At 42.2% G+C, this 72,089-nt stretch overlaps 2 protein-coding genes across 19 annotated transcripts in view; both read right to left on the bottom strand.

The window, feature by feature from the left end:
• Positions 1-3,614, bottom strand: part of LOC115152241 (CCR4-NOT transcription complex subunit 1) — an 18,052-nt gene extending 14,438 nt beyond the window's left edge. For all 16 annotated transcript variants that reach the window (XM_029696889.1, XM_029696901.1, XM_029696895.1 and 13 more), the window contains exons 1-7: positions 3,446-3,614; positions 1,455-1,745; positions 1,037-1,144; positions 658-750; positions 408-476; positions 245-299; positions 1-98 (exon numbers count right to left, since the gene is read on the bottom strand). The exon at positions 1-98 is cut by the window's left edge and continues 106 nt beyond it. In XM_029696889.1, coding sequence (XP_029552749.1) covers positions 1-98; positions 245-299; positions 408-476; positions 658-750; positions 1,037-1,144; positions 1,455-1,556 — 525 coding nt within the window. In that variant the 5' untranslated portion in view covers positions 1,557-1,745; positions 3,446-3,614. The remainder of the gene's footprint in view (positions 99-244; positions 300-407; positions 477-657; positions 751-1,036; positions 1,145-1,454; positions 1,746-3,445) is intronic.
• A 13,426-nt stretch (positions 3,615-17,040) lies between these two features.
• kdm7ab (lysine (K)-specific demethylase 7Ab) lies at positions 17,041-63,648 on the bottom strand. Of its 3 annotated transcripts, none has more exons than XM_029696887.1 (20): positions 63,497-63,648; positions 32,358-32,443; positions 31,904-32,021; positions 31,657-31,817; positions 26,749-26,890; positions 25,860-26,046; positions 25,332-25,494; positions 23,873-23,960; positions 23,565-23,671; positions 23,359-23,450; positions 23,025-23,111; positions 22,565-22,795; positions 22,313-22,437; positions 21,662-21,825; positions 21,428-21,522; positions 21,183-21,325; positions 20,843-20,991; positions 20,667-20,734; positions 20,198-20,480; positions 17,041-20,076 (listed from the first exon to the last, which is right to left on the bottom strand). In XM_029696887.1, exons 1-20 carry the CDS (start codon positions 63,592-63,594, stop codon positions 19,988-19,990), a joined length of 2,676 nt encoding a protein of 891 aa, XP_029552747.1. In that variant the 5' UTR covers positions 63,595-63,648; the 3' UTR covers positions 17,041-19,987. The 3 variants fall into 3 exon arrangements, with proteins under 3 accessions (XP_029552747.1, XP_029552746.1, XP_029552748.1); XM_029696886.1 differs by having other exon boundaries at positions 21,617-21,825; positions 63,497-63,646; XM_029696888.1 differs by having other exon boundaries at positions 21,617-21,825; positions 31,657-31,812; positions 63,497-63,517.
• Positions 63,649-72,089: the final 8,441 nt, after the last annotated feature.

Below are 72,089 nucleotides of genomic sequence, written 5' to 3'. Positions count from 1 at the left end.
GGCAATATCTTGGAAGCCACCTTCCTGGTTAACGCCAAGGTCCGCGTCCACGTACGAGCGGAGGAGATCAGGGAGCTTTTGTTTGACGAACTGCGCGGCTAAAAAAAGATGGGGAAATATTTAAAAGAAATACTTGCTTAGATACAGCAATTACAGAATAACTTGATCCCCCCAACACACAGATAAAACATTGCACGTTTTCAAGTCAGCTGGTATAGTCAAAAGATTAAATATAAAAATTTACCAAAACCACGAAGGTCTGCGTTGCACGAATTGAGCAAAGCAAGGCCAAATATCACCTTGGGGGAAAAAAGACAAGATTTTTTTCTCCCCTACTGCAATAATTATTTTTATCTGATAACATACATTTCCATACAGACTTAATTCTCTAGAACATAACTACTTACTTCTTGAACCTTGCTTAGCTTGAGAACTTTACTCAACTGAGTAAACAAGTGGGACGACGGCTTCAAACTCTGAAAATGATAACGGTTGAGAAAATATTCAACAGTTATTCTGATGCAGACAGTAATTTTGGGACATGAAGCAAGGCATAACTTGGACCCACTCCATCACTGCAGAAAATGTACACAATCTTTCTGTTTGCAGAAATCTTTTACAAAGGTGAGTGAGAAAATAAGCACATATGCCTCCTACCTTCTGGTAGTGCAAAGGATTGTCGATGGCGTAGCAAAGTGTTGAAATAAAATTAGGCTTTGAAATCAGTGAAACACACTCCTGGATCAGAAACTGTATCATGGGCAAGTGGACAAACAAAGGTAAAAGGGAGAGGGGACATAAAATAGGTTAAGGACAAAATAGGCACGCAAAGTCACTTTCTAAAACAATAAGGGAAGACAAACTGACAATATCAATGACGATTAGGAAAACTACACAGTGGTGCATTCAGAGTTCACATATTCCTAGCGCTGTGATATCTAAGCATTTTCCGGTTCATAAGAGACCATTAATCCTCAGAGCTAAATCAGTTGAAGTCTAGCCACTGGTGTAATAAGTATAACTAATCAAAAATTACCTGATGAAAATCTTTGCCACTGCTTTTACCATCACCACTGAAATCCACATGGGAGAAGAGACAGCGTAATAAATGCCTGTCCGCCTCAGGGCCGTGACGATTCACAATCTGTTAGGACAGAAAACGCATTCACCAAAAGAACAACAGGTTGGCCGGCACAACCAAAATACTATTGACAAGATAACTCAGACCTAATGCAATTCTGAACCACAGAATCATATTTGTTTTACAATCATTTCTGAAATGTGATATCTAATAAAAATGTGCCTATCTACATCATAAAATCTACTTAGCTATAGCCCTGCAAAGCTCTAAATTTGTGAAAAATGTGTACTGTTTTGTAGTGTCCCAACTCCAAAACTGGAAATACAACAATGGAAAATTACAATTTGTGAGCATAATACTACATGCTACTCACATGCTGTATTTCCTGCTGGCTGGCTCTGTAGTTTTTCTTTGTTAAATTGTCCACCAGGTAGCTGATTTGAGACAAAGCCAGCGAGAGCGAGTCAAGATTCATTGCTGGTTGGGGCGGAAGCAGGCGGCCGTGCCCGGCGCAAAATCACCATTATTCCCCTTTAGTCACTTCAGTGATAAGATACTTCTGCCCCCCCCCAGGTGTGAAAAATGTCTGTTTTAAAACAAGCTTCTTCTGTCAATGGATCTTGATACAAGGTAAAGTCCCTCAGTGCAAAATCAAGTTCAGCATCTGAAAATATCCAAGAGAGAAAAGTAGTTAATACAGCTGCAATCTGCAATACAGTTCTACATATAGAAAAATGTGTGGTAAAGTATTCCAAAATATTGGAGCAAATACTACACCAAAAGCGCTTAACGACGTACAACTGCCATGGGTAATAACCCCCATTGGGCCTACTACTCACCTGGAGTAATCCTGATTCATACGGCTGCGTAACACTAAACAAAACCGAAACACAGCTAGCTACCTTGAAACTGACATGTAAGAAAGTCACCATGACAGTTTGCACAAACAAATGATAAATGTTTGCCAAAACTCTTTCCCAACGTCGCTCTAGTATCAGTGTCACGAGAGTCGGGCCTTGACTTCTGCACACCCACTACTCCCAGTTCAATCAGCATCGTGTGAGCTGATATTTATGCGGATGATTAACTATCTTTATGTTCTACACTGGCAACGCATGGTTAATCAATGAATAAACAAGCTAAAGTCGTTGGGAATTTGTTTACGTTATTTGGCTAGCTAATGCTAGTTATAGTAATTACAAACGTTAGATATGTTTTCAGTGTCCTAGCAATAATGCAAATAGTTAGCTACTATAGCTTAGCGAGACAATACTAACGGCAACTAGCTAGCTAAGTTAAAAGTAGTTTGCGTGGGTGTCATCTAAAAACATTTCTTCCGTAACCGTCCACGTAGCCAACTTATGGGTTAACGTTAGCTAACCTTATTTTTTTGCCAGTTAACAGATAACGTTACCGCTAGCTATCTTGGGCAACATAACTTGGCTCACGTTAACTAATAATACCAACGGTCACGTTAGCCATGATTGCTAACTGTATAATTGACCTGACCACACACTAGCAAGTATCATTTGTTAACGTTAACCATCTGACAGCAACAAGCTAACTTACCCATTGAGACAAAGAGCTAGCCAACTAACGGTAGCTAAGCACATTTTGGAGCTAACTTAACTGGATGTGACCAACGTCAGCCAGGCTACAGACAGTAACGTTAACTCTCACAAGGCCGTAATGTTAGGCTGTTTTTCTGTAGCTGGCTGGTTAATATTTGTTACCGTTGCAAATCCAACAATTCTATACAGTAAAAACTAACGTTAGCTCATTGATCAATTTAGTAGCGAGCGATTATGCTATTGTCCATGGAAATAGTCAATAAAATCTCTAGTTACAGTAGTAAGTTACTAGTATTACTGAGTAGTTAGTTACGTTAACTCAACGCCTAGCTAACACATTACCTAAATGTAGCTACCGTTAGCTAACTGGCTAGCTAGATGACCTAGCCATGTATGGCCAGGTAGTACTATAGCTAGTTAACGTTAGCGCTATCAAAGATAATGTAACGTTACTAGTAGTTAGCTAGATCAGACGTTGGCATGAACATGTCGTTGTCAATGTGCACCATCCACGGGATAGAAATAATTACCGTTAACGTTAGCTAACTTAAATACGAATGGACATTTTCACTAGCAAACCAACTCTGCTTTTTGACATGGACCATCAAACAGAGCTAACGTTAGCTGCAAAGACAACTTCAGCCAACGCTAGCCAGTTTTTATTTTCTTAGCGAACGTTACAGTAGTTAGCCATGACGCCTAACGGCTAGTTGCACAATTGCTATCGTACTAATGTCTTGATTTGAATAAATATCACCGATTGTTACAAAAAATAAAAAAATATTCAACTTACCATGGTCCCTAAAATGTATTTGTGATGTTCATTCCTTTGGGTTTCTGCGCCCAAACTTGATTAATTAAAAGGGTTGCTCTCCTTCCAGTTCGGTTAAATTTTTCAAAATAAAATGGCGACTGTCATCTCCGCGCGCACACAGTGCAGTCTGCACTTTAGTGCTCGAGCCCGGGCTCGCGACGCCATTGTAGTTGTTCTTCTTCTTCTTCGGTGGAGTTTAACAGTGGTTGACATCCAATATGTTGCATTACCGCCCCCAACTGAACTATAGTAAAACCCATTACACTTTGTCATACAAAATGGAAAAAGGGGAAACGAGAAAAAATGTATATATTTTTTAAATCACCCTACACTCATTATTAAAACCCACCAACATATTCCACTACTTTAAACCTATCTCATCCTACCCCAGGCCACTGACCTGAGAGGACGGACACTACCACTCAACACACCCTGTAACTCTTCTGAAGTAAAATCTTGTACCCCCAGGTACTTCTCTGCAGCTGCCACCACAAGATCTATTTTCTGTGACTTATGCCTCGATCACACCAACAGCGTTATTGCGTTTTGGTACACCAGAAGTACATTCATTTCCAATGGAACGCTGCATTTGCCTTGCAGCATTGCGTTGCAGAGGCAGTTGCAGTGAGTTCTGTGTGGTGCATACCTTGTATTTATCAAATGTATGCATCAAACTGTATGCGTAGACAGCTTGACAGAAATGGTAGCAGAAGGTACATGTTGAAATTTTGTTGCACACAAAGAGGATGTTGCGTACCATTTTGTACAATGTGATCAGTGTGATCAAGGCGTTACATCCATCTCTGTGGCACAGTTGGTAACCATTTCTATGAACGCTAAGAAGCTAACCTTACTGAAACATATCACTCATTGGCCTATCCCTCTGTTCTAGCACAGACCTAATATTCACAGGGTTCCTCTCAGAATCCCTCACCCTTGATCCTCCCTCTACTTTCTTCACTGCCTCAGCATGCGGCATCTTCTACACTACTCTGACCTTGGTCACCTCAACCTGCCTCTCTGACCCTTACCACGTCAACCTGCCTCTCTGACCTTGGCCACCTTAACCTGCCTCTCTCTCAGTTGACACACACTTTTCCTACCGAAACTAAACATTATTCTGTCCCATGTCCTCCTGCACACTTCCCAAATCTTGGATTCTCCCTCCTACATACTGCTGTGACATGCCCATAAACGTGACACCTATAACACTGCAGTGGATTCAGCACAAAAGCTCTAACAGCATAACTCATGTATCCTAACATTACTTTATCAGGTAAATCCTCTGAATCAAGCTCAAAGAACAGACTGTGTCACCTCTGTTTCACCACGCTCCCAACTGGACCTGCGTTGCACCAAACAGTGGGCGTCACGAACACCAGGAATCTGCTAATTAAATTGCTCCACCTCCACACTTAACGCCACCCCAGTAATCACTTCTTTCAATGGTGCCATGTACCTAAGCGCAAAGTAAGATACTTTCCCCAAGTTGCGTCACATGGTGTGCCCTCTGATCTGAAGAAACACAAACAAACATCACAAGTCCACTTCGGGTTACTTTCGCCGACTCAACAGCACCCACCATCTTTTCCACCTAACCTGAAACCACCCATAGATCAGACAAAAGGCCTGGTTCCACCCTCTTCAAAAACCTCACTCCCACTGGGCCAAACTTATCTTTATCATAACCATGTCCATCAATGCAAGGCTCAGGATCCAACACCAGTCTTACTCAACATACACTCTCCCTTGTTATTGCTAGCTTCAACAGATTCAAACCTATCCTCTGCCTCCCTCAGTCTTTTCAGCCTTCTCTTTCTTTCCCTCTAATCCTCCTCCCTTAACCAATTATCAGATACCTTTTAAAAATATTCAAATATTTTTAGCCTCCTCGAGAGACATGCTAAGCCCTGTACTCCTTCCACTTCCCTTCCACACCATAGATGTGCATGGCATGCTTCCTCAGCAGAGAGGAAGAGGAAGAGAAAGGCCCAACGGTGGAAAATCTGTCTCCCTCCAGCAAGTGGCGTTTTTTTCCGGTCACCAAGTGAGGATTTTTTTATGGAGGTCAATGAGTGTAATGGCTTATTTGCTACGTGTGACTTCATTGATCGAATATAGGTTTCTTAATGCTTAAGTTGTTAGGAGTGTACTGATATAAGTAGGACAGGTGACACAATGGCAACTTTATATTGGAGTTGTCTCAAGATAGCTATGCATATTCATGACATGGGGCTAGTAGCATAGCGTCTCTCGCCACTGAATACAGGCGGTTGACGTCAACAACCCTCATCGAATATTCAACAAAATATTACAACAACGAGATGTATACACCAATCCAAATAAAGGATAGGCGGGAGCTAGACAGACCGCGGCGCCTCCTTGTGGACAACGACTCCCATTGTTAGGGAGAGAGACATGTATCTTGTCAGTATGTCCATAATCTTTGGCACCAGAGAAGAGGCGAAGCGAGAAGGATAACTGGACCCAAAATCTGTTTACTTCAGCAGGTGGCAGTTTCACTTTCCAATCTGCGGCTTTGGCGTCACACTGCAAATAGTGAATTTAGACGAGGGGAAAAACGCACTACCCTCCCCTGTGCGCAATAAAAAACCACACAACCTTACCCAAAGCAAAAAAACTACTTTGACAACTCCGATATAAAGTGTTTTTTCTCAAAATTGCCGGGATGTCACGTGTCCTACTTATATCAGTACACTCATAACAACCTAAACATTAAGAAACTTCTATTGGATCAGTGACGCCACAAGTAGAAAATAAGCCATTCAATTTTTTGTTAACCAAATTCGACACTCATTGACCTCCATACAAAACTCCTCGCTTGGTGAGCGGGAGAAAAAGTGACAGGATGTTCTAGTGCTCACCGCTCTAAGAGGCTTTTATTTACAATGTAAGAGGTGCAGGACGAATTGGCCAATAAACTTTGTACAGGAAAAAAAAACAGGACTTTGACAAAGAAATGAACAAATCAAAGATATTCTCAGTGTAAACTATTCCAGCAACAACTCTTTGCCTATAACAAAACTCAGGTATGCCTCTACTCTAGCCAACCTGTTACCTGCCCAGCCTGCTCTTTTCCCAGGCAAAGGCCAACTGAGCACCTAAGTACTCGTTCCATGAACTTCCTTCCACTAGGAATGTTCCATCATGATTGCCCCAAAATAAATTTCTACCATAAAAGCATCATTTCCCATGGACATACAGTGCATTAAGAAAGTATTCAGACCCCTTGACTTTTTCCACATTTTGTTACTTTACAGCCTTATTTTAAAATGTATTAAATCGTTTTTTCCCCTCATAAATAAAAAACGAAATATTACATTTACATAAGTATTCAGACCCTTTACTCAGTACTTTATTGGAACACCTTTTGCAGCAATTACAGCCTTGACTCTTCTTGGGTATGATGCTACAAGCTTGGCACAACTACAGTACCAGTCAAAAGTTTGGAAACACCTACTCATTCCAAGATTTTTCTTATTTTTTTTGCTATTTTCTACATTGTAGAATAAAAGTGAAGACATCAACACTATGAAATTACACATATGGAATCATGTAGTAATCAGAAAAGTGTTAAACATATCAAAACATATTTTATATTTGAGATTCTTCAAAGTAGCCACCCTTTGCCTTGATGACAGCTTTGCACACTCTTGGCATTCTCTCAACCAGCTTCACCTGGAATGCTTTTCCAGCAGTCTTGAAGGCTGAGCCCTCGTTGGCTGCTTTTCCTTCACTCTGCGGTCCAACTCATTGTGGAGGCCAGGTCATCTGATGCAGCACTCCATCACTCTCCTTCTTGGTCAAATAGCCCTTACACAGCCTGGAGGTATGTTGGGTTATTGTCCTGTTGAAAAACAAATGATAGTTCCACTAAGCCCAAACCAGATGGGATGGACCTATCACTGCAGAATGCTGTGGTAGCCATGCTGGTTAAGTGTGCCTTGAATTCTAAATAAATCACAGACAGTGTCTTTGCAGCAAATTGACCATGAAGGCCTAATTCACGCAGTCTCCTCTGAACAGTTGATTTTGAGATGTGTATGTTACTTGAACTCTGTGAAGCATTTGTTTAGGCTGCAATTTCTGAGGATGGTGACTCTAATGAACTTATCCTCTGCTGCAGAGGTAACTCTGGGTCTTTCTTTCCTGTGGTGGTTCTCATGAGAGCCAGTTTCATCATAGCGCTTGATGGTTTTTGCGACTGCACTTGAAGAAACTTTCAAAGTTCTTATAATTTTCCAGATTGACTGACCTTCATGTCTTAAAGTAATGATGGACTGTCATTTCTTTTTGCTTACTTGAGCTGTTCTTGCCATAATATGGACTTGGTCTTTTACCAAATAGGGCTATCTTCTTTATACCACCCCTACTGCGCTAAGTACGCACTGCAGTACTTAGCGCAGCTGGTGGCCACACCAGATATTGACTGTTACTTTTGATTTTGACCCCCCCCCCCCTTTGTTCAGGGACACATTACTCCATTTCTGTTAGTCACATGTCAGTGGAACTTGTTCAGTTTATGTCTCAGTTGTTGAATCTTGCTATGTTAATACAAGTATTTACACATGTTAAGTTTGCTGAAAATAAACACAGTTGACAGTGAGATGACTTTTCTTTTTTTGCTAAGTTTAGTGATCATACCACAGAAAGACATTCAAAGCTACATGCATTTTTCATATGAACTGACAAGAACAAATAGGAATAGCTGATAGGCAGCAGAGAGTCCAGGTGCATCATTTCACATGAAAGAACAGTGAAGACATGAGACACACAAAAAACTCCCTTATTGATCTTGTTAAGGACCATACAATTACCCTACCTAAACGAGCCTAAAATACCACAATGAAAGGAATAATTGCTTTATTGTTTTCAAGTGAGTACAACCCTTACGAAAACTACAGTATCCTTGTAACGATGTGCACTGAATGTCGGGAAGCAAGTTCAGGGAGTCAGTGTTTTAATAAATAAACACAACATAATACAAAATAAGAAACATGGACAACGCACAGACATGACACAGAAACAATAACGCCTTGGGAAGGAACCAAAGGGAGTGACATATATAGGGAAGCTAATCAGGGAAGTGATGGAGTCCAGGTGAGTGATGACACACAGGTGCCCGTAACGATGGTGACAGGTGTCATCGTGAGCTGTAACGGCTGTCGTAATGAGGGGACCAAGATGCAGCGTGGCACGTGTTCATGCTCTTTTCTTTGGATCAAACAAACACTCGAACAAAAATAACAAAGGGAAAGCGCACAGTTCTGTCAGGTACAGAAAACTAAACAGAAACCAACTACCCACAAACACAGGTGGAAAAAGGCTGCCTAAGTATGATTCCAAATCAGAGACAACGATAGACAGCTGCCTCTGATTAGGAACCTTACTCGGCCCAAAACAAAGAAATACAAAACATAGGTCAGGGTGTGGGGTGGGCATTCTAACAAAATAGAGAAATAAACCGTGACTCTCAGGTCAGGGCGTGACATGAGCAGCCTGGTGACCTTGACGTCTGAGAGGGAGCACATGTGACAATCCTGCAAATACTGCGTCCAAAATAACAGTTTTTTTCTGTAGTTATTTTGTTGTATTTTGTAGTATACACCACAGTTACTCTGAAATTACTGCGTCCAAAATACCAGTCGACTGCAGTTACTGAACTTTTACTGCAGTTTCAAAACTGCAATATTTTTTTGTAAGGGAACATTCTCGGCTACACTGAAAATGTAATTTAAATAACGATGCAAAAGTCTTGTGATTGGAATATTTAATACGATTTGGATCAGTTGTGGGTCTACTCTCGACCAGTGCCGATTTTAGCATGTAAATCTTGGTGGGGCAAACTCAAATAAAATGTTTTTGATGCATGGCAGCAAAGCCACAACACAACACTAAACAATACATTAATTACACTACAACGGTGACAAACTTTGCCCACATACTGTTAGGACCTACATAAAGCTGTCCCAACAGCAGAACTTTCTTTTCAGCACCATGGAGTGAATTCAGCACCAATGAGCGAACTAGGACGGACGTAGTCAATATAACTACTTGTTCAGCACTTTTGAAATGTACAGCAACAAAACTCAGAACATGGGCCATTCTTACAGTATTCTCCCTGTACACCAAGTCAGAACCGTAGGATAAATAAAGGGGACGTATATAAGTGTAACCGATGTGAAATGGCTAGTTAGTTAGCGGTGGTGCGTGCTAATAGCGTTTCAATCAGTGACGTCACTCGCTCTGAGACTTGAAGTAGGGTTTCCCCTTGCGTCGCAAGGGCCGTGGCTCTTGTGGCGCGATGGGTAACGATGCTTCGGTGGGTGTCAGTTGTTGATGTGTGCAAGGGTCCCTGGTTCGAGCCCGGGTTGAGGCGAAGAGAGGGACGGAACCTACACTGTTACATTGATGCTGTTGACCCGGATCATTGGTTGCTGCGGCAAAGGGGGGGTGAGTGTAACCGATGTGAAATGGCTAGCTAGTTAGTTAGCGGTGGTGCGTGCTAATAGCGTTTCAATCAGTGACGTCACTCGCTCTGAGACTTGAAGTAGGGTTTCCCCTTGCGTCGCAAGGGCCGTGGCTTTTGTGGCGCAATGGGTAACGATGCTTCGGTGGGTGTCAGTTGTTGATGTGTGCAAGGGTCCCTGGTTCGAGCCCGGGTTGGGGCGAAGAGAGGGACGGAACCTACACTGTTACATAAGCAGACAATGAAAGCTCTTACAATATTCAATGATTACATTTCTCTAAAACAGGCTATAGGCTACATGTGCACCATCAAGTCAGAACAGTATGCTTAGTTATGAGGGGGAAAGTTACCAAATCATTATGGTGAGGCACATGGGCTATTAACAGCTTACTACACAACATACACTTAGTATTACTTTCTTAGCTACAGTATACATATCTCCCTGGCATATTACATCATTTATATATAATTTATATTTACATTACTCACCTTGTTTTGCTATACTCACTTGAACTGGAAGGTGGCGCGGCTGTCCTTCTTGTGGACACATTTTGTCATCGAAGTCAGGCATTCTCTGGATTTATGGTGCTTTCAAGACAACTGGGAACTCTGGGAAAAAAAACAAGGCCGTATCATGACGTCAGTGATCTTCTATAAAGAGGCCCGAGTTCCCGACTTGGAATTACGAGTTGGATGACTGTTCAAATAATATTTTCACAGGTCGGACCTTGTTTTTTTCAGAGTTCCCAGTTGTCTTGAACTCACTAAAATCTGAGATTTTCCAGTTCCGAGTTTTCAGTTGTTTTGAACGCAGCATTGGTCATGCTGGATTGACAGCATGGCCAATGTATTCAACATTTTCTGGCCCATGGTGTTGCATATGAATGTTTATCATTTTAAGCTTGGAAAATAGCCCTTAAAATCCAGACTTGGACCACACACCCAATCCACTGAATAGTAGGCTTTGCAACGCTTCACTGATTCCTTCCAAACCACTCATTGTTGAATTTGTGATTTACAACTTGTTGTGTAATGTTTATGTCCAATGGCCGATGAGCACAGATACCGATTTTATCTATAATTTCTCTTCATATGACAAGGATTGAAAAGGATTTGCCAGTAGATTGTTGATTTGATTCCTGATGATTACTGCTTGTCTAGCTTCCCAACTAAGATTTTGAAAGTATAATGTAGACATGATCACTCCAATTAAAGCTATGGTAGATATAACGTGATGTGACATCATTTTATCTGTGGCCAATGACCTTGAGCCTTCTTGGAGGGACTTGAATTTACGAGCTCTCCCCGTATTTTTTGCGATGACGTAGTGTCCCCATGAGTGACAGAACACTGAGCCAATGATGGCGCAACTAGAGAACATTACCAACCCCTGCGCTCCATATTTCCCACTGACTACCCCTCCACCACAGAAAGCACTGAGCTCGGTAGAAACACCTGCATTTTGGAGCTGCCTTACTCAAGAAAGCAAAAAAGAGACCGTGTTTGTATGCAGATTTATTAACTTAAATATATATATTTTTTACATTGTTTGCAAACTGATATGTGACTCGTATTAATGCCCAAAACTTTTTTTTATTTTTAGTTAAACAGGTGGGGTTCAACAGGTGCCCTGAATGACAGGTTGCCCCTGTGAAACACAAAGATAATCTCACTGCCAATAAACTGCTGATAGGTACTTATCACAGTGGGAGTTTGTTTCTTCTCTTGCTGCATAGAACAAAAGCTGTACCTGCTGCGTGCTGACAAGTGATGTGTATAAACCCTGGATGATTGACAGGGGGCGTTCTATTGAAGCCACCGCACAACCATCTTGGCACTCCTTCTCTGTCCTAAAAAAATATTTAATTGAAATTCTGTATTCATTCCTATGTAGGACTGCTCCTACAGAGGAGTGCCAATATGGCCAATTGGTGGCTTCAAAGTTTCTCGGCAGGTAGTCTAGTGGTTAGAGTGTTGGGCCAGTAACTGAAAGGTTGCTGGATCAAATACCCGAACTGACAAGGTAAATATCTGTGGTTCTGCCCCTGAACAAGGCAGAATTTGTTCTTAACTGACTTGCCTAGTTAAATAAAGGTTAAATACAAATTATATACATCTTTGCTGCAGACCGGTAGCGACGAACCTACGGATTCTACTTGTAGAATGACAATGCTCATCATTGGCCAACAACTTCACTTTGAGACAATCAGAGAACACGTGGGTGAGCCAAAAAAAAAGAAGAAGAAAAAAAAAGGGAATTTTCTCCATATATCTACGGATGAGCCAGTCACAGAGTTTCTAAACCCAGAGACGTAACATCGCGAGACTTTAGGGAACGCTTGCCAAGCAGACCAGGCCGATGTTTGGTGTTTGAGAAATCAATGAGAGGGGTGAAATTATTCCTTCGCTGGTAATTGTCTCGAAATCGAAAGGCACAACCTAGATACGAAACAATGTGTTAAGTATTTGAACATGTTATTATTCCAACCTCGTGATAGTGACAAACGGACACATTTTCATTTTCGTGAAAAACAACCATATCGAAGGAGTGCCTTTAATTTGACGGTCTGCACATGCGTAGTTTGGTGCGAGACGACCGTTAGACGCAATGGCGTATTTCTCCGCATGAGTTTAGCTAGCCAAGTCGTCATGACATCACATACATCCGTGATCGGGTATTTCTATTGGAGGGGCAGTTTCTGTCTATATTCATACTGCACTGTCTTTGAGCCAGTCACACGTGGGCTATGGGATGGCAGCAAGCTAAGAGCACAGAGGCAATGCACACAACACCAAGTACTTCCTCCAAGCTAGCTAACTACGGTAACCTAGAATTGACATTAGAATTACATCACAATGGATTAGCTAGTTTCCATGAAACAGATTTCTGTGTTAGCTGCCGAGTTGAGATTATGAAGAGTGAATGAAATGTGTCTTCATCTTGTAGGTAGTTATCTAACGTTAGCTGTGGCCATCTGGCTAGTATCAAGAAGGGTTTTCTTCAAAATAGCAACATTTACTCAGATAGCTTTGAATCTAGGCCATAAGCATTGTCAAACAAAGCTACTTTTTTTTAGTACATTTTAACAAGGATGAGTGTCTGAGCTTTTACAGAATGCCCAACAGTTTAATGACATTCGGAGATTGTCAAACCAAACCTTAAATACTGGGTAGGCCTACAAGGTAGGGAGAGATGTATTTTCTGTCTGTCGAGATTGACACAGTCTATTTCTTGTGGTGTTGAAAACGCAAACCATGATATTGAAGTGCCCGAAGTCAGTATGCTTTGTTTATTGGTTGTTTGGTGCATTGGCACAAAAATCTAATTAAAATCAAATAAATTGTTATTGGTTGCTTACACATATTTTGCAGATGTTGTCGCGGGTGTAGTGAAATAGGGTGGCGCACAATTGGCCCAGCGTCATCCAGGTTAGGTAAGGGTTTGGCCGTGGTAGGCCGTCATTGTAAATACAAATGTGTTCTTGCCTAGTTAAATAAAAACATTAACATGTCCTGGAGGGCAGGCAGTTTGCCCCCGGTGATGCATTGTGCAGACCACACCACCCTCTGGAGAGCCCTGCGGTTGCGGACAGTGAAGTTGCCGTACCAGGCTGTGATACTGCCCGACAGGATGCTCTTGATTGTGCATCTGTAAAAGCTGGTCAGAGTTTTAGGTGACAAGCCAAATTTCTTCAGCCTCCTGAGGTTGAAGATGCGCTGTTGCGCCTTCTTCACCACACTGTCTGTGTGGGTGGACCATTTCAGTTTGTCTGTGATGTGTACGCCGAGGAACTTAAAACTTTCCACCTTCTCCACTGCTGTCCCTTCGATGTGGATAGGTGGTGCTCCCTCTGCTGTTTCCTGAAGTCCACGATCATCTCCTTTATTTAGTTGACGTTGAGTGAGAGGTTATTTTCCTGACACCACACTCCGAGTGCACTCACCTCCTCCCTGTAGGCTCTTGTCATTGTTGGTAATCAAGCCCACTACTGTTGTCGTCTGCAAACTTGATGATTGAGTTGGAGGGGTGCATGGCCACACAGTCGTGGGTGAACAGGGAGTACAGGAGGGGGCTGAGCACGCACCCTTGTGGAGCCCCAGTGTTGAGGGTCTGTGAAGTGGAGATGTTGTTTCCTACCTTCACCATCTGGGGGCGGCCCGTCAGAAAGTCCAGGACCTAATTGCACATGGCGGGGTTGAGGCCCAAGACCTCCAGCTTGATGATGAGCTTGGAGAGTACTATGGTGTTGAATACTGAGCTGTAGTCGATGAACAGCATTCTTACATAGGTATTTCCCTTGATATTTCCCTTGTCCAGATGGGATAAGGCAGTGTGCAGTGTCATGGCAATTGCATCGTCTGTGGACCTGTTGGGGCAGTATTCAAACTGAAGTGGGTCTAGGGTGGCTGGTAAGGTGGAGGTGATATGATCCTTGGCTAGTTTCTCAAAGCACCTCATGATGACAGAAGTGAGTGCTACGGGGTGGTAGTCATTTAGTTCAGTTCTTTTCCTTCTTGGGTACAGGAACAATGGTGGCCATCTTGAAGCATGTGGGGACAGCAGACTGGGATAGGGAGCGATTGAATATGTCCGTAAACACACCAGCCAGCTGGTCTGTGCATGCTCTGAGGACGCGGCTAGGGATGCCGTCTGGGCCAGCAGCCTTGCAGAGGTTAACACGTTTAAATGTTTTACTCAAGTCGGCCACGGAGTTGGAGAAGGGCTCAGTCCTTGTTAGCGGGCCGCGACGGTGGCACTGTATTATCCTCAAAGCGGCAAAGAAGGTGTGTAGTTTGTCTGGAAGCGTGACGTCGGTGTCCGTGACGTAGCTGGTTTTCTTTTTGTAGTCCGTGATTTCCTGTAGACCCTGCCACATATGTCTCGTGTCTGAGCCGTTGAATTGCGACTCCACTTTGTCCCTGTACCGGCATTTCGCTTGTTTGATTGCCTTTCGGATGGAATAACTATGCTGTTTATATTCAGCCATATTCCCAGACCTCTTTCCATGGTTAAATGTGGTGGTTCGCTCTTTCAGTTTTGCACGAATGCCACCATCCATCCACTGTTTCTGGTTAGGCTAGGTTTTAATAGTCACAGTGGGTACATCATCTCCAATGCACTTCTTTATAAACTCACTCACCGAATCAGCGTATAGATCCATGTTGTTCTCTGAGGCTGACCGGAACATATCCCACTCTACGTGATCAAAACAATCTTCCGATTGGTCAGACCAGCGTTGAATACTTCTAGTCACTGGTACATCCTGTTTGAGTTTCTGCCTATAAGACGGTAAGAGCAAAATGGCAGGATTTGCCGAAGGGAGGGCTTTGTATGCATGGCGGAAGTTAGAGTAGAAGTGGTCGAGTTTATTACTCCCGCACGTAGTGCAATCAATATGCTGATAGCATATTTGAGAACAAGGCTAACTAAATTCTTTGTTAAAATCTCCAGCTACAATAAATGCAGCCTCAGGATATATGGTTTCCAGAGTCCAGTGAAGTTCCTTGAGGGCCGTCTTGGTGTCTGCTTGAGGGGGAATGTACACAGCTGTGACCATAACTGACAAGAATTCTCTTGGGAGGTAATATGGCTGGCATTTGATTGTAAGGAATTCTAGGTCAGGTGAGCAGAAGGGCTTGAGTTCCTGTATGTTATGATTACACCATGAGTCGTTAATCATGAAGCATACACCACTGCCCTTGCTCCTCCCAGAGAGGTGTTTATCTCTGTCGGCGCGATGCATGGAGAAGCCCAGTGGCTGAACAGATTCCGACATCATATCCCGAGAGAACCATGTTTCTGCGAAACAGAGAATGTTACAATCTCTGATGTCTCTCTGGAAGGCAACCCTTGCTCGAATTTCGTCCCCCTTGTTGTCAAGAGAGTTTAAGTTTCTGCCTATAGGAAGGGAAGAGCAGATCTGATCTGATTTGCTGAAGGGAGGGCAGGGAAGGGCCTTGTAGCTGTCCTGGGGAGCAGCAATGTTCAAGAATACTTGATGAGCAAGTCGCGCAGGTGATGTGTTGATAAAACTTCTGTAGCATTTTCCTCAGATTCCTCAAGTCTCCAGCTACAATAAATTCGGCCTCAGGATATGCGGTTTCCAGTTTGCACAAATCCAGTGTAGTTCCTTGAGAACCTTTGAGGTGTCGCTTGAGGGGGAATATACACGGCCGTGACGATGACCGAAGAGAATAGTGAAGTATTCCAGATTGTTACCACAATCACACCATGAGTAGTTAATCATGAAACATACATCTGACTTTCTTTTTCCCAGAGAGCTCTTTCTTCATGTCAGTGCGGTGTATGGAGAACCCCGCTGGCTGTATGGACGGGGGTAGTATATCCGGAGAGAGCCATGATTTCGTGAAACATTATGTTACAGTCTCTGAACATTAGCGAGTAATATACTTGGAAAGGGTGCATGGTTTGCACGCCTCCTTAGTCGGACTAGAAGCACACTCTGTATTCCTCTTCATTGGCGGCGTCTTGGAGCAGCCCCTGGGATGAGTGGAAATGCCTCGGGGGGTACGAACAAAGGATCTAATTCAGGAAAGTCTAATTTCTGGTCAAAATGCTGGTGAGAGACTGCCAATCTAATATCCAAAAGATATTTTCGACTGTAGGTATTTTCCACCAACAGAAACCTGATGGTGGAAAATTCATCACATACTGTATATTTTATATGATTATGAATATGGCATCAAAATGTTGAAAATCTGATTTCCCTCCAGCTGATCATTGTCTGCAGCTGGCTCTGATCATAGTGTAGGCCTAATGAAACATGCAGGGAGAGTTGGTTGACAAACCCTCAACCTTATGGCCCATAGCCCTGTGTGGCATCGACTGTGGGAGGGTGCATTTGGGGGGGGGGGGGGGGGGGGCGCAACTCCATATTTATGCCAATGATTTTGGAATGAGATACTTAACGAGCAGGTGTCCTTTACAGTAGCCGTGGATGACTTTAGACATTCAAGTGATCCAAGAGTAGCAATCACATCAATGGTATTTGTCAATGCAAAATATCTTACCCAGTCTTACTGATGCATGTTGAAGTTGGACTGAGAATAAATAATGAAAACATTGCTTAAAAATATTTTATTATTTACAGGCCACATTGGGATACAGAAATAAACGTTCAAAGATTCATTGCAAATGGGTTACAGTGTCAAAAGACTTAAGCTTATTTCGTTTTGAATGATCACAACCTATAGCCATTGAAACAAGCAATCTGCAGAATAGAAAGACATACCATGACCAACAATACTTCACACAAATGTAAAACTGATCTAAAATGCAGTCAAATAAATACTGTACAATTAATAGTAGCCTACTGGATAATAGGACCCTGCCAGCAGGCCAGTAATGCCATGCACGATCAAACATGTTGGATGCTGAAAAGTGAAACAGTTGAGTAACTGGAAAGCAACTCATGAGCTTTGCTTCTAAGAAGCTTTGTCTTTTTGTTATTGTCGTTTACAAGGGCTGGGAGTAGGAGAAGTCAAGTTTCTCTGAATGAATCTCATCAGCATATATAGGCAACCGCAAATGGCTAAATAGCTAGACAGGAGCACAGCACAATTAACATGAGGGTGTAGAATAAGTCAGTCAAAGATGGGAACTCTGTTCTGGGTGGGTGGCACTTAAAGCTATTTGACATGCTTAAACCTGGAAGTTAGTGCAATATGTCTTGCCAGGTAGCATACGAGAATAGTGAAGATTTAGTGATGGCTCAATTTCCATCTGTTGGCATGCTCTGTGCCAAACGCAAGAAATGGTTTTATATTCAAAAGAGATTGCTTCCTTTGGGTCATCCTAAATATTTGAAGTTCTTAGTCTAGAAACGGTCACCATCAAACAGCCCTGAGCAGTCGTAACATTGTCCACCATTCACTGTTTGAAGTGACGACGATTAACATGAAAAAACACGATTTTGGAATGAAAGTTGGAGACCGGCTACATAATTCCATTTCTAGAAAGAAGGACTCAAGGGTACAACTAAAAGGGTTCTTAGGGACACTTGTAATACCAACTACACATTAAAAAAAGAAGAAGAAAGTGAATAGATCAATGATCAGAAAATGTGTCCACGATGATGGGTCATTTCATGTTGCTTATTAAAACAAACGTTTCTTAAGTCAAGAGCATGGGTCCCTGAGAAAGACACAAACTGGAGCAATCTCTCACTACAAATGTAAGAGGTCTTTCAAGCCATTCATGGTGCTCACATTTTTGGCATTATCACCAAAAAAAGACCAATTCAAAATCCAACCTGAGGTCTTTCAAGCCAATATGAGGGTATATATAGTGACAGGGAAGATCAGCATACCCTTTAACAATAACTGGAACAGTAGCATTAATTACATACACTTCATACAATTGCAAAATTGTCACTTAAAGAAAATAAATCCACTTTAAAAAAAGTTTTTGTCAACTGCTGATAGTCCCAAAATGCTTTGCATGTCAGCAGTCAAGTTTTCAAGATTGGATTTTCAAGACGCAAAGTGTCACTTGCCGCATCAAGTGACACTTTGCTTCTTGAAAATCCTATCTTGAAAACTTGACTGCTGACATGCAAAACATTTTTGGGACTGTATCAACAGTGGACTAATGAAGAAAAAAAAGCCAAAATACAGTTGAGTGGATTTTTCCTTTGAAACATTTATAAAAAAATAAATATTCTTTCAATTTCATACAAACAGCCAAATATTCTTGACCAATCTTTTTTAATCAAAGTATCATTCTTAGCCCAACTAGAAGATAGGAAATGTGTATAATCTTTGTAGATTTTTGCTGAAATCCACCCATACAAATGTAAGAGGCAAAGTATACAACCTCTTAGGGAAGAAAATCCCACATCCGTTACACTATCCATCGTAACAGGATTGTCATAGCCATTATTAACCCCCCCCCCCCCCCAATACATAATTCAACACCAGCAAAATAAACAGAACAATAAACACCAAAAGAGAAAGTGAAATAAATTATGGATAACTTATTTTCTGTAAATAAATTCTGTACATTTTTAACTTTATATAAAAGCTTTTTGCAATTTCAGAAACCTTTAATAACAGCACTCTCAAGCTCCTGCCCTAATTTGACCAATAGATGGCACCAAAGGAACACATTTGATATGATCAACTATAGAGCAATAAGGCTCGTAACTCTTTTAGTAAACAGAACCAGTACTCTTAATGTGGTGGGAGAGGTACTTTTGGAATGGCTTAATGCATTAGGATTCATAGATAGCTTTTTACATACTGGGAGGCTGATAAGGCAAGGTGACTAGAGTGCTGCATCAAAATATCTCCCCCCTCTCAAATGCAATCACTGGTGTGATCGTGACAGGAGGGTAGACAAAAGGATAGAATGAATATACACTTTAGCACCATTTCAAATTTGTTCCAACACCATAGCACCATTCTTGCTCTTCAGTCAGACTAACACAAGACAATGTCCCAAAGAGGTGATGAAAACCAGGTAGCAGAAAGCAGCATCTTCACTTGCCATTCTCGGCTTAAGCACAACATGTTTTGCTTGTTGTGGCATAACAAGTAGTGTTGGTTGGAAGGGCTAGTGCAAGCCTTGGGTAAAGCACCAGCCAAAACAGATACAAAAGCGTGTGGCTCAGATGCAAAGTTATTGTATCAAAAGATGCAATTTAAGTTCCCACTGCCATGCATCTTTGGACAATCCTGTGTTGTTGCGGTGCTTCAACTCTGAAACAAAGCCAAATTTACTGTGTTTCTCTTTTGATGACTAGAACATATACAATCCAATGTCACTGCTGAGAATCCATGCAGTTGTTTTTACAGCGCACCATCACCTCACCATGGGAAACGGTGCGCTTGCTCGTGTCTTTGTCATCTAGCATGTGGAGTCAGTGATTCAGGGCAGTCCATCCAAGCGGTGATTTTTGATAGAATGTGAGAGTCGAAGCTGAAAGAGACGCATCCTCAGTATATGGGCAGGGGTCGAGTTGTCCCTTAAAAGTTTTTACTGGAGACATAAGTGCTATAGCCATTGAGTTCTATAGCAAAAAGTGGTTGTTCCTGCTCAGCTTGAGAATCTTCCCCAATCTCTGCTTGGTGGTGGCCATACCTTTCTTAGGACGTTTTCCTGAGAAGAAGAAACATTCCACAGAGATCAATAACAAAAGGAGGAGAGAATTAGAGGAACGTTACACACTCATTTCAGCGACTATAGATTAACTGGGTCAAATAAAAATATGGAGTCAAACCTTTAGTCGCTTGATTACTGATGGGTGGGGTGTTTGGGGCGGACCTCTTGGAGGGGTGCAGGGGGGGTGACAGAGTGGTCTCACAGTACTGATAGTCAGTCCCTGGGCTGGGGTCCAGGCAGAGGGGGGTGGAGGCAGCCCGAGAGGGGCTCTGGTCCCCCCAGGCCTCGCTGCTGTTACTCCCACTGCTCTGACTGTCCATGAAGTTCTTGTTCTCCTGGATCCTCTGGCTGAGTTCAGCTCGACACTCCTTACGCACATGCTGCTGGGCTCCCCGCTCATCCTAAAGGAAGTGGAGACATTATTACTTTAAATTAGATCCCAACTTGTTACCTAGAGAGGAAGACTAGTCATTCCAATACAGAGTGAGTGATTCTGATGTCCTCTCTAAATAGAGACGTCAGTCTTAAGAGGTCTCGGCTTCAGCATGTGCAGGCATGACCCATTCATCCTTGGCTATTATCATTACCTGAAGGCTCAGTGTGGAGTTGCTGTCTGAATCCTGGCTCTCCTCCCCTGACGCAGGCTCTCTTTCACCTACAGGACAACCATAGGGAAAGTTTACTTCATCTGAAATGGATTGAATTAGGTCCTTAGTCAAATTGAGATCTTGGTGTTTATAAGAATTTCAGGACTGTAACGTACCCCGGTCAGGGGAGCGATGAGCTGGGCTGGACCACCAGGGCTCCTGGGCAGTGCTACTCTCCTCTGGTCGCTGAGGGTACAGCAGCCCTGCCATGGACAGCATGCCCTCAACAGCCTCCTCTTCTGTGGTTGGCGAGGTAGGATGTTCTCTACAAAGGCCAGCAAGTAAAGGAACAACTGAATTAAATATCTTAACTCAACTGGATAATGAATGATTGATGCATGACTCCTCAGCCACTGTGGCTAATGTAATACTAATTTCCCCCCATTGGATTTCTATTGCATACAGAATACTTAGAACAAGAACGCCATTTGGTCCATTTATCCATGCTTCCCGTACCCTTTGAGTGGTTTGTGGTGGTGGCTGAGGGCCTGGCTGGCCTGGTGCAGGTCCGTCACACTGCCTGTGCCTCGCTCCGTCCTGCACAGCTCCTTATCCTCCTCATCCGAGCTCCCTGAATCCTTCCCAGAGGAGTCCCTTTTCTGCACAAGGTCACACAGATGTGTCAGCCTTTATAACTTAAAAACTCTGCCTCTGTGTGAAGGAGAGAGAGGGTCCTTTGGGGAGGAAGTGGGATTAGTTACCTGTGTAGAGCAACGCTCTTCGGACTCAGAGTCTGAGATGTCGGAGTACACCGCGGTTCCTTTCCTCAGATCGGAATTCACTCTTTCGAAAAACTCTGAGGAGGAAAAAAGAGAAGGATGAATTACATATCTCTGCAATGGAATTTTTACTTTTAATTTTAATTCTCTGGCATTCAAAGATGAGCCTACCTAAACCGTTGATTGACAGCCGGTGACTTGACCAGTTAGACTCACTGCTGAGAGGGCTCTGTATCTCCCCTCTCTCTGGGTCTCTGTGCTGTTCCTGCATGGTGTCATTGATTTCTGTTTTCACCAGGACCTCTCCCAACTGGTGGCCACCAGTCCTCTCAACTTCCTGCTCCGGACTATTCTTCACCCTGGTGTGACAACGTTCATCTCTGTGCACACATACACACACACACACACACACACACACACACACACTAGTAAGAAGGGGAGAAAAATCCTGGAGGCAAACCACATAAATTGGCACTGAAAGCCATTTTACCTCATTTTATTTAGGGTAAAGTTTGATGTAAGTGGTGAGTTGAAACATGTAAAGATTGCATAGTGCAGGTGGTCCATCCGAACATGTTTAGGCTGTACAACACCAGCTCTGTGTTGTAACATGTAATCACTGCAGCCAGTAACTTGAGCATTATCAAAGCCAACCGGAGGTGTTGGGTGGTGAGTAGAGAGTGAGTCACTGCTCTACCTGTTGGGAGGTGATGCATGACTGAGGACTTAGCGTGCGAGCAGAGAGTTGCCGGCTGGCAGAGGAACTATTAACCCAGGCTCCAGATCCTTGCTCCTTCCCTGAAAAGGTCACAGGCAGCCTGGGGGCCAAGGGTGCCAGGGAGGGGGTGGGGAGTTCTTCTGGCTCACCTGATAATCCGGCCGTGGCACATCACCAGACGGAGGTTGTTGTCCAGGCTCCGCTCCACAGCTGCAGCAGATGCCACAGATGCCTTGTTGAACTTGGCCGTCACCGTGGAGCTGAACGGGACATCCTGCGAAAAGAGCATAGAGATTTACTTTAACAAAAGGTTAATAATTAACCTAGCCTCAGTGTAGGAGTTGCACATTGGGTTAGACCAAAGCAGCATGGGGGAGATGGTAGTGTGTCAGTACCCTCACCTCCTCAAAGGGTCCCACTTCCAGCCTCTTGAGCACCTGTCGCGTGTGCAGCTCCAGGATCTCCAGGTTGGAGGGCGTCTTGGGCGCATGGTGATGGTGGTGCCGTAACCGTCTGGCAGTCCTGCGAGCATGATGGCTAGCCCGGTCCAGAGTCGACCGCGTCAGCGGGCATGCTCCACTTCCCTGAGATTTCATTGGCTTGCTACCTCCAGCGCCACTCTGCTGCTCCTCCTGTGGTTAAGAAGAGATACTTGTCAGTACAGAACCACAACGCTACAACAACCAGCTTGAAAGAAACACAGTGCCTTTGACCTGGTACTTAGAAAAGAGAAAAAGGGAAATAAAAAAGAATGAGGGAGAGCCTTTTACTCTGAGCACAAATTGTTAAGAACCAGCTCCAAGTCGTCACATAAGAGCTTGAGGCCCTCTCTCCCAACCCCGTCACGACGCAAGGCCTCACCTCCAGGTAGCGGATTTCCTTTGTGAGCTCTTTAATTAGACGGTTGGGTCTGATATGGTCCGGGACCTCGCTGGCCGGCTCTGTGACCTGAGGAGAGGCAGAGAGCGTTGGGACAATGAGGGCTCGTACCGTCTGTCTGCAGATGGTGGTTACAGTTTCCCAGCCTGGTCTTAGTCATACCACCTTCCCACTATTGACCTTTATAGAAGGAGCCCAATGTAGATGACATTAGAATGTAGATAATGTGACCAAACGTCCTATTCTGTAGTCAGATATTACACGGACAAAAGAAGCTGATTTGGCGTCTACAATATGGTTTCCTGTAGTATCTTACCTCTCGTTTCAGCCAGTTCTTCAGTGCAGTAATCAAGGCTTTCACTCCTTCTGTCAGGTAGGCTGGGGGCTGGCAATTATCCTCTCGTAACTCTGAGAAGCCAGGAATCATATGAGAAGGACGTCAAAAAAAAGTGCAGAAAGTTACCGAAAGGGGACATCACCGACACAGCAACAAACCTTTCCTCCAAGTTGTATTTCTCTCACCCTTTAGAGTCTCCAGTAGATTCTTTGCCACATACCAGCAGATGGCCTCAAAGTAAGGGAATTTGAATAGGTCAGGAGTCTTCAACCGCCGCTCCATCTCATAACACCTGTAGTTGAGGATGCAGCAGCAGAGGTCAAACACAACGCTGAGACCCATCACAATGAAACCACTACTTCATTGCTGGCCATTAAAAAGAGCAGAAGGTAAGAGCGGTGTATTTAGCCATTCATTTCAATGTTATTGCTCTACAAAAGTAAAAGAAAGGCAATAGAATGAGCAGAGGACAAAGGGTTTTCCGGGTGCTCACCTGAGCTGCATGCCTATGTTGAGATTGTGGAGGAAGTTCCCTCCGAAAGCCATGCAATCCTGAGAGGTGAGAACAGCATGGATCCATCCTGGGGAACACAGAGGAGGATAGACCACATCAACAGCTGACCCACAGATGTGGAGCAAAAGGTCAGTAGCAGGCAGAAGACAAACATGCAATAAATCAAACATTTCATTTGGGATTCTTGTTTTCCAGCTGTGTTTCAGCCACATCAGAGGGTTTAGGAAATGGTTGAAAAACCTTCCACGTTGCAGCAGCGCATCCACAGAGGCGTGACGATGCTGGGCTGGGAGGCCCTAAACATTATAAATGCCCAGTCATGGAGGGTGCACCGAGAGCTGCTGTGGCCCCAGCAGAGAGAGGACGGGAGCCACTCAAGTGATTATATGGATGGCTGATAACAGTTGGGGTCCTCTCTCATCCCCTGCCTGTCTCCTACATACCAGCCATCAAGAGCCCAATCGTGTGACCTTCCCTACCAGGGGCCTTTGGCTTCCCGCAATAAACCATTTCAGAAACAGTATTTATGTTACAGCAGGGGGCCAGTGAATGCAGTTCATGAAATCATAATTTGCACATTAATCCAAAAGCAGGTGGGCCCATGCTGATGGATCATTGTGCCATCAGGAGATAGACACAGATATGTTGTATTTGTGTTGGCACAATTCAATTTTCCCCCGGGGAATGGTGGTTTTATGTGTTTATGTACTGAGGGCCTGTGTGTAACCCAATATGGAACTGGGCCAGGGCTCTCTCCCAGTAGGGAGCCACTAAGAATCTCACGCTCTCAGTGTCTGCTAGCATCATCAGTCCAGAGAGTTTTCACATCCCCAGCACTCCAACTGGGAAAAGCAGCCTTGTGGGAAGCTGTGTTGTTTCCCTCAAGTCAAAAAAGTGTCACTATAAATAACTTGGAAATCTGCTTCTCCACCCTGTGGCTAGAGAAACTGGATCAAATAACTAAATATTGCCTTTTACGTGACGTGCATCAATTTATTTTGGGCGTGTCGTCACCTATTTGACTTGCCATGTAATCGAAGGACCATATATATGACGTAGGGAAGTTCTGTGAACAACAGTGGGTGGAAGGATGGTGTCATGTGGTGCTGGTGTCCACGGTGACAGAGGAGATCCACTCAGGCCCTTCAGAGCTCACAGTGGAAGACACAAATAACACAGGTCTTCCTGTGAGGCGCTATCAAAGGCTAGCTGTGCCGCTCAGTGCTAAGTGGAAAAGCAGCTCTATGGCTCGTGTTTTTGAATGCCCTTGTGTCTGCAGCAGAGCTTTGGAAATATAGTGCTGTATACAAGGAATGTTGCAACAGTAGAGCAACTTAAACCCTTTGAACTCAGACAAGTTTTTTTTTTTAAAGGAAAACACTCAGACTTTGTCCTGTGGTGGAAAAGGAGACCGATGCTTCTCGTAGCTTCTCCTAACCTGTTGGGATGAGGACAGTGGTTCCCTGCGACACCACACACTTATAGCACTTGTCCACCTTGTCGCCGAAGAACACCTCGCTCTGGTTGGGGGAGGAACTCCACGCCTCGTATAGTGCAAGATTAGCCTGGGTCGGCTTGATCAAGTAGAAGATCTTCTCTCCCTTCAGGACAGAGATAAAAAAAACAATAAAAATTAGGAGAACATTATTCCAGTGCAATGGAATTATTAATAATACAAAACAATTTACAGAAGTGTATCTGGAGGGGGAGATTTTCAGAGGAAGGCAAATTAACAAGACCCAGCATGTAGTCAGTGGTGCTACAGTAAAACATTTGAGGGGTGACAAACCTCAGGAGAAGCATGAGGATATTCAAGCTGGGCTGTCAGACTACATAGCCAACGCAAAACACCCTGAAGAAGACTATAGACAACTCTGGTGCCTAACCCTAGCACAATTTTCAAAAGGGATACACTGCTGTCTGTGAAGATAGAAAACATGCTGAGCACAGCAATTCCCCAGCTTACCCAGAGTACGTGGTACCACACGGATGTGCCTCCGAAGTCTATGTGGAAGTCTGTGTAGCTGTCCTTCACCCCCATCAGGCAGTACTTCTGAACAAAAGGCTTGGGGAAGAAGGAGTCATCTGGCCAGTAGTTCTCAACCCAGGACATCTTCTGAGCGATATCAGGCACCACCACCAGCTCTGCCATCCTGAGAGGATATAAAGGAGCGTTTAGGGAAGTTCTACCAGTAAGGCCGAGTCATTTTTAACGCTACTCATCTTTCAATACACCTATTACTGCGCTCTAATAAGGCAGAATTGTTCGTCACGTTACACACCTTCATATCGACCCATTACTGTAAACCAATCAACCAGGCATTTACCATGAAGATTAATTTAAAATAACAGATTTCTCCCCACCCCTTTGCCAATTTAGAGTGGTTTATTCTACCAGCTGTGCTGCTTCTCTGTGTAGCCCACGCAGCACAGTAGGAAGGAAACCGCACAAAATGGAATATAATGTTGCGGATAAAGTTCGGAATTACACAATTTCATGTGTACAACATCTAAAGACCTGCATCACTATACTGAGACGTTTGTCGTTTTTAAAAGGATATATTTTGGTGTTTTTGGAGCCTTAGTTCCTGTTTTCCCATGACTCCCATACCGCAGAACATACAATGAGGAAGTCTATTGCGGGTGGGGTAAGTTTCTCAAAACCAAGTGAAATCGCAACAACAAAAATAATTGTCTGGACCCTTCTATAATATACCATTTACTTAACAAATAGGATCATTCTAAATGGTGAAAATTTGGTGAATCCCAAAAATACGTAAATGAATCCAAATTATACAATGATCAAAGCAGTAGCAGGATATACGTGTTAATAGTGAAAAGTAACCAATACTTACTTGGTGTCTGAAAACTCCAGACTGATCACGTTCAGCACCTTTGGCCGATGAGGTTTGTAGTAATACTTGACGAACTCTCGAAGCTTCATTTTGCTGTCTGCCTGTCTGGCAACATCAATGACATCCACGATTTTGTCACCACCTACAAGAAAGTAATGCTTCAGCTTAGAATATGGTTTCTGTGATGCAGAAAGTAGTCTGGAGGAAGTTCAAGATGGGATGGGACAGGCATTAACACTTGAATGTAGTATGTTAAGTAAGGACAGGTGGATTTGATATGATATTACAGCATCACCCCATTACTGCACAGTACTACAGACCAATACATGCTAAACCTGCCTTCTAAAAATACTGTAATATATTGAAATCTACCAGGGATACTCATAGGTCCAATCCACCTCCCAGAGAGACTACAGTTCTCATGCGCAGATGTCCAATGATGGAGGGCGCAAGGAGTGAAGCTTGCTGACATTTTCAGAATCCCCATAATACTCTTGATGGACAACTCAGTGCTGCTGCAGCCTGCCCACTGGAGGAAGTGCATTGAAACATTCAAGGCAATCTCTCCGCATCCTATTACTGTACTTCCACTGATGGAAGCAGGAGGACCCAGAGGAGGAAGGGAGACTAGTAAGGGTTGGCTAATGTCTTTCATGTGTGTCGATAATGCCACCTGTGTACAGCTGGCAAACTGCAAATCAAAAAAATGGGGGGGGGGGGGGGGGGGGGAGAGAGAGTTGTGAACAGACCTGCAGTTAACACAGGGCATGACAGCTGGTGGCTGTGCAAAGACAGCCCTGTTTGGCCCTGCTGGCCACCGCCTGATGAAAGGGAACAGCTGGAGGCAGAGCAGCCTTACATACAGAGAACAGCCAGAGGAGCACTAGTGGACAGATGGGGAGGGGAGCTGCCTGGGCGTAGAACCACCAACGACAAGTGGGGGGAATAAATCTCTCCAGCCACCAATGTCCTGGGCGAATATTTATGGTCCTCATATTAGCAATAATCTTTCCATCCAGTGACACAGTCAGGGACTAGGAGCACAGGTTTCCTAGAGAATAGACAGGGCGTTGCTAGTCCCAGGTCTGAGGTACTTGGAAAGTGTGATGTTAAAACCATGCTCCAAAACGACAAGACACACTTTACAACAGGTTTGCCATTAGGGTAAATTGAAAAACGACCATGGAAAACACATATCGTTCAATACAATTAACTTACAGGTCCCTGCTGAACCTAGCAGGCAGAGTGCCAACTGAGGTGAATGGATTAGTTTAGGCAGCTAGCCTGTGGTGAATGCTTGGTTAAGCACGGGGCATTTAAACATTGTGAATATGAACAATGTTAAAGAATATTTTCCAACTAATAAACCCCCAAAAGAGACCCACACATGAATACGTTAAACCATTTGAAGGTCATTGTCAGGCTGACACCTAATCCAAGGAGCTTTCAGGAGTCCTAGAGCCATGAAAACCACAATATATCACTGTGGGAATGGAAGACTGTGTGCTTCTGCCAGTGACAAATAATATGCTGCTCAGAAACAGAGCAGTGGGCAGAATGACTTGGTCTCTGACACAGATGTGAGATCGAATTTGGAGCCTGAGTTTCCAAAAAGGAAGACCATATCATTAATCCTTTCTAATATCACACCCTGACTGTGGGCATGAAAGAAAAAACCCAGACACACAATAAATCCCATGCTAAGAAAAACAATGGCCAGTGCTTCACTTTTAGTAGTCTTCTGGTTATGGTAATATGATACACTGGTCACAGGGACAAATTCTCATGTTAGCGGCAATAGTGAGACGGTTGTGTCTCCACTCTTTCTGTTTGTGTAGACTGAAGGAGCAGAGTGAACGTAATTTGAACCTAAAAGAAACTTAGCCGGACATAAACCTGAGATGTCTGATAATGTACTGGGGATGTAAGGGGATCTCAAGTACCAGACTCTCAATAGTGGAGAGAGGTGATAAACCACAGTGCTCCGTAAGCTAAGCCACTTTTAGCTACACACTTATTTCATTATTGGTGGATTAATGTAACGTGTAAAAAGGTGGACCCAGTGAACCTCTCAGCTCTGTTAACTGAGATGGTCCCGAGGCGCATTAAGTTACAGTAATGTACAGACACATTACACGGCGAGCACTTAGGATTAATATTTAACCCTCGACAAGATGCTCAGCTAGCATCTCATTAACAAACACGTTTGATTAAACATCCCACTCTGCGGTAAACGATCCAGAAATGTCTAGAGAGCTGGTGTACATAGAAACAGAACATTAGCACACTGAACCAATTCTTTTGAAAATGGGTCTGTTTAGAAAATAAGTATGTCACAGTAAAATGTACACAAAGAAAACAAAGGCACCAAAACGGCACACTCGGTGAGAGAGGGCTCCATTTTAACAAACCTAATGCAATGGTAAATCTTAGTGCTGGCGGTAGCGTTGTAGGTCCTGGGGTGTATCAGAAATATTTGAGCTATTTTCACAGCGGGAATTATGTGCACAATAGCTGGCGGTGTCACGAAAGGGCTGGGTTTTGATGAATAAATTAGTTGCAGGTGTGTGGAGGCTTGGCCCTTTACTGGCCAATGAGAACATGCTTCATGGCTAAATATGTGGTTGCTTCAAGTTGTGTATTTACGGTCTTTTTATATCAACTACAATTCGAATGTTAGTCCGTAATAAATAGCCTACAGAAACAAAATGTAGGCCTATCCCATATTAGATAAATATGTTGAACATATTTGCAATCCACATTGTTCTAAGTAAGCTAATTGCATGGCTTCAATACATAAATATATATTTTTAAACATAGCATTCAAACTGATATAGGCCTACTGTAAATTGCCTTGTCTGAGCTATGCCAAACGTTACACAAGATTCAATTCTATTAAATAAGACCTAAAAAGACAGTTAATGATTCTAATAAAACAACTTGTTTTAAGTAGGCTGTGTCTAAATACAGTTACAGGCACCATAATTGCTCCCCGTGGGCATATAATATTAAGACAACGTAGACTGTGGATGGTTTTACCCATATCTACACTTTTCAAAAGAACTGGAAACAGATCCAATATAAAGAGAAGGGGGGGGTCCACTTACCATTATACTGCACCCAAATATGTTTTATAAACATCATGGAACCATGTTAGAGATCATATTCGCACCTCTCCAAACATAGCAGACAGCTTCTAAATTGCATTGCATGCAAGCCATGCATTCTAACACAGCCATGGGCAGTGAATCATTCAAATAAGTTTGGTTTTTAATCAAATTAAACTAAAACAAGCAATATGTTTTTTTTAAATGACAACTATATTTCTAAATAGGATGGGGTCAGAATCATGATATCAAGAAGTGCATCTCTCGTTCCATGAACAGGCACACTTAGGCCTAAGGCCAAGGGCTTTTTGGCAGGAGTAGCCTATGATGTTTGTCCTATCCATTGAAGATATGCCTAGGTTACTATTTAATAAACTATACAATAGCCTAACCCTACAACAGGCCAAGTTATAACAAACATGTGTAGCCTATCTAGTGTTCTACATTAAATAAATAATTGGCTTCAACATGGAAATCTTAGGCTATAGACCAGGGGTATTCAACTCTTACCCAAGGAGGTCCGGACTACTGCTGGTTTTCAATAATTAATTGCACCCACCTGGTATTCCAGGTCTAAATCAGTGGACATGGCTTCGAGGTCCAGAGTTGAGTATGAGGGCGCCTCCCGAGTGCCGCAACGGTCTAAGGCACGGCATTGCACTGCTAGAGGCGTCACTACAGACCGGGTTCGATCCCAGGCTGTGTCGTAGCCGGCCGCGACCGGGAGACCGGCGCTCAATTGGCTCAGCTTCGTCCGGGTTGGGGGAGGGGGTTTGGCCAGCTGGGATGTCCTTGTCTCAGCGCACTCTAGCGACTCCTGTGGCGGGCCGGGCGCATGCACACTGACACGGTCGCTGGTGTACGGTGTTTCCTCTGACACATTGGAGGCTTCTGGGTTAAGCGAGCAGTGTGTCAAGAAGCAGTGTGGCTTGGTGGTGTCGTGTTTCGGAGGACGCATGGCTCTCGACCTTTGCAGTGATGGAACAAGACTAACTACCAATTGGATATCACAAAATTGGGGAGAAAAAGGGGTAAAAAAATAATATTTTTTTACCTTTGAGTGCTTTTTGTAAATGCATTGCATGTTCAAACCACTAAGCCAACCATCACAATTGATATGGCCTGTAGTAACTTTGCCACGTGAAAGGTAAACAAACAGGCAAATATAGCCTACATGCAGATTCAGAAGCATGGACAGTGATAGGAATTCCCGCAATTTGCCAGTTAGAGGTCCAACAAAGGAAAGTGGAAGAGGCATTTTTTGACAGCAGTCTTTTTAAATAACTTTATGTTCCTAAACAGGTTTCCTACAGTCACGGTCACCTTTAATGCAATGGGCATCGCACATAATGAGTCCACACATTTCATAGAAGATGGACAAAAATAAATAAAAATGGGGGATTTCATTAACTCTTTTGCTGATTGTGATATTTTCAACAAGGCTACTGTGTGCACCTCCGCTGATAAAATCAATGCCATCAACCCATAAGCAAATTGCTTTACTGCTAAGACCAGCTTTTGGTCAGTGTTAAATATCTCTAGTTGCACTGACTGAAATTGGCATATAGGTGCATGTTTTTTTAAGGACACACTTCAGATTTCAACACCTCCTACCTCAGCGCAAGGCAGCTGATGTTAGACAGATAAATTAACAACCCTTGCACAAAGGTTGGAAAAAAGCAGAGCGCTGGGTTTTACAAGTGAAAATTGCCAATGAGTGTGCGTTTCACACTAGCGCCGCGTTAACGGCAATCGAAAAGTGTCCAGAAAGTAGTCTATTTTTAAAATGTTCTCCTCTTACCAACATACTCCTCCACATCCCTTACAGAGAAGCTGGAGGGGGGCAGCTTGAGACCTAGTCCATCCACTTTGGGAACGGTGATGGGGTAGCGGAAGCCCTGCTTCTCCAGGTACTTCTGTGTTACCTGATGGCCCTGCATCTGCACCATGATTTCATCTGCACTGCATCAAAGGAAAGAGGGGCATTTGTATTACGTTATTGGCTATCTACCTCAACTCATTTTACAGGATCTTGGCTCCTTCAGTACCTGGGAAAGGTCCTGTTCTGCAGCTCTCGTACAAACACAGAGGTCCCCGCTTGCACCGGCCTGCTGCCATCGTCAGGCTCTGTGTAGTCATGCCGGTGCCAGTTGTTACGGTTTTTCACTGGGAAGACAAGACAACGAGTTGTAAAACTCCTCAACCGTCAGAGTCAATGATCAAACAGAGTAGATACTACACCAAGTTTGCAGGGGTCTGAGGAACATAGAAGTCTTGCATTATGGATTTTCTCTATAAACCATTTCAGAAGATCATAAAGCCCACATTATCTCCAGCCGAACAAGGGCCATCTTCAATCTCAATTTGATGATTACACCATCATTCAATTACCCTAATGCGCCCGCCGTATGCTCTGTGAGGTCAGACGTCTACTGGAGAGCCAAATATTAAATCAACCGTGCTGGAGTAATACAGAGTGACAGAGTGTGTGGTGGTACTTACTCAAGGAGGGTCCGTGTTGGACATCACATTTGGGACAGTGGTAAACATCGATGTCCACAGCATGGTGCTCTTCCACTTGGACACAGCTGGAGAGGGAAGAGAACATTTTGATATTTAGACACAGTTTTATGAAATAAGCTGGTTCTCAACACACAACATATCTGTAGTAAATATAGTTTAAATGTAGGGAGTGATCCAACATCACCCTCCAATTAGAATGGTTTACCAAGAAAACCTTCCAAAAGGACTAATACGAGGTAAAAATTATCGATTTGTTATTGCCCATTTGAATCCATTATACAGGATGCGAACAGGTGACTGATGTTGACTTCAAGCTGACGTCTTCCTCCGAGTGACCTGACCATTGCACATAGCTCCTATTTATAGCCTAGTGGCCCATTGAGACAATGTAAAACAATTACAATGATAATAATAAGAGGAAGTGTGTCTCGTTAAATCAACAGGTCATGTCAAAATATACATAGACGATAGTTGGGTGTCTGTGAATCCGGAGACAAAACTACTGTTCCTAAATAACTGTTGCAAAATGTAAATACTACCCCTCATTCAAGAAGGGATCCAGCCAAGTGGTCAACCAACTAGGGTACACATCATCAGCCATCTGTAGTAGGCAGGGATAGAGAGGAATGGAAAGTCTCAAAGTTGCCTTTTTTAAACTTGTGAGCAGTTTTAAGCTTTAGGAATGCAGGGAATCCAAATCTAAGAGGGCTTTATCAAAATCACATAACGAAGCTATAAAAAGGTTTCAGTTCCCTTCCTTTCACATACAGAACATCATGCCATCCTGATCCATTTGTCAAATAAGGATATCATAATCCACAAGTCATTTTGACTACCTTAGCACCTGTTTTCTCAACTCTCAACTTCTCTCAAAGTTAACAACTTCAACCCCCTCAGTAAAGAGTGAGAACTAAAGATCTGTGTCACTCACTCAGCTGAGGTAGCCATTTCAAGCTTCTGCCTAGAACCCTTGGAAACTTTTCCACCTGCTCCACACTCCTTAATCCTCCACCCCCCCGCAGACAACTTTGTCAATCACTTTGAAAAAAAAAGGTTGACGACATCCACTACTCATTCACTCAGCCTATTGAGTCCACTGGTCTCACTCACACAGAACTACCCTACGCCTTGACCTCTTTCTCCCCTCTCTCTCCAGATGACATCCTACAACTAGTGAGGTCTGGCCATCCTGCCCACTCAACTCATCTGATGTCAAAAACTATAGACCTGTATCCCTTCTTTCTTTTCTTTCCAAAACACTTGAGCGTGCCGTCTCTGATCAACTTTCTCTTTATCTCTCTCAGAATAAATCTTCTTGACCCTTAACTTGGGTTGCACATTTGGGGGAATATTCAGGAGATGGAAACTTTCCGTGGGAATATATGCAAATTATTACTATTTAAATGTAGATGTTTCTTGCATTGGATATATTTAACATATCAGATGGAGACAGAAACATTAACCTTTTTTTTTTACCTTATCATAAGTAGACATAATTGCAAAGGATTAAATCCTTACAATAGAAATAAAAAAAAACGATTTAGTTACGAATTAAAGTTCAATTAAATGAGTTGACTCTTCACATGGGATGATTTCACTGAACAACAAAAGGGAATATTGAATGGATCTCCAATGATGCATCGCATCTCCCAAAAACGTTTTCAACAAATATCTGCAAAATGATAGTCTAGAAAGTAAAGCTTTGGTTGTCTTCCTCTCAGGCTTCCATGTCATCTCCCTGGACCTCCTCAATGTCCATCTCTTGAACATCAGACTCTGAGGCCTCATCTTCACTGTCACTTTCCAACCTTGAGGATGGTTCGTTGTCAGGCTCAAAAAGCCAAAATATTGCCCGGATGGCCACCAATATTTCAACCCTTGTATTGGTCAGCCTGTTGGGTGCTTTGGTGTGCGTGCTCCCAAACAAGGACCAGTTGCGATCTGAGGCGGCTGATGTTGGTGGGATTTGGAGGATAATGGAGGCAACAGGGGAAAGAGCCTCAGATACACAAAGTCCCTTCCACCAGGTGGTTGATGAGATATGTTGGCACGACTGCCATATTGCATCTCCATCCCAAAGCCCTTGCTTGGAAGTGTATTTCATCAGACTGCCAAGAACCTTGCCCTCATCCAGGCCAAGGTGGAGAGACACAGTAGTGATGACATCATAGGCCTTGTTGATCTCTGCACCAGACAGGATGCTCTTGCCAGCATACCTGGGGTCCAACATGTACACTGTGGCTTGTATGGGCTTCAGACAGAAGTCTTCATGCTTTTTGATGTATTTCAAATGGCAGTTTCCTCTGCTTGGAGCAACAGTGAAGTGGGCAGGGCAGTACGGATTTCTCCTCTTACATCTGCAAGCAGAGTCTGAACATCAGACAGGATGGCATTGTCTCCCTCAATCCATGCAATGGCTACTGCTATAGGTTTCAGGAGTTTCAGGCTGCTTACCACTCTCTCCCAAAATACATCATCCAGGAGGATCCTCTTGATGGGGCTGTCCATATCGGCAGACTCTGATATGGCCATTTCTTGGAGAGACTCCTTCACCTTCAGGAGACTGTCAAACATGTTGACAACACCACCCCAACGGGTGTTGCTGGGCAGCTTCAATGTGGTGCTCTTATTCTTCTCACTTTGCTTGGTGAGGTAGATTGCTGCTATAACTTGATGACCCTTCACATACCTAACCATTTCCTTGTCTCTCTTGTAGAGTGTATCCATTGTTTTCAGTGACATAATGTCCATGAGGAGCAGATTCAATGCATGGCAGCACAGCCAATGGGTGTGATGTAAGGGTAGGACTCCTCCACTTTAGACCAAGCAGCCTTCATGCTTGCAGCATTGTAGGTCACCAGTGCAAATACCTTCTCTGGTCCAAGGTCATTGATGACTGCCTTCAGCTCATCTGCAATGTAGAGACTGGTGTGTCTGTTGTCCCTTGTGTCTGTGCTCTTGTAGAATACTGGTTGAGGGGTGGAGATGTAGTTAATTATTCCTTGCCCATGAACATTCAACCACCCCATCAGAGATGATTGCAATACAGTCTGCTTTCTGTATGATTTGCTTGACCTTCACTTGAACTCTGTTGAACTCTGCAGCCAGCAAATAAGTAGATAAAGCATGTCTGGTTGGAGGGGTGTATGCTGGGCGAAGAACATTCAGAAATCTCTTCCAATACGCATTGCCTGTAAGCATCAGAGGTGAACCAGTTGCATACACAGCTCAAGCAAGACATTCATCAGCATCTCTGACTACGTTCCTCCATTGAGTCAAAACAACTTCTGATTCCAGGAAGACCATGAGCTGTCGCTATCGATAAGGTGTCTGATTCATCATTTTCACCTCGAATAGAAGTAGAGGGAATTTTGTCAGAGAAAGCCCAATACAATTGAAACTACATCTTTAGTCTACTTAGGAAAGATCATAATTCCTCCAATTCCTTTTCAACAAACGACTGACGCAATTTATCTGCTTATTTTACCAGCATTGCAGCAAGTAGACGCGAGAAAAATAGACTTGATTTATAATTTGATGAGCTGATGCTGTAGACACACACAGCCAGTCTGCTCTCTCATTCATCATGTGCATTTTAATTCCAGCGTGTACGTGTCCAAACATTTTTTATACAATACCAGTCAAAAGTTTGGAATCATTCAATGGTTTTTCTTTATTTTTACAGTTTTCTACATTGTAGAATAATCGTGAAGACAAAACTATGAACACATATGGAATCATGTAGTAGCCCCCCAAAAAAAGTGTTAAACAAATCAAAATATATTTTAGATTATTCAAAGTAGCCACCCTTTGCCATGACACCTTTGCACACTCTCGACATTCTCTCAACCAGCTTCCTGAGGTAATCAAAATGGAGTAGCAGTGGGATGTCTGTTTTGATTGTCTTGTCCTTTCCCTTGAATATATCGGTTTTCTTCGTATATATTTTTAATCTCATTTTCCATCTACGGACTGAACATACTCTCCTGCAACCCACCTCACCCAATGTGGTATGGATCGGCTATTTTTTACACTTTAGAACCAGAACCCCTAGCTACTAGCTAGTAGTCAGTTAGCCACTGCTAGCGGTCATCACCGTTAACTTGGACATCTGCCAGCCTCAGCCCAGGCAACTCCAACCAGCCTGCACAGCTCAATATCAACCCAGAGCATATCGGACTGCTCTACCACATTTACATTTATGTCATTTAGCAGACGCTCTTATCCAGAGCGACTTACAAAATACCACATCTCCGGATTCCCACCACAACCTCTGAACCTTTACTCCGGATGATCGCAGCTAGTTAGCTGCTATCCAAATGGCTACTCCTGGCTAACATCTCTGTCCTGAAGCAAGCACCAGTTAGCCTGGAGCTAGCCTTGAACTAGGCCCATCTCCTGGCTAGCCGAAGAGATCCATCAAGCAATTCCTGGGCTTCAATTACCTCTTTTGCCAATTGGCCTGGACCCTTTGCTGCCGACACAGAGCCCCGCCAATCCATCACGACTGGTCTACCGACGTAACCGTCTGAGGGAGTTTCTGTCCCGAAGCAAGCACCAGTTAGCCTAGAGCTAGCCTCGAGCTTGGCCCATCTCCCAGCTAGGCGAAGAAATCCATCAGATAATTCCTGGGCTTCAATACCTCTTGACAATTGGCCTGGACCCTTTGCTGCCGACACAGAGCCCCGCCAATCCATCACGACTGGTCTACCGACGTAACCGTCTGAGGGAGTTTCTGTCCCGAAGCAAGCACCAGTTAGCCTAGAGCTAGCCTCGAGCTTGGCCCATCTCCCAGCTAGGCGAAGAAATCCATCAGATAATTCCTGGGCTTCAATACCTCTTGACAATTGGCCTGGACCCCTTGCTGCCGACACGGAGCCCCGCCGATCCATCACGACTGGTCTGCCGACATAACCGTCCGAGGGGTTTTCAACAGGCTCTCCCGTTGCGACGTCCCCGAGGCCCATCTGCTAGCCCCGGCCTGCTAGCTGTCTGAATCACCGTGCTCCCAGCACGCCTAGCTACTCACTGGACCCTATGATCACTCGGCTACACATGCCTCTCCCTAATGTCAATATGCCTTGTCCATTGGTGTTTTGGTTAGTAATTTTTATCTTATTTCCCTGTAGAGCCTCCAGCCCGGCTAAATATGCCTTAGCTAGCCCTTATGTTCCACCCCCAAAACATGTGGTGACCGCACCTGGCTTAAATGGTGCCTCTAGAGACAAAACCTCTCTCATCATCACTCAATGCCTAGGCTTACCTACACTGTACTCACATCCTACCATACCCTTCCTTTTCTGTACATTATGCCTTGAATCAATTATTCCACGCCCAGAAACCTGCACCTTTTACTCTCGGTTCCGAACGCACTAGACAACCATTTTTTTTTAGCCTCTAGCCGTACTCGTATCCTACTCCTCCTCTGTTCCCCAGGTGATGTAGAGGTTAACCCAGGCCCTGCAGCCCCCAGCATCACTCCCATTCCCCAGGCGCTCTCATTTGTTGACTTCTGTAACCGTAAAAGCATTGGTTTCATGCATGTTAACATTAGAAGCCTCCTCCCAAAGTTTGTTTTATTCACTGCTTTAGCACACTCCGCCAACCCAGATGTCCTAGCCGATGTCCTGCTACCTGTAGCACAAATTCAAAAAAGTTTTGGGACACTAAAGTCCATGGAGAATAAGAGCACATCCTCCCAGATGCCCACTGCACTGAGGATAGGAAACAGTGTCACCACCAATAAATCTACAACAATTTCAATAAGCATTTTTCCACGGCTGGCCATGCTTTCCACCTGGCTTCCCCTACCCCGGCCAACATCTCAGCACCCCCTGCAGCAACTTGCTCCCCGCTTCTCCTTCACCCAAATCCAGACAGCTGATGTTCTGAAAGAACAGCAAAATCTGGATCCCTACAAATCAGCTGGGCTAGACAATCTGGACCCTCTCTTTCTAAAATTATCCGCCGAAATTGTTGCAACCCCTATTACTAGCCTATTCAACCTCTTTCGTATCGTCTGAGATCCCCAAAAACTGGAAAGCCGCCGCGGTCATCCCCCTCTTCAAAGGGGGAGACACTCTAGACCCAAACTGTTACAGACCTATATCCATCCTGCCCTTCTAAAATCTTCAAAAGCCAAGTTAATAAACAGATCACTGACCATTTCGATTCCCACCGAAACTTCTCCACTATGCAATCTGGTTTCCGAGCTGGTCATGGGTGCACCTCAGCCACGCTCAAGGTCCTAAACGATATCATAAGCGCCATCAATAAAAGACAGTACTGTGCAGCCATCTTCATCGACCTGGCCAAGGCTTTCGACTCTGTCAATCACTGCATTCTTAAAATCGGCAGACTCAATAGCCTTGGCTTCTCAAATGACTGCCTCGCCTGGTTCACCAACTACTTCTCAGATTGCATTCAGTGTGTCAAATCGGAGGGCCTGTTGTCCAGACCTCTGGCAGTCTGTGGCGGTGCCACAGGGTTCAATTCTCGGGCCGACTGTTTTCTCTGTATACATCAATGATGTCGCTCTTGCTGCTGGTGATTCTCTGATCCACCTCTACGCAGATGACACCATTCTGTATACATCTGGCCCTTCTTTGGACACTGTGCTAACAAACCTCCAAACAAGCTTCAACGCCAACTTTACTTAAATGCTAGTAAAACTAAGTGCATGCTCTTCAACCGATTGCTGCCCGCACCCTCCAGCCCGACCAGCATTCCTACTCTTCTGACCTAGAATAATGTGGACAACTACAAATACCTAGGTGTCTGGTTAGACTGTAAACTCTCCTTCCAGACTCACATCAAGCATCTCCAATCCAAAATTAAATCTAGAATCGGCTTCCTATTTCGCAACAAAGCATCCTTCACTCATGCTGCCAAACATACCCTCGTAAAACTGACTATCCTACCAATCCTTGACTTCAGCAATGTCATTTACAAAATATCCCCCAACACTCTACTCAGCAAACTGGATGTAGTCTATCACAGTGCCATCCGTTTTATCACCAAAGCCCCATATACTACCCACCACTGCGACTTGTATGCTCTCGTTGGCTGGCCCTCGCTACATATCCGTCGCCAAACCCATTGGCTCCAGGTCATCTATAAGTCTTTGCTAGGTAAAGCACCGCCTTATCTCACCTCACTGGTCACCATAGCAACACTCACCCGTAGCACGCGCTCCAGCAGGTATATTTCACTTGTCATCCCCAAAGCCAACACTTCCTTTGGCTGCCTTTCCTTCCAGTTCTCTGCTGCCAATGACTGGAACGAATTGCAAAAATCACTGAAGCTGGGGTCTTATATCTCCCTCTCTAACTTTAAGCAACAGCTGGCAGAGCAGCTTACCGATCACTGTACCTGTACACAGCCAGCCAATCTGTAAATAGCACACGACTACCTCATCCCCATATTATTACTTACCCTCTTGCGCTTTTGCACCCCAGTATCTCTACTTGCACATCATCATCTGCACATCTATCACTCCAGTATCAATGCTAAATTGTAGTTATTTGCACCTCTAGGGCCTATTTATTGCCTACCTCCCTACTCTTCTACATTTGCACACACTGTACATAGGAAAATCTCTTTTTCTTTTGTGTTATTGACTGTACGTTTGTTTATGTGTAGCTCTGTTGTTGTTTTTGGTCGCACTGCTTTGCTTTATCTTGGCTAGGTCGTCGTTGTAAATGAGAACTTGTTCTCAACTGGCCTACCTGGTTCAATAAAGGTGAAATAAAAATAAAATCACCTGGAATGCATTTCAATTAACAGGTGTGCCTTGTTAAAAGTTCATTGTGGAATTTATTTCCTCCAAGTGCAGTCGCAAAAATCAGCAAACGCTATGATGAAACTGGCTCTCATGAGGAACACTACAGGAAATGAAGACCCAGAGTTACTTCTGCTGCAGAGGATAAGTTCATTAGAAATTGCAGCCCAAATAAATGCTTCAGAGTTCAAGTAACAAACATCAACTGTTCAGAGGAGACTGAAAACAGGCCTTCATGGGTCGGATTTCTGCAAAGAAACCACTACTAAAGGATACCAATAAGAAGAAACAATAATCTTGGGCCACGAAACACGAGCAATGGACATTAGACCGGTGTAAATATGTCCTGTGGTCTGATGAGTCCAAATTTGAGATTTTTTGTTCCAACCCAGTGTCTTTGTGAGATGCAGAGTAGGTGAACAGATGATCTCCACATGAGTGGTTCCCACCGTGAAGCATGGAGGTGGTGGTGTGATGGTGTGCGGGTGCTTTGCTGGTGACACTGTCAGTGATTTATTTAGAATTCAAGGCACACTTAACCAGCATGGCTACCACAGCATTCTGCAGCGATACGCCATCCCATCTGGTTTGCGCTTAGTGGGACTGTCATTTGTTTTTCAACAGGACAATGACCCAAAGGCTGTGTAAGGGCTATTTGACAAAGGAGAGTGATTGAGGGATGCATCAGATGAACTGGCCTCCACAATAACCAGACCTCAACCCAATTGAGATGGTTTAGGATGAGTTGAACCACAAAGTGAAGGAAAAGCAGCCAACAAGTGCTCAGCATGTGGGAACTCCTTCAAGATTGTTGGAAAAGCAATCCTCATGAAGCTGGTTGAGAGAATGCCAAGAGTGTGCAAAGCTGTCATCAAGGCAAAGGGTGGCTACTTTGAAGAATCTAAAACATATTTTGATTTGTTTAACACTTTGTTTACTACATGATTCCATATGTGTTATTTCATAATTTTGATGTCTTCACTATTATTCTACAATGTAGAAAATAGTAAAAATAAAATAAAAACTCTTGAATGAGTAGGTGTGTCCAAACTTTTGACTGGTACTATAGATTTTTACAGACAGAATGATGAAAAAAGTATTTATCCACAATTTGCTCAGGACAAGTCTGGTCCTGTAGTGTCTTAACAAAATATTTACGCTGACTTCATCCAGTGTCCACAATAACTGATTTGCGTGATATACAAATATGTTCATATTTAATGAGACGACATCACCTCATTTGCATATTTAGTTAAATATTTCAGAATTAAAAAAAATTACAAAATAGTAATTTGTGTCTACATTCAGCTGGTAAAAGTTGATTGTGATATGACTATGGGGGGGGGGGGGGGTGACGACTATGAGGGCGTAGGGGTGTAGTACCTGGCCTTAAGAGATAGTCTGCCAGTCTCTTGATGACAACACCACTGATTTGTCAGCTTATTTCACCTAAAGAGTCCACATCTTCAGGACATAGCCCCACTGAAAACCGGGTAACTAATCACACGTTATTGAGAATGTCTGGCTCTGAGAGACGGTCCGGAACTGACTACAAACCACACACCCTCTCCCTACGTCATGACTGCAGTCGTGCATTGGAACAGTGGGCCCTGTATTATCACACACTGCTACTTCCACTCACTATTACTGAGTGTGAAGGACACAGAGCTAATAACGACTCACAGCTCCCTTTGTTGCAGAGCAGGCTAATGATGAAACAACCACCCTCTCAGGAAACACATTACTCACCAGGCAACCCGGTAATTATGTCAGAGTAGGCTTAGGCCTAACCTACAAGAAGTGAAACAGAACAAATCAAAATAGTAAGGAGAAGAAGAAATTAAGCGCAACTACAGACAACCGTACTCAACATCATTTCAGGCTCACCTCCAACCCGAGCCAGTGACGTTCTTCTGTTACTAGGCTATACCATTCTGCCTTTGTTTTCATCTCCTCTTCAGATATGGAGTGAATGATGCAACTTTCTCAGTGATGTCATGCAGCTCACTCCTGTGGCTAGGAGTCTCTAGCCTAGCGAAAGGAAGCCAAACAGCTAGATCACCACCACCTCACTGAGAGCGACTAATCAGTGAGCTTACAGAGGCAGACAAAGAATGGAGCATGATGGGAGCAATGAACATGTGATGGGGATCCAGAGGTGAGCTCCGTTCTTTCCTGGTGCCGTGGTTACCCCCAGTCTCTCCCGTTCATTAAAATGAAAGGTAGCAAAAACGTAACCACATGTAACATATGGATTCGCATTAGCATACACATCAAAAGGCCCAATGCAAAGTTAAAACCTCACTTTTCTATTTTTCGAGTCATTAAATAAAACATTTTGAGGGGCGACGTGTCAGAGGACCCAGCCAGTCAGTCTATTCCCTACAATGTACTCCAACATATCTTCAAAATGTATCACTTCAAATGAAACCAAATTGTGTGTCTTCGTGACTACTGGTTTCAATGAAATATTCTGCCAACTTTATATTTTATGAATTTACCATTACAAATTAGCTTGCAAAGTTGCTAGCCAAATAACGTTAGCCCTATTAACCCTACTACGTTAGCACTGCATGAGTCAGCCAGCGGCTTTCAACACCTAGCTAGCTAGCTAATTTACAGCTTTAATAGTGAATTGAGCCACATTAAAGTAAACCAAAGTTTTGGAGATAGATAATGTCACCTAATCAGTTATATGCATTATCTTAGCCAACAAGCTAGCCAGCCATCTAACATCAACTATTTCAGTCTGCTAACTAGCCTAGCCAGCCAACCACCACAATCAGCATAAGTAGCAAGCCAGAGCCAAACATTGTTAACAGCTTGAGACCAACTAGCATAGGCAGGAATCCACAGAACACAACTAAAACAAATCGAGCTGATCAAAAGCAAGGAGACAGCAGAGACTTACAGATTGACAGCTGGGGCCCATCAGATGTTAAAAGAGTGGCTGAGTTACTAACGCGAGAGCCAGGAAGAGAGGTGCTTCAGGATGTAGAGGCCATTTCACCGGGCCGAGGGAAAGTCGTGAGGGTAATCAAGAGATATAGCGAGGAAAATCCAATGTAGATCGATTCCAGAGGCAATAGTCCAGATGTGGCAGAGGGCACAGGAGATGAGGGGAACATTCAACAAGCCGGCGATCGAAGGAAGGTGGAACAGGCAGGTGGAAATGATCACAACAGCAAAGTCCAGACTCAGCTGTGAGTCAACTAGCACTAACCCAAGTTTGAAAAGGTTACACAACTCCGTTAGTCTACTTCACAGAGAACAGGCCGAAAAGTTGACGAAACAAATAGAAGGACAAAAAAAAACTATGAACTGTCATGACGTTGCCCTGTGGGTTGACGTTGCCCCCTACCTACCTAACCCTACCCAGGCTGCTGTGGTCAGAAGGCGGTCATAAATTCCAAAGGGAATGTCCTGCCTCACAGGCCACAGTTGAGACAGAATGGTTTCATAGAGACAAAGGAATTGTTCCACCTCACCGGACAGGGGAACCGAACGACATTTATGTTCTGGAGAAGGTATAAAAGATCGGTGAAGAATCCAGCTACGAACTGGTCCGCTTGGTACAATTTTGTGAAACTCAGAGACAATATGGCCATATTATCATACTAAGGTTTATATATTAGCCTCAGCGATGAGACTTACATCTAATGGTTGTACAAAATTCATGAATAAGGATAAAGCTATTTGGAATATGTTGAGATGCTATGTACTTATGTTAATGTGAGAGAATTGTATGTCTGTTCAAAGCTTAACCTGTTATGGCTAGGGGGCAGTATTTTCACGGCCGGATAAAAAATGTACCCGATTTAATCTGATTATTACTCCTGCCCAGAAACTAGAATATGCATATAATTATTAGCTTTGGATAGAAAACACTCCAACGTTTCTAAAACTGTTTGAATGGTGTCTGTGAGTATAACAGAACTCATTTGGCAGGCCAAAACCTGAGAAGATTCTGTACAGGAAGTACCCTGTATGACCATTTCTTGCCCTTCTTGATTATCTCTATCCATTACAGAGGATCTCTGCTGTTACGTGACACTTCCTACGGCTCCCATGGGATCTCAGAAGGCGGCAAAAAGCTGAATCGTGGCTTTGCAGGCTCTGGCTGAAAAACATTAGCGCGTTTGGATAGTGGCCAGTAACAGTACTATGAGACTCAGGCTCGTGCACGAGAGGATAGCATGCTTTTATTTTCTCTCTCTTTGTACGTTTACACGCTTTCCCGGTCGGAATATTATCGCTTTTTTTACGAGAAAAATGGCATAAAAATTGATTTTAAACAGCGGTTGACATGCTTCGAAGTACGGTAATGAAATATTTAGAAATCTTTTGTCACGAAATGCGCCATGCTCGTGACCCTTATTTACACTTCGGATAGTGTCTTGAACGCACGAACAAAACGCCGCTGTTGGAACATAACTATGGATTATTTTGGACCAAACCAACATTTGTTATTGAAGTAGAAGTCCTGGGAGTGCATTCTGACGAAGAACACCAAAGGTAATCAAACTTTTCTAATAGTAAATCGGAGTTTGGTGAAGGCTAAACTTGCCGGGTGTCTAAATAGCTAGCCCTGTGATGCCGGGCTATCTACTGAGAATATTGCAAAATGTGCTTTCACCGAAAAGCTATTTTAAAATCGGACATAGAGTGCATAGAGGAGTTCTGTATCTATAATTCTTAAAATAATGTTTTTTGTGAACGTTTATCGTGAGTAATTTAGTAAATTCACCGGACGTTTGCGGGGGGTATGCTAGTTCTGAACGTCACATGCTAATGTAAAAAAGCTGGTTTTTGATATAAATATGAACTTGATTGAACAAAACATGCATGCATTGTATAACATAATGTCCTAGGGTTGTCATCTGATGAAGATTATCCAAGGTTAGTGCTGCATTTAGCTGTGGTTTTGTTTTTTGTGACATTATATGCTAGCTTGAAAAATGGGTGTCTGATTATTTCTGTCTGGGTACTGTGCTGACATAATCTAATGTTTTGCTTTCGCTGTAAAGCCTTTTTGAAATCGGACAGTGTGGTTAGATTCACGAGAGTCTTGTCTTTAAAAAGGTGTAAAATAGTCATATGTTTGAAAAATGGAAGTTTTCGGATTTTAGAGGAGTTTGTATTTTGCGCCACGCCCATCATTGGATATTGGAGCAGGTGTTCCGCTAGCGGAGCATCTAGATGTAAGAGGTTAACTAAGTCATCGGCACGCCCCCAGGGACACAGACAGGACAAGGCGTCATGTGACAGCCTTTTCTACGTTCAGTATATAAGCCCACCCAGGGTTTCTTTCGGCAGACCAGCTTACCTCGAGAACAGAGGGCGAAGGTTTGACCATGCATTCCTCTACTGAACTTTAACCTGTTTGGGGTAGGGGGCAGTATTGAGAATTTTGGAAAAAATATGTTCCCATTTTTAACTGCCTCCTACACCAACTCAGAAGCTAGAATATGCATATTATTGTTCAGTTTTGGATAGAAAACACTCTGAATTTTCTAAAACTGTTTGAATGGTGTCTGTGAGTATAACAGAACTCCTATGGCAGGCAAAAACCTGACAAGGTTTCAAGCAGGAAGTACCCTGTCTGACAAGGAGTCGTGCGTCTTACCTCTTTTTATTGAAAAGTAAGGATCTTAGCTGTAACGTGACAATTCCCAGGGCTCCAATAGGCTCTCAGAGCCCGCGAAATAACTGAAGGTTTACGAGGGAACCTCAGGTTGAAATATATTATCGCCTTTTGTAAGTGGATGCTCGGAGGACCTTTCAATGATGCGCGTGCATGAGTCGCTTCTGAGGAGAAATTTTATTCGGCTGTTTAGGCTCAATGCATACTCCCGGTCGGAATATTATCACTTCTCTACGACATAAATGGCATAAAAATTGGTTTTAAACATCGGTTGACATGCTTCGAAGTACGGTAATGGAATATTTAGACATTTTTGACACGCCAATGCGCCATGCGCGACACCGCGAAAAAGCATTCTAGAACTCACGAACAAAACGTCGCTGTTTGGATATAACGATGGATTATTTGGGACCAAACCAACATTTGTTATTGAAGTAGAAGTCCTGGCAGTGTATTCTGATGAAGAACAAGCAAGGTAAGAACATTTTTCTTATAGGAAATGTGATTTTGGTGGAGGCTGACCTGGGTGGGTGTCTAAATAGCTAGCCCTGTAATGCCGGGCTATGTACTTAGATTATTGCAAAATGTGCTTCATCCGAAAAGCTATTTTAAAATCGGACATATCGAGTGCATAGAGGGGTAATGTATCTATAATTCTTAAAATAATTGTTATGCTTTTTGTGAACGTTTATCGTGAGTAATTTAGCAAACTGTTAGTAAATTCACCGGAAGTTTGCGGTGGTTATGCTTTTTCTGAACGTCACATGCTAATGTAAAAAGCTGGTTTTTGATATAAATATGAACTTGATTGAACAGACATGCATGTATTGTATAACACAATGTCCTAGGTGTGTCATCTGATGAAGATTATAAAAGGTTAGTGCTGCATTTAGCTGTGGTTTGGGTTTATGTGACATGATATGCTAGCTTGAAAAATGGGTGTCTGATTTTTTCTGGCTGGGTACTCTGCTGACATAATCTAATGTTTTGCTTTCGTTGTAAAGCCTTTTTGAAATCGGACAGTGGGGTTAGATTAACGAGATTCTTGTCTTTAAATAGCTGTGAAATAGTCATATGTTTGAGAAATTGAAGTTATAGCATTTCTAACGATTCAAAAATCGCGCCACTGGATTTCAGTGGCTGTTACGTAGGTGGGACGAGTTCGTCCCACATGCCCCAGAGAGGTTAACCATACCACGTGGTTAAACTATCGAAACAGAATAATAACAAGTCTGATATTAATTACTAGTCTGCAGCTAGAAATTCGGTATCATTGAACGCGAAGACCGACAAAACATCCATTCTATAACGACATTAATGAATGTCGCTTTGAAAGATCCATTCTAACCGAGAGAGAGAGAGAGGACAAAACTCTCCAACAAAGATCACGACGACACACTGAGCGTAAATATATATATTGATTGCAATTGTTTCCGAATGAGTGAGTGTTCATGTGCAAAGGAGTAGTATATCAATTGTTAATATTTATCAACTCTGTTGTGCCGTCTCAGCTGACCCTTATCACCCTTTGTTTAACAAGCCGCCATGCCGGTTTAGCCCACTAGGGCACATTCCTTTATCATTGCTTTGTAACGATACCTACTGTTTTGTATGCTTTCTGTGAATTACTTAGTTTAGTAAATAAATTATTTTTAGACAATTGATGTATGGATGACTTAGTGAAGACGGTTCGTGCAGATAACAATTTACGACGTTTGGAATGAGACTGGACGCGAGGTAATAACACATCATTAAAACAAGAAGATAATAGATCAGATCTTATAATATAATATATAATGTTATAATATCTGACCGTTATATTAGGAAAATTATAACTGTGTAATCTGAATATTTTCCTTGGTGCCCCGACCTCCTAGTTAATAACCTGCTGTCCCAGACCTGTTGGAACCCTGACCTGTTCACCGGACGTGCTACCTGTCCCAGACCTGCTGTTTTCAACTCTCTAGAGACAGCAGGAGCGGTAGAGATACTCTCAAAGATCAGCTATGAAAAAGCCAACTGACACTTACTCGTGTTACTGACTTGTTGCACCCTCGACAACTACTATGATTATTATTATTTGACCATCCTGGTCATTTATGAACATCTTGGCCATGTGCTGTTATAATCTCCACCCGGCACAGCCAGAAGAGGACTGGCCACCCCTAATAGCCTGGTTCCTCTCTAGGTTTCTTCCTAGGTTTTGGCCTTTCTAGGGAGTTTTTCCTAGCCACCGTGCTTCTACACCTGCATTGCTTGCTGTTTTGGGTTTTAGGCTGGCTTTCTGTACAGCACTTTGAGATATCAGCTGATGTAAGAAGGGCTATATAAATAAATTTGATTTGAATTACAGTTACACGATTAATCAGTTAATTGCGTAATAATAATTACAGAGAGTTATTTGATAAACATGTCTTCAAGTTAATGATGCCCAAAGACACGACAGAACAGACAAGGTACTAAACAATTGCAGCAAGCAGGAATGATTTTCCCATTTCGTGAGACCGAGGCAAGAACGGACAAAGAGCCTGCCTGCTGAATATGCAGGATTTCCCACATGTGGGGAATGCTCATGGATTGGTAATACCAATAATAGCTTGTTTAAAAATCACACTTCCTCATTATTGGTGGATTGTAGCCAATGAGCGAGAGAGATAGACATCTACACACACAGTAGATGACTGACAGGGGGCACTGTTTTGAAGCCACCGCACCTCCATCTTGGCACTCCCCCACATCGTAAAAAATATTTTGGAAGCTATAGAAATGCATTTGTAAATGTCTACATTTGTTTTTGCCATATTTATTCTATTACAGACACCTTAATGCATACTTAAAAAATTACATGCGCTAAACATAAAAAACATTTTCCATGAAGTATACTTTTTTGAAAGTTCTAATGTTACTGCCCCCACTACAACAACAACAAAAAAAATACTTAAATACATGTAACTTAATTGAAATACTGTAGAATTCCATTAACTCCTATGGAGGATTGCTTCTTCTGGGGAGGGCCAATATGGCCGACCGGTGGCTTCAAAGCCTCTCATTGGCTTATCCATAGCATCAGCAATCCAGGGTTTATACACATCATTAATTGTAGTTTACCACTGCCAACACTAGGTCTGGAATGTAAATACATGCTAGCCTGTCTAGTGGCTAAAGTTAGCCAGCTCGAGCTAGCAAACAAACTCTGTACCAGAGTAGGTTCTCTGAATGACAGTAGCAATAGTGCATTGTGGGTAGTGCCGTAGATATCCGAAGTAAATCAATATTTTGAAACCCAAAACATTATTTTTGGAGTTAGAAGTAACCAGATCGTGACTACAACTAAACGTTTATAATTCTTTGACCACACTGTGGTGTTACATTGGTGAGTAAAGACTCCTGCTTCCTACCCTTTAAACACGAAATGTATTGTCACTCCTGGGAGTCTAGCCCACTCCCTTGTGCATGTGTAGTCTTCGTCATACCATCATCCTGTGAGAGGGAGGCACCAGGTACAAAAAAGGATTTGGATATCCTTTGTAACAACAGAGACTTCTTTCTCCCACTTAGGGCTCCCGAGTGGCGCAGCGGTCTAAGGCACTGCATCTCAGTGCTAGAGGCGTCACTACAGACCCTGGTTCCATTTCAGGCTGTATCACAACCAGCCGTGATTGGGAGTCCCATAGGACGGCGCGCAATTGGCCCAGCGTCGTTAGGATTTGGCCGAGGTAGACCGTCATTGTAAATACAAAATGTTCTTAACAGACTTGTCTAGTTAAATACATTTTAAATACATAAATGATATTCTGTTGGATTTGCACCTTGCATGGCTGCTGTTGCATTTCCCTACATACACACATCAGGCGGTTGCAGCGGTATTGCACCACTGTTGATGTGGGAGGGAGAACGGTCTTTGGAAAAAACAACCGCCGGAGATGTTACAAAAACAAATCAGCTTGGCTACGTGTATATTTGTATTATTTTGGACTTGAATGTGAAGAATGTGGTGTTCTGGTGGATACCGGTGAAATACCAAGGATAAAGATTAAATGTAAAGAAACCCTCCTCAAATATGGCCATGTTAGCCAGATAGAAAGCAGGGGGGGAAAAAACAGACAAACAAGTCCATGGCTGTTGGCCCCCGGCTGCACGCGTCATGCCTTAAAACGCTTAAATCCCTCTAGAGAGTGACTGTCTGTGCTTGAGAAGGAGACAATGGGGACTGTCTGCCAGGGGGGGGGGGGTTCTAGCAGCACTAGCAGGGAACATAATGAAGCAGCACTCCAGACATAGATAAGGAGCCAATGAGGGTGAAAATCCTCTTCCCAGGAACCCAGTGACTGACACGGACAATCCGTCGCCTCATTGCCTTCGCTCTAAAGAGACCTGCCATCTTCTCCGAGTGGTGTTGTTCATTAGTCAGATGTGCAGTCAGAGGTTCATTGTGTTGATCCAGGGGAGAAACACATTTGAGCAGACAATGGAAGGAAATAAGACATCTGTCTTTATTAGCAGCATCCGTGAGGACATGGTGCCAACATTCGGCTACAAGAAACTGGTTAGTGTTTGATGGTGCACAAAAAAAAAATCCTGGAGAGCACGGTTAATGGGGGGTCATCAAGGTGATATTGGACATAACTGGGTGGGTTCACTTATGAAGCACCCTACTTTAGAATTTCCAGTAATTTCCCCCTGGCCTCCGCATTGAGAAGCGATTCCAAACAAATAACACAATCTATCAGAGGCTGCCCTCGGCTTCACCTAGACTGGTGGTGGCACAAAGGTGTCTCCATGGTGATGGCAGACACACTGGCAGCGTTCCCGTCTCCCTGTACAACACGTCTGCCCATACAGGCAGAGACTGAAGCCGCAGCCCCATTCCTCTGCACCATACCGGAGTTCTAGACAAAGCTGAATGTTGGTGAACAATGTTGGTGGACATAGGGCTGTGACAGTAATTGAATAACCGTGTAATTGACGCTTATGGATAAAGACAGTCGTGAAAATAAAATAAGTCAAAAACGTTTAAATAGGCCTACATTAACCAAATTAGCTAAGTGTATTAACTTTATTTTCATGTAGATACCCCCGCTATTAGGTAAAGTGTATTTACTAATGATTATAAGCCAATGTTCTGCTAACTTAAGTTAGACTGTCTATTTAAAAACGGTCTACATCTCCTCTCTCCAAATGTCGCTTGATGCTCCAGCAGCTAAACCGCTAGATGCACGGGGGTGTAGAAGCGCTAGCCTATAGGCTATGGCACTTGATGTGTGGACTTTCTTTTATACAATGCACGTTTCCATTGCTTGCTAGTAAATAAATATGGACAATGCGCCAATCCTCTCCAACCTGGCATGGTACAACTTAATGCGTAATCTTTTCTTAAGTTATAGACTAATCTACACAGATATAGGCTATGGACATGTGTATTTGTTTCCATTTTAATGATTGTCAATTTAATACTATCGCATAACTGCCTCTCTCCCCTTCATACTTTCCTTGTCAATTCATCTTATTTCCTAATTTCGGAAAGCCTAAGGTAGGCCTAGGTTTTTTTAATGTTTTAAGGAAAGAATAAACATTTTCTTGTGTCTGACATACGCTGGTGGCTTTGAATGACAGGTCCTTTTACAGGGGTGTGTGTGTGTGTGTGTGTGTGTGTGTGTGTGTGAGTGAGTGAGAGAGAGTTCGCTGATTCTCTCTATAGGCCTAGATGTCCATCGATTGACCGCAGCATCAGGGTGTGATGTTACATTTTGAAAAAAACATTTTGAAAAAAAAAAACATTGGACTTCGTGTGAATGGATGTGTGTCGAAATAGGATCCGTATTGAATATTTTATTTTTTTGCAGAAAAGCCGACAGACAAGGATAAGTTAGGCATACATCTATTTTGACTCAGTCATGTGCTAATTGTGTGTCAATACAAACATTTGATAGATCCTCTCCAACCTGGCATTTCTTGATTTGTACATTAATATTTATAAGTAATAACCTGAATAATAATAATGAAGTGCCATGATGATAACAAAACTAGTTTCAAGTAGGTTTAATTAAGAAGCATGTCCATGTAAACAAGTGTGACCTCCCCTTTTTACATTGGGTCTTATAGGCCTAAGACAACAGTAACATACATTTAAACAAAGCAAAACTGCACGTTTCTTTTGAGTAGGATAGCCTATACATTAAGTTGTGTCAATACGAAAATGTGACAATCCTCTCCAATCTGACATTTTTTAATTTGTATACTGGACTAATATTTATAGGTAATAATAACTAATGGTAATAGTGAAGTTGCAGAGAAAAGCCAAGTGCTTCTTTTGAGTCTGATATGCACCAATCCCCCCCTAACGGTTATGTTGGATGACCGTACATTGACCTGGCCAATTACCATAACCTCAAATTCCAAGACCGTCACAGCCCTAAATAAACAGCTCAAGAAGAGTTCCCATTAAATTGTCAAATATCATTGAGACAATGTTGAAAAATTCAGAGTTTTTGGCTAATGGTTCCATTTGTTTCAGTCTGTTTCACGCACTGGAGACGTGAATGCTTTGAATAGCTGCACGTTTTTCCTCACTTGAATAGAAGAAACAAACATTTTCCGCACCTTACTAAGAGGCCAGTTTACAGACAGGCCTACTATTCTCGGTTTAGGCTAAACTTTGTATGTGCCAAGTTTGTGATAGGTAGGGCAGTCCTAGCCTATTTATTCATAAGAGCACACTGAACATTCACAATAGGTAGGCTTGATAACGGAATGATCAGAATCAGCAGTGACCAAGGTTAGTTTCCCACAAGGGGCTTCAAACCTATCTCCAGACACACATTTCCTCCTTCAGATTCTCTGGATCACATTTCCACCACATCGCATGGAATTTGAGCTGGGAGTCTAAGCTGCTATGAGCACATAGCTCATATGGCTATGAGTCAAGGTACCTGGCTATGACCTTGGTATTCATCGGTCACCGATTTCGCCGGACGATTAACATCCTCTTCTAGGTTAGCTTCATATTGATTAATTAACGTCATTCATAAACAAAGACTTGCCGAGGGGCAGGAGTCTGTGAGAACAACTTCTCACAAAAAAAAGACTTCACTCACAGTCGAGAGGCAGTCGAGAGGCAGGAAACGCAGCGAAGAGAACAGAAGCTCACTCTTCCCCCTCATCCCTGGGTTGTGTCCTTCTTTATTTGAACCAGGGGGGAATGACTGCTTCCTCTCATTGAAGCCAAGAAGTTCAAGGCCGACTGCAGTACTGCAGGCATTGTTTGCAAAACATAGGAAAATCTTTGTGGTCAATCGTTGTGTAAATAAATAAAAAAGTTTGAAGACAATCATTGTACCAATAATGACTTCTATTATATCAGATGCATGTCTTTGAACTGATTATTTAAAACAAAATCATACACAGAAGAAGTAGGGATATTTTGGTAGCTAATGGCTGCCTGCAGTACTCCGGTTGGCCTTTTATTTAACCCTTATTTTACAAGGTAAGTTGACTGAGAACACATTCTCATTTACAGCAACAACCTGGGGAATAGTTACAGGGGAGAGGGGAGGTTGAATGAGCCAATTGTAACCTGGGGATAATTAGGTGACCGTGATGGTATGAGAGCAAAAAAATATTTATCAAAATGTGTTTTTTTGGCAGAAATGCCTTCTCGAACATGTGAACTTTCATGTGCCTTAATATCAAACTTATGTCATCTGTAAATACAAATAAAGTAGTTAAGTTACAAGCCTAGTTGGTTTAGCCGCAGAAAACCTTCCCGCTAGCCATGATTGGCTGAGATAATGAATGGGCTGGACATGCCAAGAGAGGAGTTTGGATTGGTCTGCGGTGTTGCATCTTGCATCTATAAAATTACCTGCTCGTAATGCGTAGATAATCCTTTTACTGCAATTTTTTCAAAAGATATGTTAGCCATGGAGAACTGCAAATATGTTGCTACTGCTCTCAATAACATTGCTGGCCTGAATTTATCAGGCGCTATTGACAAAGGTCAGTTTCTGGACGACGATCGTGCCATGCAATGCTGACTCATTACATAACACGTTTTGAAATCAGTGGAACACAACGGGCCAAACAAGCTGTGCAAACTAAACGGAAACACAGGATGTCTTATAAAAAGGTGTTGCAGTCTGCCATGAAGCTTTCATCCATGTATACAGGTAAGAATCTAGCTACAGATTCAGATATATGTTTCTAATTTTGTCCGAAAGTTGTTTTCATTGCAAACTTAAGCTTGCTATAAGCTAGCCAGCTGGAGTTCGACATTGAACCTAATGTTTTTTCGTTAACTTTAGCTTGCTATGACAATCGGTTTGTATTGCTAGTAACGTTACTCTATAGAGTGGGATTATAGTTCATTTTTTAGCTAGCTAGGTAACATTAACATGACATGTCTAAACAAAAGATACCAAGTTAACCTCTACGGGCCACGGGGGCAGTATTGACAATTTTGAAAAAAATATGTGCCCATTTTTAACTGCCTCCTACACCAACTCAGAAGCTAGGATATGCATATTATTAACACATTCGGATAGAAAACACTCTGAATTTTCTAAAACAGTTTGAATGGTGTCTGTAAGTATAACAAAACTCATATTGCAGGCAAAAACCTGAGAAAAATAGATTAAAAAAAAAATGAGAATTTTGTGGCTGTACTATTTAGTGTCATTGTTTTATAGATACCACAGTGAGAAAGGATTCAGTTCGCAACTCCTACTGCTTCCACTAGATGTCAACGATCTTTAGAAAGTTGTTTGACGCATCTGTGATGAATACAGACCGAATTAGAATGCTTACAAGTTGACACGTCATCACTTCATTTTTTGCGCCTGCGCATAAATCTGAGAAGAGTGTCTTTGTCATAATCGTTTATTCTAGACACTTGATAGGTTGTGTGAAAATATTACTGATGTTTACTGATGTTTCACGTTAAAAATGGACCAAAAGATTAATGCTAAACAACGTTTGACATGTTTAAACAAATGTAAATAGATTATTTACTAGGTTTTCTTTAGCTTTTCGGCGTGACTTTACACTGCCCACCTCATTTTGTGGGAGCCTACTGAACGCTAACTATTTGGACATAAATTATGAACTTTGTCAAAAGAAACCACATTTGTTCTGGACCTGGGATCGCTGGCAGCGCCTTCTGATGGAGATAATCAAAGGTAAGGGGATATTTAGAATGTTATTATCGATATTAGATGATGCTAATGCTAACTGTATAGCTTAGCATAGCTTATAGCTTAGCTTATGTTGTTAGCATAGTACCCAGTTTATAGCAAAATGTGATTTCCCAGTAAAGTTATTTTGAGATCTGGCCATTCGGTAGCAATTACGAGATGATAATATATTATTCTTTGAATGACAATATTATAATTTACCAATGTTTTCGAATAGTAATTCCGTGATTTGTAATGCTGGATTCACTGGGAGCATTCGAGCCGAAAAAAATTCTGAGTTTCACCGCGACTGTAAATGCTGTTTTTGGATATAAATATGAACTTGATGGAACTAAAAATGCATGTATTGTATAACATAATGTCCTATGAGTGTCATCTGATGCAGATTGTCAAAGGTAAGTGCATAATTCTAGCTAGTTTTCTGTCTGTTGATGCCCTTCTTTGAATTGGCTAAACATTACACACAGCTATTGTCAATGAACTCTCCTAACATAACCTAACTTTATGCATTCTCCGTAAAGCCTCTGAAAATCAGACAGCGTGGTTAGATTTAGGAGATATATCTTTCAAATGGAGGAAAATAGTTGATTATTTGATTATTTGAAATGATTACTCTTGCAGTTTTGAATTCCCCGCCATGGTCACATGACAATGAATCCCAATACCGGGATAAGATCCTGCCCCCTGGCCTCAACAGGTTTTAAAGCTTGCTGTTAGCTCGCTAACGTTAGGTGCCTGGCTGGCTTGCTAGCTAATATTAACTTGTGTATGAAGTGTGTGTAACGTTAGTGATGTTCTCTCAGAATTCTATTTTGCATTGCTAGTTATAGCCTAATGTTAGCTAGCTAACATTGAACTTATTGGTTAACTTTAGCTAGCTATGACAAAATCTATTTGTATTGCTAGTTAAAGCTTGTTGTTAGCTAGCCGGCTGACATTAAATGACTGGCTAGCTACAGTAAATAACATTTCCTGTATGAACTGTGTGTAGTGATGTTCTCAGAATGCCATTTCGCATCTATTGTATAATAATGCTAAAATATTTGTATCTGGAATGTGTCTTTCAGCATTAAATCAGTAGAACACGCCTGACTAATCCGCCAGTCATCAAAAAGAGAGCTGGCCCAAGCAAGCAAAGACAGAAGCACAGTCATCAACTACATGCACCATTTCTTCACCAACTACGGAGTTGGGAAAACATGTGTGGATCTGAATTGTGATAACTGCAGTGGCCAAAAGAAAAACAAGTGTGTGCTCTGGTATTGTGCCTGGTGGACCAAGCTCCATCACAATCTGGACCTTCACTTCCTAATCACAGGCCACACCAAGTTTGCCCCGGACTGGTGCTTTGGCCTCATCAAGCGGCGCTTCAGAAAGACCAGAGTGAACACTGAGATTGCTGGTGTTGTGAAGGACAGCACTGTGACAGGGGTCAACATCCCACAGCTGATTGGACTGGAGGATGGTACGGTGGTGGTGGAAAGCTATGGATGGCAACAACATCTGACTCCGTACTTCAGGCCGTTGCCACAGGTCAAGCAGTACCAGCACTTCGGGGTAAAAAGAAAATGTTTTCTTTGTATGAGGTTATTCTTATCTAAACTTGGGAGGTGAATTGATGTTGTGCAGGGTTGTAATGTCTTCTGATTTTTGGTTATTCCCCGTTTTACAGCTTCGATGCTCTGGAGCCTGGTGTTGCCACAAAGGAGCGTTCAGACTGTCGGGACCAGATTTCAGCTGTTGCGCAACACTGACATCCTTCCTCCCATAGGTGGTCCCATTGTTCTTCAAAAATGCAGTGTATGATATACCATTTTGTAGCTCTGAGTCTCTACTTTTATCCAATATAAAAAACTGAAATTCAAATTTTGCTACATAAGACTGCAGGTGGTGAGTCACATATACAGTCATTGGTTCGAACCCCGCCAAGCTGCAGCCTCTCTCGGCCGAGACATTTCTTAAGGGCTTAAGGACCATGGAGAATAATGAGTGTAGGAAGTGTCACCTCCACACCAGAGGAAGCAGCCCCCCCCCCCCCCCCCCCCCTTGGCCTCTGCTGACAAAGCCACTTTCTTGCCTGCCTCTCAAAGACAACTTCCTGTGACATGGTCCAAGCTGAGAACATAGGCTTCACACAACAAACCCCTTGTATGATTAGCCTATAGGGACCAGAGTTTTTCTAGATCAGGGTATATGGGTCAGAAATCTTGGGCCAGGAGTTACCGTCAAGTAACCGGAGCAGCACAAACTCTTGCACCCTATGTATGAAAAATGGCATAAGCCATTGTGTAGATCCTATAATTTACAATGTCCATGCGTCAACTATGTTTCCTTAGTTTTCATAAATATCTCAAGGCACTGCAAGTGGGCTACAATGCAATAACAGAAAAACCATAGTCAGAGGCCATGCATGAAATGCATTGAATTTCTGACAGGTCAAGAGTTTCTCACATGACAACCTGTGCTTCATCAGTTCCTTAGCAATGAATGAGCAGAGGGTTGACCTCGCTTTGCCATTGTGGGAAACCTGGTTAGGGAAAGAGGATACCTAGTCAATTGCACAACTGAATGCATTCAACCGCAATGTGTTTATGCATTTAACCCAACCCCTCTGAATCAGAGGGCCTTAATCGACGTCATCGGCGCCCGGGGGGGTTAACTGCCTTGTTCAAGGGCAGAACAGCAGATTTTTCCACCTTGTCGGCTTGGGGATTCGAACAAGCAACCGTTTGTTTACTGTCCCAACGCTTTAACCGCTAGGCTACCGGCGGAGGAACATTTTGTTACCAGTTAAGGCTGAAATAGTTTCTCTCCTGTTAAACAACTTCCTGAAAGTTATCATGAGACTCACTGAATGAAGGCTATGAAGTCTTGAAACTGTGTTATCCAAGCACTTAATGAAATGGACTAGTTAGCGACATATTCCCAGTGCTGTACTTCATTCATAAAATGTAATTGATTTATTGTCCATGTGAATTAGGCTTATGTTCCCTATTTAATCATCATTGATCTGATCTTGATTATGATCTGATTAACACAGACATAGCATTTCAATGGATATGGTAAAAAAAAGGACTCAAAACCAATTACTGTAAATGAAGGGCTGTGCAACACTGGATGATTAGAGGTAAAGCAATACATCTATATGAAACGTCAGCCTCTCGTATGTGGCCACACACGTGCACACACACTTAAAATGGTATCACCCATCACAAAGCAATCATAATAACAGCCTAAATAGAGTAAACCACCAGACCAATCCCACTAAAAATTTAAGGGTTTAATCACATGGATCATCAATCTCTCCCCAGTATTTTCATCCTGCAGGGACATTGATAGATGGAGTGCTGAACTTGCCTAAGGCCAGTGGCAGTGCAATCAGTCTTCCTCAGTCAGTCACATACGCACACTAGTGATGGGCATTTGACAATATTTCACTATTCAAATAATAATCATGAATTATTTTCGGATAGTCTAAATAAAGACATATTTTTATGAATAAATAGAAACGCTCTCCATTACATAGCCTATGCAGAGTCACCAGAAAACGCTAACATCCTGTTCAGGGATAGAGCATTTTCAACTTGCATTGCTAGTTATAGCTTAAAGTTAGCTAGCTAGCTAACATTGAACCTGGTAGGTTAGCTACCTGCAGATTTGTGCAGGGTAGTAATGTTATGAGTTGGGATTATGGTTCAATGTTTAGCTAGTTAGCTATCTAAACAAAAATACTCCACTTTGCAAGTGACCATTCACTACAACTTCTGTATCCTGTGCATGTGACAAATACTATATAAAATAAAATCAAAGTGTATGTGTTTACCAGAGACAGTAATGTGAAGAACATGACCTGCACCAAAGTCAAATTACGATATAACGTTAGGCCAACGAGTCAGTGTCCAAGTCATAAAATTCTCTGGTAGAATACCCTGCTTTTATTATTTCGTCACACTCACAACTGTAAGCTATTTTCTGTAATTGGCTCGCCATTAACTTGTAAATAATGATCAGGTTGTGAGTTTATTTTCCTGTAAAAATGAAGACAAATGAGCTAAAGTGAAGACGTTGGAGATGTTGCTATATGATATGGTCATTATTTGAACTGGCTATCTAGCTAACAAGCTAGAAACTAACAAAAACATTGTTTAGAAAGTTGCTTTTAGTTGCAAGACTGCCATATAGTAAATTCATTTTTAAAACAGATGGGTTTATTTGTGTTAAAATACACGAGTTACGCTATTTTGGACCACCAGGCTGCTGATGTCATGCAGCCTGTAGTTTACATTTTTTGATAACGACAAGTCTGACATCGGACGACAATAGAATGTTAATGATGTCACTGCGACGACTGTCAATAGACGTAGTATAAACCAGTCTTCAGTCTTTCTAATCTTTGGTTGTTTAAGTACAGTGCATTACAAAAGTATTCAGACCTTGACTTTTCCACATTTTGTTACGTTGCAGCCTTATTTAAAAATTGATTAAATAAAACAATTGTCAATCTACACACAATACCCCATAATGAAAAAGTGAAAACTGTTTTTTAGAAATGTTTGCAAATGTAAAAAAAACTAAAAAACATTTTTTACATAAGTATTCAGACCCTTTACTATGAGACCTGAAATTAAGCTCAGGTGCATCCTGTTTCCATTGATCATCCTTGAGATATGATTGGAGTCCACCTGTGGTAAATTCAATTGATTGGACATGATTTGGAAAGGCACACACCTGTCTGTATAAGGTCCCATAGTTGACAGTGCATGTCAGAGCAAAAACCAAGCCATGAGGTCGAAGGAATTGTCCGTAGAGCGCCAAGACAGGATTGTGTCGAGGCACAGATCTGGGGAAGGGTACAAAAAAAATGTCTGCAGCATTCAAGGTCCCCAAGAACACAGTGGCCTCCATCACTCTTAAATGGAAGAAGTTTGGAACCACCAAGACTCTTCCTAGAGCTGGCCACCCAGCCAAACTGAGCAAACGAAGGAGAAGGGCCTTGGTCAAGGAGGTGACCAAGAACCCAATGGTCACTGACGGAGCGCCAGAGTTCCTCTTCCAGAAGGATAACCATCTCTACAGCACTCCACCCATCAGGCCTTTGTGGTAGAGTGGCCAGACAGAAGCCACTCCTCAGTATAAGGCCGAGCAGCCCGCTTGGAGTTTGCCAAATTTCGCTTAGACTCTCAGACCATGAGAAACAAGATTCTCTGGTCTGATGAAACCAAGATTGAGTCACGTCTGGAGGAAACCTGGCACCATACCTACGGTGAAGCATGGTGGTGGCTGCATCATGCTGTGGGGATGTTTTTCAGCAGCAGGGACTGGAAGACTAGTCAGGATTGAGGGAAAGATGAACACAGCAAAGTACAGAGAGATGCTTGATGAAAACCTGCTCCAGAGTTCTCAGGAGCTCAGACTGGGGTGAAGGTTCACCTTTAAACGGGACAACGACCCTAAGCACACAAGACAACGCAGGAGTGGCTTCGGGACAAGTCTCTGAACGTCCTTGAGTGGCCCAACCAGAGCCCGGACTTGAACCCAATCAAACATCTCTGGAGAGACCTGAAAATAGCTGTGCAGCAACACTCCCCATCCAACGTGACAGAGCTTGAGAGGATTTGCAGAGAAGAATGGGAGAAACCCCCCAAATACAGGTGTGCCAAGCTTGTAACGTCATACCCAAGAAGACTCGAGGCTGTAATCGCTGCCAAATGTGCTTCAATAAAGTACTGAGTAAAGGGTCTGAATACTTACGTAAATGTAATCGTTCTTTTATTTTTAATAAATTAGCAAAATTTCTAAACTTGTTTTTGCTGTCTTTTTATGGGGTATTGTGTGTAGATTGATGAGGGGAAAAAACAATTTAAAGTCAAGGGGTCTGAATAATTTTCCAAATGCACTGTACATGTGAATCCTTAAAGAGATGGGCTGAGGCTTATGTGGGTGTGAACGATGCTGAATTGTGTAGACAAAGAGCTCTCCAGTTGATTTACCAAAACATTCAAGGGCCATTTTCTCAAGTGAGGTTACAAGTATCAACTTTCAAAGCAGAATTACTTTCCCCATTGTTCCTTAACTGTAGTGTATGATATATAATTTCCTATGGGATGCGTTTTTCTATTGTTTTTTTTATGGTAGGCCCACATTATGATCAAATAGCCACAGTAGCCTACTTGGCCACTGTCAAAAATATAACTTAAAACAGGTACAGCCTCAGTGTTCACAGTAAACACGCACCGGAAGTTGCAAAGAATTTTCACAATGTTCAAGTTTGCACTCAGTGCCCCAAAAAACTAGAGGGAACATTAGTAGTACTACCTTTTAATGTATACATTTTTTAGCAAGCACTCTTATCCAGAGCAACTTACAGGATCAATTTGGGTATGTGCCTTACCCGACAGCACAGACCCCCCCCCCCCCCCCCCCCGCTTGTATAGTGTAAATGGCCTGTGTAACACAAACACTTTGGAGTGTCAGAATTCTAGGCAGCCATCTAAATACTAACACATTTGATGCCACTGATTAAAGTAGGAAAGCAACACTCTCCAGGAGAGAGACTGAAAAAAGACCCAGGCATATAAAATGTGTGAACAGCATCACTAAGAGTAATGTCTGGCATGAATAGCAAAAATGCTTCTAATAGCCTAATCCCCCCAAACACTCTCCCCTCTGCAGCTCCCCAGCTCCCAAACTGGCCTGTGCTCAGTGCCTGATAATAACACAGCCTACCGTCTGCCTGCGGCTAGACAGCATAATCCCATTGGTGGCAGGCAGCACTGCAGACAAGAGGTTTCCCAACAACAGAAAACACATAGGCTCAGGCAAAGCAACCCAGTGCAACCCCACCAAAAAGGGATGCGGCTGGGCCCACGTAATCTACCATGCAGGGGAGCAATCCGGGCCTTGGGCACAGAGGAATAAGGGAAGAGAGGGTGTAACAGCTAAAAGCTCCTAACTACAATCCCTTTGTTGAGAGAGCCTTCAGTAAACTCATTTGTGTGTACACACAGTCCCAGGTAAACCTTGACATGCCTGCACTAAGTTAGGCCATAGTGAGCTTGCTCACACTTATGTTTGTTAATGAGAAAATAATGAGTTGAAGTGCAGCATTCATGCCTCGATCTCTCTCAGCGTGCAGGCAGAAGCCTTGAATTCCTTGCTCAGTTCCTGGCACCACACTTTATAGTTAAGCCCAGCTGTTTCAGTGCAATTTTTTTCTTCTGTAAAGCTAAACATGAGAGAATTTGCCTTACTGTGGGACCACCTCTAACATGCATGATGACAGGCCTCATATTGGCGTGAACCAAGCAACTGGGGTGAGATTTTATTTATTTAACTAGGCAAGTCAGTTAAAACAAATTCTTATTTACAAACCCGGACGACGCTGGGCCAATTGTGCACCGCCCTATGGGACTCCCAATTACGGCTGGTTGTGATACAGCCTGGATACGAACCCGGGTGTCTGTAGTGATAGATGATTTATTCATATCTCTTATCCTGGCCTCTTGGGAACTATGATTTTGAGAATGTGAAGTTTCGTCAAGGAAAACATGATGTTCGAGGGACACGTCAAACACGTGCACTTGCCTTAAAAATGTGTTTCTGAATTCTAACGCTAGATGGCTCTCGCCATGTGGACATCTTTGTTCGGAAGGGGCATTTAAATTCCCGTCCTCGACTTGACCACCCAACACTCCCATTTGGTCCATTTCTCAATGATGAGACAAACATTTTCCAACATCAAAATGTTGTCTCTAGAATTCAGGCTACTTCCTCTTCCAGTACTGGCGTGGACGGCAGTACACTCATTGCCTCGCCTATTGTTTATTCGCCCCCAAACCCACAAGTAACTTATTTGAAAAAAGTTAAAGTCAAGTTAATCTGGCATCCTCACGGCATGAATCGTGACATGACAGCTAGTTAACACAGTAACAAAAACATTTAGCTACAGATGAAGGTTTAGGATTTCTGGCTGGCTGTCAGGAGGCGCAAAGACAAAACTTGACAAACACTAAACGACAACAGAGCCTAGACAACTGCGCTTGATTCGAAGTTTCTGCTCTAAAACTGACTAGATACATCTACTGCAAATAAAGTACAACTGGCTGACAAACCAACTGTTCCTTCTACTCCTAACCAAATACTATAAAATAACAACCGCGGGGAGTTCATTTCCGTATAATTGCGTGCTGTGTTTACTTGTGCAGAGATCTGGCACTGGGATAAAAAAAATACGTTTAATGACTCCGATATCAACTACCGCATCGTCCGTTGTATGCCTAAAAGAAAGTAGGTAAACAAACGAATATGTAGCCAAGCTGCGCAAAGGTCCGTTCGCTCGCGCTGGGTGCTCGCGAGATGCTCTGCACGGTCTTGATCGAACCTCTAATCACAGAGCGAGACTGACATCGCAATACGACTTGACTTTCCTTAACAGATTATTAACACAGTCGTTGACGCACTCCTGTCATATTCAGGTATGTCATTAAGGAATATTTCGGCTCCTTACCTGCCATGAAACCAGTCATTACAAATGTCGCATTCAATCATAAACCGGCTAACATCGTAAGACTGCCGGCAGACACAGTACAGCGGGGCCGCCGCCATCTTCTTAGTGTCCAAACAAACAACGCAGCCAGAAAGTTGGGCGGGGACTGTTTTCAACATACACGGAAAAAGCCGAGGGCGAAACGATAATTTACGATAACGTTGGAGGAGACCACAATAACACTCTGTGTAGCATGATATTTGTTAATCATAATAAGCAATAATTTACTATTATTCAACCCAAGCAACGATCGCAACACCGTAATGTAGGCTATATTAACTCAACTTGCAAAATAAAATGAGTTGTAGAGTGTTATAAACCAGAGGTCTTTGATGTGGCCTGTTGGCACCAGGTGCTCCAAATTGTTAATAAAGAGCGTGGCCTCTGGTATAAACGTTTGGCTAAAGCGGCGATTCCGGTTGGACCAAACGACGAAATCTTTTTTAACCCAAAGTATGGAAACTAGTGTGGGACTGGAATGTGATGCGGCATATGTATAGGACTTTTATTGTGATATCCATCCATACCTGTATTCTAATTGAATCTTGTATTAGAGCAAGGGCTTCTGGGTAGAATATCAGTCAGCGCTACGAAGATGTAGTGTGTGGGGTTGTGCCAATCACTCTCCTATTATTATGTATTTAATATATCCCCATTAACATATGAAGTCTGATGCACTGGTGCTGCATTCTGTTAGCTTCTTCAATTACAAGACCTTCAACCCACGTCCTTACACTAGGAACAACATTGCAACTGGTAATGTTTGTAGGCATTGTAGCTATACATTTATAACATACACTTTTCTTCTGAATCGAGAACAGACAAAGTATTGGCAAGAACAGGCTTTAGTTAAAAAGTTACTGAATCCTTTCTTCTAGAATTCACATATTGCAGTTTTAAGGTATATGGTTGTTCCATATAAGTTCAATAACTTTCTGACTGCACTCCTTTATATTTGAACAAAACCTTCCAAACATGTTTTCCCATGGTAGGTTGTCAGAAAGTGACATTTTGGACCTGGATGCCAAAACATTTTGGAGGCAGAGTTTCTCAAAGTTGACTCATTTTGTAGGTACAGATTGTACACCAAAGTTTAACCAAAGATTTTTGGTGTCCATTGACAAATCTATGGTGGCGGTTTGTGTGAGGTGTTCCTGTAACGCCCAGTAATGGACTTAAAAAATATTTCATTATATCACATTATCTTGCGTACAATCTGTAGCTAACCCATTTTGCATACCCTACCATGAGACATCCATGTCGAGTTTGATATTTTTGAAAGCAAAAATAAAACGTTTTTTTTTCTCTTTAAAGTAAATTATCTAAAAATTGTAAACTCTGAATTTTCTCATTTTCACATATATTGAGGCTTAGATCCTATTTTAGATCATCTGAGGTTTTTGTGTTATGCCCGCCATTGGTTGAGACACAGCATTCTCTTAAATACAGAGAGGGTGGGTGTCATTTCAATCATAGAAACAAATCCAATCAATCAAATGTATTTATGAAGCCCTTTTTACATCAGCAGATGTCACAAAGTGCTAGACAGAAACCCAGCCTAAAATCATAGAATACTTCAGACCACTACAATTTAGCTGGTACACCATTGAAATATAATTTTTAAGTTTCAACAAAGTTATGGATATACTGACAAGATAGGTGTCTCTACAACCTAACAATGGGAGTCGTTGTCCACAAAGCGTCATTGTGGGCTGTCTAACTCCTGCCTATCCTTTCTTTGGATTGGTGGATGCATCTCATTATTGTAATCCTTTTTTGAATATTCGATGAGGGTTGTTGACGTCAACCGCCTGTATTCAATGGAGAGAAATGCTATGCTACTAGCCTCATGCCATCAATATGGATAGCCATCTCAGTGTTTTTTCTCAAAGTTGCCGGGATTTCACATGTCCTAATTACGTCAGTGCACTCGCAACAATGTAAGCATTACGAAACTTCTATCCGATCAAATAAACCTCATGGAGCAAATAAGACATACATTTTGTTGTTGACCAAATTTGACACTCATTGACCTCCATACAAAAATTCCTTGCTTGGTGGGCGAAACAACAAAAAAATGGCACCTGCTGGAGGGAGACAGGTCTTCCGTGGAGTTGGGCCTCTCTCTTGCGCATTCTCTCTGGTTCCAATTACTACCAGAAAGATGGTTCGCCAGTCCGCCCACCGTCGAATGTCAACTTGAATGCGAATGTCTATTCTATTATCTATATTTCTATGATTTCAATAGGTTTCCTATGGAAGATTGACAATTTAATATAAGACAATGGATATTCCCACTCAAGTCAACATTCTCTGATGTGAAAACCAACCATAATCCTGTTAATTGTGGGAAAATTTTAAAGATGACATTTCAATTTTATCCAGATTTCTGTTAATTTATCAGCCAAAATATGACACCCAGCCGTGATTGAAGAGCACACTGTCATAATCGATGGTGGGCACAACACCTCTGATGTAAAATATGGTCTAAGCTACAACATACAATATATGAATATGAAAAAAGTGTTTCGTTTTTTTTTTTTCAATAAATTATACAACTTTGACAACCCTGTTTGTAAGCTTTCAAATGATATCAAACTCTACCATTTCTCTTTTTCAGTGATGAAGACATGGATGTGTCATGGTCAACTTCGAGCACCTCTATCTCCTGAATGTTTTGGTATTTAGGTCCAAAAAGTCACTTTTAGAGCAAACATGTATGGAAGGTTTCGTTCAAATTAAAAGGGTTGCAGTCAAAAAGTGTTTGAAATCATATGGAACAACCCTAGTCGTTGGCACAGATGTCAAATCAAATCAAACTTTATTTGTCACATGTGCCAAACACAACATGTGTAGCCCTTACTGTGAAATGCTTACTTACAAGCCCTTACCCAACAGTGCAGTTCAAGAAAGAGTTAAGAAAATATTTACCAAATAAGTCTAAATGTGTAGGTTCTGTCCCTCTCTTCGCCCCAACCTGGGCTCGAACCAGGGACCCTTGCACACATCAACAACTAACACCCCACGAAGCATCGTTACCCATCGCGCCACAAAAACCACGGCCCTTGCAACGCAAGGGGAAACCCTACTTCAAGTCTCAGTTACGAGTGACGTCACTGATTGAAACGCTATTAGCGCGCACCACCGGTAACTAACTAGCCATTTCACATCGGTTACATAAGCTAAAGTAAAAAATAAAAAAAGTAACACAATAAAATAACAATAACAAGGCTATATACAGGGGGTACCGGTACTGAGTCAATGTGCGGGGGGGTACAGGTTAGTCGAGGTAATTTGTACATGTAGGTAGGGGTGAAGTGATTATGCATAGATAATAAACAGTGAGTGGCAGCAGGTGGAATAGTAGGGACCAATTTGAGGTTTACTTAGTAGCAATGCAAATATCATGGTACAGCTATATAGACACTCAGTCATCATGTTACTTTTTAATGGTACGTTTACAAACATATATTTTCATAAATACAATTTAAAGTTGTGTCTCATTATGGTAAGTGGTGAAATAAGTATAGCCAGTTACAATTGTAATGGCCTAGCAGATAATAAGAAAAGACGATCAGTATTTACCTGGTTAAAAGAGAACGAATATAATATATATTGTTTACAGGAAACCTATTCAACAATTTTAAATGAAGTTTTGTGGAAAAAGAACTGGGGGGGGGCCAAATATATTTCTCCCATGGGCAAAGAAATTCAAAAGGGGTGATGGTTTTAATTAACAGTAATTTTGATCCAAATGTGCAAATTGTCCAAACAGATTATCAAGGTAGAACATTTTAAATATGTTATTGGACAATAAACAGATATGGCTTATTAACCTATACGGTCCAAATAATGATGATCCAAGCTTCTTTGAAACTATATATAAGAATTGATCAACTCTACAAGCAACACTAGACTCTATTATTATGGTGGGAGATTTTAATACAGAGTACTGGAAACAATAGAATACTATGAAATATCGGGGACACCAGGCCTGGTTTTCATAGCTGATTTTGAAAAGGCTTTTGATAAAGTACGACTTGAGTTTATATATAAATGCCTAGAAAATGTAAATTTTGGGGAATCTCTTATAAAATGGGTTAAAGTTATGTACAGTAACCCTAGGTGTAAAATAGTAAATAATGGCTACATCTCAGAAAGTTTTAAACTGTCTAGAGGAGTAAAACAAGGTTGTCCACTATCGGCATATTTATTTATTATTGCCATCGAAATGTTAGCTGTTAAGATTATATCAAACAATAATATTAAAGGATTAGAAATCCGTGGCTTAAAAGCTAAGGTGTCATTGTATGCCGATGATTCATGTTTTCCTTTAAAACCACAATTAGAGTCTCTCCACGGCCTCAGAGGATCTAGATACTTTTGCCATCCTCTCTGGATTAAAACCAAATTATGATAACTGGAAACCTTGTATTTATTGGATCACTAAAAAAATGCTAATTTTACATTACCATGTAGTTTACCAATTAAATGGCCTGACGGAGATGTGGACATACTCGGTATACAAATCCCAAAAGAAAGATATGATCTCACTTCAATACATTTTTATAGAAAGTTAGCAAAAATAGATAAGATCTTGCTACCATGGAAAGGAAAATACCTGTCTATTTGTGGAAAAATCACCCTGATTAACTCTTTAGTCATATCACAGTTTACCTATTTGCTTATGGTTTTGCCTACACCTAGTGACCTGCTTTTTAAATTATATGAACAAAAAATATTCAATTTTATTTGGAACGACAAGCCAGATAAAATTAAAAGGGCCTATTTATATAACGAAAATGAATTCGGAGGGCAGAAATTATTAAATATTAAAGCATTAGACCTCTCACTAAAGGCATCAGTCATACCAAAGTTATATTTAAATCCAAACTGGTTTTCTAGTAAATTGGTACGAATGTCTCATCCTATGTTCAAGAAGGGCCTTTTTCCCTTTATTCAGATTACACCTGCCCACTTTCGGTTGTTTGAAAAGGAAATAATCTCCAAAATATCTTTATTTTTTTAAACAAGCCTTAGAAAGTTGGTTGCAATTTCAGTTTAATCCACCTGAAAAGACAGAACAAATAATACAACAAATATTGTGGTTAAATTCAAATATAGTAATTGATAAAAAAAATGTATTTTTCGAAGAAATGTTTAAAAAAAGGTATAATTTTAGTGAATTATATTATAAATAGGACTGGTGGAGTGATGTCACACATGCAGCTAACACAGACATATGGAAATGTCTGCTCTACCCAAAATTACAACCAATTAATTTCAGCATTACCACAAAAATGGAAGAGGCAAGTAGAAGGGGGAAAAAGTAAGGAACTTGTATGCCGGCCCTGTATTAAAGAACATAAATGGTTAAAGAAAATTGTGATAAATAAAAACATATACCAATTTAATTTAAGGACCAAAAAACTGACAGCTGTGCCATATAAATTGCAAAATAGTTGGGAAGAGATTTTCGATGTACCCATTCCATGGCACATGGTTTATGAATTGATACGCAAAACAATGCCGGATTCAAAACTTAGAATTTTTCTATTTAAATTACTATACAAAATTCTTGCAACTAATATAATGTTATATATATGGGGGATACAATCTTAACAGCTCTGCAGATTCTGCTGTGCGGAGGCAGAGTCATTAGTGTCACGGCTGTTCAAAGGATCGGACCAAAATGCAGCGTGTTCATAGTTCCACATATTTTATTTACCGTGAAACTAACTGCAATACACTAAATACTTGAATACACAAAAACAACAAACCGTGATGCAGAGAGAAAACACACCACTCAAAAATTAATCACCCACAAAACCAGGTGGGACAAACATCAACTTAAATATGACCTCCAATTATAGACAACGACAACCGGCTGCCTCTAATTGGAGATCATACCAAACAAAACCAACATAGAAATACAAAAATAGAAACTGAACATAGAAATACAAAACAGAGACAAACACCACCTGTCACGCCCTGACCTACACTACCATAGAAAATAACAACTTACTATGGTCAGGACGTGACAATTAGATAATTTATTTTGGTATTGTCCATATGTAGCTCATTTTTGGTCACAGGTCCAGGAATGGCTGAAGAATTGCAACATTTGCCTAGAACTAACGCTGCAGATAGCAATACTGGGTGATTTGAAAAGCCATAGTCAATCAATCAATAATATTATAATTATTTTAGCAAAAATGTTTATTTTTAATTTACAATCTGTAGAAGCTATGAGAATAGAAAGCTTCAATTGTTTTGTGAAGCATCACAGCACAGTTGAAAAATATATGGCAAATAGAAATCCGAAATGGATGATGTTGAGAGATAGATGGGAGGGGTTGAATGGAGCTGAAGGGTGGGACTAATAACAAGATAAACAATGTAAAACATACGGGGTCTGTTAAATGTATATAGGTTCAGAACTTTTGTGAAATAGCACAGTTGCAAATAGAAATCAAACTGGATGGACATCAGAAATAGAGGAAGGACTAAAAACAAACAAAAAATAACTATTGTAAAATAGACTGTGTCTGTAAAATGTGTATAAGATGAATAAATTGAAGGTAAAAGCCGAAGTGTTTATTAGTTTACTCCAATTGGGGGATCAGTGGTAGGGTTTGCGGGGAATAATAATAAAGGTATATTCTTTAAAAAAGTATGTATGTCTAAATAGGTATGTGTATGTATATATGTGTATATGTATGCATGCGTGTATGGATATATATATTTACCCAAAAAATATATGGGGGATTGGAAATGATGGAAGCAATATTCTTTCCGCAATATTAAGCTGATCCACCCCTAAAAAAAAAAAAAAAATTTTATAAAACAAGTAAAAAAATAAAAAAAATAAAAGTGAGTAGCAGCAGTGTAAAAAACAAATGGAGGGGTGACTTACGGTCAGATGCCGAGCTGTTACCATACCAGGCGGTGATGCAACCAGTCAGGATGCGCTTGATGGTGCAGTTGTATATGTTTTTGAGGATCTGGGGACCCATGCCGAATCTTTTCAGTCTTCAACGTCTATTCCACGTGGGAAACAACGTTGATTCAACCAGTGTGTGCACAGTGGTTTAGGCCTCATGGGAAATTGTGTGATGAATAATTTGGTCTTTAAGAAGTGAGTAGGCTATTTGTACTGTAATGTGTAGGCCTAAATAATACACTTAAAAATGCTTAAAGCCAAATGGCAGCCCCACCCCTTGATTTGCTGAGGATAGGGATAGAGAAATGTAATGGAGCGTTGGTGCATTGATTCCATGGCATAGACACTTTGAAGTTACATTGTTTATACAATCACATCGGCCTATACCAGTGTCGATTTTAGCATGTTAATCTTGGTGGGGCAAGCTAATAGAAAATGTTTTAGATGCATGCCAGCAAAGCCACTACACAACACAACACTAAATAATACATTAATTGCACTATAACGGTGACAAAAGGTGCCCACAAACTGTTAGGGCCTACATAAAGCTGTCCCAACAGCAGAGTCCCAACACCTTACAACTGCTACACCTGGCTATCAGCGGAGCCTTGTCTCATAGCAAAACAGTTCATTTAGCCTCATTTACTGCCTTTAAAAAACAGCTGATATTTATTTTATTTTTTATTTCTCCTTTATTTAACCAGGTAGGCAAGTTGAGAACAAGTTCTCATTTACAATTGCGACCTGGCCAAGATAAAGAAAAGCAGTTTGACAACATACAACAACACAGAGTTACACATGGAGTAAAAACAAACATACAGTCAATAATACAGTAGAAAAATAAGTCTATATACAATGTGAGCAAATGAGGTGAGATAAGGGAGGTAAAGGCAAAAAGGGCATGGTGGTAAAGTAAATACAATATTGCAAGTAAAACACTGGAATGGTAGATTTGTAGTAGAAGAAAGTGCAAAGTAGAAATAGAAATAATGGGGTGCAAAGGAGCAAAATAAATAAATAAATACAGTAGGGGAAGAGGTAGAAGTTTGGGCTAAATTATAGATGTGCTATGTACAGGTGCAGTGATCTGTGAGCTGCTCTGACAGCTGGTGCTTAAAGCTAGTGAGGGAGATAAGTGTTTCCAGTTTCAGAGATTTTTGTAGTTCGTTCCAGTCATTGGCAGCAGAGAACTGGAAGGAGAGACGGCCAAAGGAGGAATTGGCTTTGGGGGTGACCAGAGAGATATACCTGCTGGAGCGCGTGCTACAGGTGGGTGCTGCTATGGTGACCAGTGAGCGGAGATAAGGGGGGGACTTTACCTAGCAGGGTCTTGTAGATGACCTGGAGCCAGTGGGTTTGGCGACGAGTATGAAGCGAGGGCCAGCCAACCAGAGCGTACAGGTCGCAGTGGTGGGCAATATATGGGGCTTTGGTGACAAAACAGATGGCACTGTGATAGACTGCATCCAGTTTGTTGAGTAGGGTATTGGAGGCTATTTTGTAAATGACATAGCCGAAGTCGAGGATCGGTAGGATGGTCAGTTTAACGAGGGTATGTTTGGCAGCATGAGTGAAGGATGCTTTGTTGCGAAATAGGAAGCCAATTCTAGA

Source organism: Salmo trutta, chromosome 17 (genome assembly GCF_901001165.1).
Source record: "Salmo trutta chromosome 17, fSalTru1.1, whole genome shotgun sequence".
In the NCBI taxonomy this organism is placed as follows: Eukaryota; Metazoa; Chordata; class Actinopteri; order Salmoniformes; family Salmonidae; genus Salmo; species Salmo trutta.
The sequence above is the reverse complement of the archived record's forward strand: the minus strand, read 5'-3'. Positions and strand labels throughout refer to the sequence as shown.

What these genes read in the sequence shown, in the direction of transcription:
- kdm7ab (XM_029696886.1), bottom strand. Translation starts at nt 63,594, where the DNA reads ATGGCGGCGGCCCCGCTGTACTGTGTCTGCCGGCAGTCTTACGATGTT. An exon ending in GGATGTGGAGGAGTATGTTG is followed by an intron (nt 26,891 to 31,656) that starts GTAAGAGGAGAA and finishes ACTTTCTTGTAG; the next exon opens with GTGGTGACAAAATCGTGGAT. An exon ending in CTGGAGTTTTCAGACACCAA is followed by an intron (nt 26,047 to 26,748) that starts GTAAGTATTGGT and finishes ATATCCTCTCAG; the next exon opens with GATGGCAGAGCTGGTGGTGG.